Source organism: Penicillium canescens, assembly GCF_028828765.1.
Source record: "Penicillium canescens strain IBT 15451 chromosome Unknown utg000009l_segment0_segment0, whole genome shotgun sequence".
Lineage (NCBI taxonomy): Eukaryota > Fungi > Ascomycota > Eurotiomycetes > Eurotiales > Aspergillaceae > Penicillium > Penicillium canescens.
Window position 1 is genome coordinate 2,341,899 of NW_026703971.1, and position 71,916 is coordinate 2,413,814.

General features: G+C 48.6%; 6 protein-coding genes across 6 annotated transcripts; 4 read left to right on the forward strand and 2 right to left on the reverse strand.

The window, feature by feature from the left end:
- Positions 1 to 5,775: 5,775 nt before the first annotated feature.
- N7446_012065 (uncharacterized protein) lies at positions 5,776 to 6,114 on the reverse strand (the record flags this gene model as incomplete). Its single annotated transcript, XM_058520807.1, has 1 exon — positions 5,776 to 6,114. The coding sequence occupies one exon, from the start codon at positions 6,112 to 6,114 to the stop codon at positions 5,776 to 5,778; it is 339 nt and encodes a 112-aa protein (XP_058367093.1).
- A 1,047-nt stretch (positions 6,115 to 7,161) lies between these two features.
- Positions 7,162 to 8,959, forward strand: N7446_012066 (aminoglycoside phosphotransferase family protein; the record flags this gene model as incomplete). Its single annotated transcript, XM_058520808.1, has 5 exons — positions 7,162 to 7,467; positions 7,523 to 7,734; positions 7,788 to 7,966; positions 8,035 to 8,629; positions 8,686 to 8,959. The coding sequence occupies 5 exons, from the start codon at positions 7,162 to 7,164 to the stop codon at positions 8,957 to 8,959; spliced, it is 1,566 nt and encodes a 521-aa protein (XP_058367094.1).
- Positions 8,960 to 15,392: 6,433 nt separating this feature from the next.
- N7446_012067 (uncharacterized protein) lies at positions 15,393 to 17,704 on the forward strand (the record flags this gene model as incomplete). The annotated part of the gene is made up of 8 exons (XM_058520809.1): positions 15,393 to 15,582; positions 15,639 to 15,879; positions 15,941 to 16,214; positions 16,274 to 16,724; positions 16,772 to 16,851; positions 16,915 to 17,068; positions 17,121 to 17,398; positions 17,462 to 17,704. The coding sequence occupies 8 exons, from the start codon at positions 15,393 to 15,395 to the stop codon at positions 17,702 to 17,704; spliced, it is 1,911 nt and encodes a 636-aa protein (XP_058367095.1).
- Positions 17,705 to 19,733: 2,029 nt separating this feature from the next.
- On the forward strand, positions 19,734 to 20,756 carry N7446_012068 (uncharacterized protein; the record flags this gene model as incomplete). The annotated part of the gene is made up of 2 exons (XM_058520810.1): positions 19,734 to 20,202; positions 20,269 to 20,756. The coding sequence occupies 2 exons, from the start codon at positions 19,734 to 19,736 to the stop codon at positions 20,754 to 20,756; spliced, it is 957 nt and encodes a 318-aa protein (XP_058367096.1).
- A 9,517-nt stretch (positions 20,757 to 30,273) lies between these two features.
- N7446_012069 (uncharacterized protein) lies at positions 30,274 to 31,635 on the reverse strand (the record flags this gene model as incomplete). Its single annotated transcript, XM_058520811.1, has 4 exons — positions 30,274 to 30,858; positions 30,912 to 31,132; positions 31,179 to 31,461; positions 31,534 to 31,635. The coding sequence occupies 4 exons, from the start codon at positions 31,633 to 31,635 to the stop codon at positions 30,274 to 30,276; spliced, it is 1,191 nt and encodes a 396-aa protein (XP_058367097.1).
- Positions 31,636 to 33,687: 2,052 nt separating this feature from the next.
- Positions 33,688 to 34,665, forward strand: N7446_012070 (glycoside hydrolase family 16 protein; the record flags this gene model as incomplete). Its single annotated transcript, XM_058520812.1, has 1 exon — positions 33,688 to 34,665. The coding sequence occupies one exon, from the start codon at positions 33,688 to 33,690 to the stop codon at positions 34,663 to 34,665; it is 978 nt and encodes a 325-aa protein (XP_058367098.1).
- Positions 34,666 to 71,916: the final 37,251 nt, after the last annotated feature.

A 71,916-nucleotide genomic window follows, 5' to 3' on the forward strand; every position in this document is an offset into this window, starting at 1 on the left:
ATGGTTGAAAGCCTCTTGTCCGACCATTTGGTTGCTTTTGGATGCACTTCGAGATCTGATAAGCTAGATGACGAACATCCTGGCTAGCATCCTTATTTTGGTGTCGCCCATTGCTATATTCTCCAAAGGTAGCCTCCAGAAGCTCCTTTAGATCAGTACAGTAGCTGGCTGTGAGAGCAGTTCGACGGAACATGGTAGTGATGTCCAGATTTGAGGTCCGTCGAGTCGACATGAGTGTCTTCATATGAAGATTGAAGAACTCATTCAGTCGATCAATTTCGAACCAACCGTCCTCCGCACCCCGTAGATTCACAAGTCCGTTGGCAAGAATGGCAGTCTGCAGCTCGGGATCAGCTGCTTTGGTTTGAGTGAGCCATGTCATATACAAGGAGAGGAAAGAATATCGGGTTTTCTTTGTGCCAGGGAAGAGGAGACAACATTGTGCAAAGATCCGCTGGATAATTCCAATGTCACCAAGTTTGATGGCAAGCTTCAAGGACTTGTAAGTCTCCATCTGCTGAAGGAATTTCGCATGTGCTGAGAACTCATAGTCGACTGGTTCTCCTTCTCGTTCACGAACCTTAGACTGCTGCTCTTTAAAATGGAACAGAGACTGGCGTATCTGATCCACAACGTCCAGGAATTGACCCCTTCCGAGGCTTTGAATCCAATCATCCACATCTTTAGCATCCGCGAAATTGACTGTTAATGGGACAAACTGATAGAACATGGCCGTGACGCGAGCGTCAAATGAGCGAGTAGCCACCTCTTCTTTATGGTGGAATGGACTTTTGTGTCCCTGTACGCAACCGAGACAGACCTTATTATGATGGATCGTCGATTCAACGGTAGGGTGGTCTGTCCCAGCATAGAGCTCAAAGATCATATCCAAGTAGTTCATACGCCAGTGGAACAGTCCGGGGATTGGCAATATCCAGCTGAAACGATCGAAAAGACGAGAAGCCTCCGCACGTTCTTTTTTGACGGCACGAAGGAGTGACACTGTTTTCTGATCTCCATAAACCAGTTGTAAAAGCCCATCAAGGTCTGTATCATCATCATCCCCCAGTTGCTCCAGAAAGACATTCTGAATGACCTTGTATGTCCCCTCTGTCGTGCCTTCGTTGTATAACATTGGCCCAAGGCTGTAGTGAATTGTCTTCTGCGCTTGCAGTCGTTTAACTGCTGGGAATTCAGGCCAGTCAATAAGATGGGCTCGCGGTTTCATCTGGCCTGGTTTGACGCACGCTTCCGCAGTAAATAGTTTCTCTACTGCCTCCCGATGAGTATAGCGAATGGCCTCTGCAATCCAATGGCGCTGACATTGATGGAAGATCTCATCATCCTGATTGCCTGGTGCCATGTAGATATCATGAGGACTCAGTGCAACCTCTGGATGGAACATAGATCGGAGAAGCCCTCCTGCAGGGATGGACTGACCGATACAAAGCTTGCCAGTGGTGGCGGAGATATGCTCTGATGGATCACGAATAGTTTGATGTCGAACAGTCTGGCTGTAGTCAAAGTTATCCCATGCCACAACGAGATTCCTGCGAGAAGCCTGGGCATTCTGTTTCAATTGTTTCTGTACACATCTTGGGGTAAGAAGTCAGCCAGAACATGTTATTCTCCGGTAAATGCGGTTATAGTACCTGTCCTAGTTCTGCAAGTTCCTTCCGTCTGTCCATGATAGTCTGGTATGCTGAGTTTATCCCCAGGCCAGCCAGAAAGCTAATCACACGTCGCTTGACACCCATTGCATGTAAATACAAGCCGATCAACATCGGGAAGTTGTTGCTTTTCCGTGGTGCAAAAGCGCAAGCCAGAATTGAACAGACCATCACAATGCTGCCCTGGTGGATCTTGGGTGTATCGCGATGGTTTCCTGGAGGTGTCATGATGCTAACGAGCAGTCCACAGAGCTCTGGAGCTTTCCTCTGCATCTGCGTAGCCAAGCTAGAGATGTCCATATCTTTAGGGTCCACATTGGACTGGAACTCGCCGAGTATATCTCCGTTAATCAGCCCTCGAATCTCGGTCTGTATCCGAGACACGAGATCGGATGCACCAGTGGCATATATGTCTTTTGAGACACTACCTAGCCGCTCAATAATTTCAGGTTGCCCATATATAGCGTCAGACAATTTCTGTGCTCGATACGATGTCGAATATCCATTTTTTTTGACTGGTTGTGCATGCACCATGTGGTAAAGAAGATCCTTGATTGTCCACCGGTGCTTATCATTAAGCTCAGCCAGTACCATATCGACACGTTCGCGTGGCTGCAATCCTGAGATATAACGAGATCGCTGAGTAGACGCAGGTGGTTCTTGTAATGGTGAACTGGAAGAAGGCCACTCGAGGGAGGATTGTCGAGCACGCTTTCGCGATCTAGAGATCATATTGGGCAAATCCGGTGATGCCATTCTTTCTAACAATGTCAGAAATACTCTCAGAGAGCTTGAGAAAACACACCTTGACCAAATGGTGGGGTTGCTGGCGAGAACCGGAAACTTGTATGTACGGAAGGGGTTCCCGGCTCAGACCACGGGCTGATGAAGCAACCCAATCGGGTTAGCGTGGCAGAATCGGCAGAATTCTGTCTCATCATTGGCTGTGGTCTGAGGGAACTGAGGTAAGTCCCCTCCTGTCAGTGAGCCAATGCCTAAACACAAACCAATGCCTAAACACAAAAAATTCAACTATTCAATTTCAAACCCAATTCTCTCCACCAAAACAATGCCGTTTTCTACCGAAAAAGAAGAGATCTTGCTCTCAAATGCCCTTGAAGCCTATAATTCTGGTCAATTTAAGAGTATCAAGTCTGCAGCCTCCCATTTTAACGTGTCAAAGTGGAAGCTGCGAAACCGAAATGAGGGCCGACCGAGTAAAAAAGGGCGTGCAGCTACCAATAAAGCATTAAATGAGTCGCAAGAGAAGTCTTTGATTCATTGGATCGAGCTCCTTAATTCGGTCTATACACCACCTAATGCTTTTGATATTGAGGATGCTGCAAATCGCATTTTACAATACTGCGGTTCCGACCGACGGGTTAGTAAAATGTACGGATATCAATTTATCCAACGTTTACCACCCCATATTACCCTCCGAACCCAAAAACCTATAGAAAAAGCGAGAATCGAGGCTGAATCTCACGGTGAATTAATTCATTGGTATGAGGTTTTTGGTGATTTTCTCAAAAAGAATAAGATCCAAGCCAATGAATTATATAATTGGGATGAAACTGGCTTTCAACTAGGCATTGGAACAAAGGAAAATGTCGTGTCTACCCGCCAAAATGAGACTATTGGAACCGGTGGAATTGGTCAGAATATTACTGGCATTGAATGTATTTCAGCTGATGGCTGGGTTATGCATCCTTGGTTCTTGATTCGCGGTTCTGAGCATATGGAAGACTGGTTCGAAGACGACGATAATATAGCCAATTACCGGGTTATTAAACCAACTTCTAAAGGCTGGACAGACGATACAACTGCAATTCAATGGCTATTGGACTTCCATTTCGTCACGAAAAAGCGAGTTACCAAAGGTAGACCTAGAGTTCTACTTATGGACAATCATGGTTCTCATGGAACCCCGGAATTCGAGCATATCTGTCAAAGTTTTAACATCATTCCTTATTGGTTTATTCCAAAAATGACACATCGATGTCAACCTCTTGACGGTAAACCATTCTCAGTTCTTAAACAGCGTTTTCGGCGGAAGAACAATGAGATTGAACGCTGGGGTGGCGATGTCAATGATAAACGGCATTTTTTTCGAATGATCAAAACAGTCCGCAAAGACACATTCAAATCGCAAACTATCAAATCAGCATTTGCGGATACTGGCATTTGGCCTTGGGATCCAAAACTTGTTCCTGATCAAATTGATCCTGGGTGGGAAGATGAACCAGTGATTGAAATTTATGGTCATACGCCCTCCCCCGAAGCCGAAATCCCAAGTTCACAGACGAATTCACCACCAAATACACCTCACAGATGGTCAAAAATTGAGGATAAACTCGAAACAATCCTCGAAAATGATGAACCAGACGTTTCAAAACTCCAAAAGCATGTAAAACGTGCTATTCGTGGAGGTAAACAGGCGCTTCAAGATCTGAACCTTGCAAAACAAACGATCAAAAGGATGCAAAAACACAGAATTCCGATTAAAAAATCACGACGTATTATAAAAGGAGCTTCAAAATCCCCATTATCATCAATTGCGGGCAATATCAGAGTTCATCGACGTGCTGCGAACGAAAACAGAGTTGAGATCTGTCGTGAGATCGGAAATGCAAGAATTCGAGACTATTGGTATCGCGCCCAACAAGCTCTCAAAGAAAAAGAAGAGGCATCAGGAGAGAGAGATTATATTGATGAAAATAGTGAGCTATTTAAATGGGTAGATCCAGATGATATGTTGGGAGGAAATTAGGTTTGAAATTGAATAGTTGAATTTTTTGTGTTTAGGCATTGGTTTGTGTTTAGGCATTGGCTCACTGACAGGAGGGGACCGACTGTCGGTGAGTGCTTAGTCACAATTATTTGACCTCTCCTTTAGTTTGTCACAAACCTCCATGCCCCTCATCCATCCTGCGCAGCGCACTTTCTTTAAACTGCGAGCACTGCGAAAACACCTAGCGACATGGCACCGAGGCTTTCCCCGTCAAAGCTGCAATTCATTGGTGATATGATACAAAGCCAATCACTTACGCGTCATCAAATGGCAGAGGCGGCGGAATGTAGTGAACAGACAATCAAAAATATACGCAGAAACTTACGCCTGTTTGACAACGTCCATGGCCCCCCAAATCGTATCGGACGGAGACGAAGCGTAACGCCCCCAATGCTGGAAGCGCTTTTTGATCATCTGCTGGAAAAACCGGGTCTGTACCTCGACGAGATGGCTATCTTTTTATGGGATGAGTTCCAGATGCTAGCAACAACTTCTAGCATTAGACGGGCCCTCGTATCCAATGGTTGGTCGAGAAAGACTGCCCGTCAGAAAGCGAAAGAGCAGAACGCCGAATTACGAGAAATATATCTTCACAACCTCTCCGAGTTTGAGTCATACCACCTTGTTTATGTTGATGAATCTGGATGTGATAAACGAGTTGGTTTCCGACGCACAGGCTGGTCACCACTCGGTGTAGCACCTCGACAAGTGTCACAGTTTCACCGTGACGAACGTTATCAAATTCTGCCTGCATATGCCCAAGATGGTATTTTGCTTAGCCGCGTCTTTCGTGGGTCAACAGATGCCGCCGCCTTCGAGGACTTTATTGATGAACTCCTACGACATTGTGGAAGATGGCCAGAGCCGAAGTCTGTTCTAGTCATGGATAATGCGTCCTTTCATTACTCCGAACGGATCTCACAGATGTGTGCTGACGCCGGCGTGAAAGTCGTCTATCTGCCTCCATACTCGCCGGATCTCAATCCAATTGAAGAATTTTTCTCTGAACTTAAAAGCTGCATAAAACGTAATTGGAGCTACTTTGCAGATGATCCTGGCCGGGATTTCGGCACCTTCCTTGAACGGTGTATTAATCAGGTTGGGGCAAAGAAAGACAGTGCTAGGGGTCATTTTCGGCACGCAGGCCTCAGTGTTGAGGATTTAGATGATTAAAATTCTCCTTCACACCATCAGTAACATGAAGCGATCGATCCTACATTCAAACACACCCAGAATCATCCAATCCATCTCATTGTCGTCATCTACCTTTGATTCACTTGTGCAGCCAACAGTCTTCCCGAACAGGGTAGCTTCTTAGTTGTTGGCCTTGAAAGAAGCTTCCAAGTCCGCCTTCGCCTTTTCTGCGTCCACATCATTCGGATCAATGACGCATTTTGCCAGAATCCTGTGACTGTCTTTTTGAGCTTCTTTCTTCACCTCTGCGTTTTCGGCCCCTTTGTTCGCTTGAAGAATAATTTCCTGTTGATTTTCGCTGAGGGTTGCACCTTTGTCTAATCTGAAGTTCTTCTTCTGATCATGACTCTGGGACGGGTAGAGACGCTGCCCTTTGGTCGTATTCTCGGCTTTCTTGAATATTTTCGCCCACGGAATCCCATCGGTGAATGCACGAACTGTTTTAATGGAAATAGGCATCTAGCAACGTTAGATTTTTCTTGTCACCCGAAGTCTTTGTTGTACCTTACATTGTGATGAATTTTTGCTAGAATACACAGACTGAATGTTCAAAAATATTTCGTTTATCTGGATCTCAATCTTTTTCATGAGAGCATATAGTATCTTATATTCCTAAAAAAATGGCCAAAGAATGTCTAGGCGCTTAAAGTGGGATAAAAAAAAGACGGAGTGTTATCTTCCAGTTGGTGCTGATTACAGCCCAAGCGCTTTCAAGATATTCCATCACATTCAAGGCCAATAAAAACAGTTCCCTTACCGCTTATGGTTCAGGTGCAAAACAGACCAAGTCGGAGGGGAGGGTTAGATGCACGGTGGGTGGTTATTCTGATCGAGGTATTCGGCCTTTGACATCGGCCGTCGATGATAGGAAACAATCTCATTAATGAGCCCGTACAGCATAAACGACCCGAGATTGTTATATCCAATCACTGAACCGGAAACAAATATTGCTGATGAATTCCTACAGTGATGCATCCACAATACTCCTACGCGGTTTTCGATTGAAATCAAATAATCTTTTTGACTAATATTTCCCCCCGCAATTTATTGCTGACCGTTGAAAGCGTCACCATAACGACCAACATCATCAAATAAGTGATGTGCTAAGGCGATTCCATCATCGCAAGCCCTTTCACGGCCGTCATATGCAGCTACCCCTGTATAGTTGCATTCGTTATCCTATTTTGAGATTGGAAATTAATTCACCCAAATTTACAGAATATTGCTGTCGGCTTAGGTGACTTAATAAGCGCCAAGACGTTCGGGCAGCTTACACCCAGCTCCCGCGCAAATGACTTTTGAACTGTTCTCAACCGGACACAAGCAATGAACATTGGCATAGGACGTCGTGCACTTTCAGCTTTTCCAAATTTGAGAAACTGCTCAGCTTATTGTTTTCAACCACGAACGTCTGCCCTCGTTTCAGCACCACCGCGGTTACAATCAACGACAACTACCCTTCCTTCGTTTCGCGTCGTTTGCACGATCACGAGTCTCCCCGAGCAAATGACAACACCAAATCCTGATCACGAGCACTTCTTCCGTTATACGAGTGGACGATGGCTCTGGGATGAAGAACAGCAGCTCAGGGACAGGTATCAGACCTTTAACGTTGCTGAGCTCCAAAGCCTCGCGGCCAAAGCTGTTAGATCAGACAGCTGCATCTCCATAACGAAGCTGGCCGAGGGAGGATATAACAAGGTCTTCCGCTTGATCACTAATGATGGAAAAAGAGTGCTTGCTCGTATACCAAACCCAAATGCTGGCCCAGCGTTCTATTCGACCGCTTCCGAAGTCGCTACCATGGAGCTTGTAAGTTTACCTTAAACCAGGTAATCGCAAGGGCGGCTAGTTCATGCTCAAACAGGCTCGAGATTTCCTTCAAATCCCCGTGCCCCGAATCTTTGACTGGAGTGCCACATCAAATAACGCCGTTGGCTCGGAATACATCATCATGGAAGAAGCATCTGGCACACAGCTTGGAGTCGTCTGGGATCAGCTGAGTCCGGACAAAAAACTTTCCATTATGAGGGAGATAGTGACTATCGAGTCAAAGATGCTTGCGGTGTCGTTTTCGCAGTATGTTCATTTGCTCATTCACAAATGCGTGCGAAATCTGATCATCTCGTCAGCTTTGGCAGCATATATTTCGCGAAAGATGCAGTGGAAGGCGCAGTTCCAGCCCTGCTCACCAACGGAGCTCCCTCCGAACTCAAAGAGCGAGTATACCGGAAATTCAGTATTGGGCCTACCGTCGACCGAAACTTTTGGAAGAAGGAACGCTCGTCGATGCAGATCTCGAGGGGTCCTTGTAAGCATTTTTCTTATTGCTATTTAAGCTGTTCCTTTTTTTTTTTTTTTTTTGCTAATTTTCATAAGGGCGAACGGCCCAAGAATATGCGCTAAGTGTTGGCTTGCGTGAATTAGAGTGGATCAAAAATTTTGCCGTATCGAAACCACCAAGCGAAGCTACCCTAATTTCTTCAGCCCAGAACAATCCACAAGCACATCTTCAGCTGTTGGAGAAGTATCTTAAAGTGGCTCCTGCTATGATGGACGTTGACCCTGTTCTCACTCGGCCGACATTGTGGCACGGAGACCTTCATTCATCTAATCTCTTTGTGGATGATGGCCATATAACGGCTACCATTGATTGGCAAGGCTCGTGGGCAGGTCCACTCTTTCTCCAATCCCAACCCTCTCCGATCGTGGACTACCAAGGCAGCATTCTACTTCAACGCCCAGACAATTTTGACGACCTGGGCCCTGAGCAGCAAGCTGAAATCAAACAGCAAATATTCAAATCGACGCTATATCAGCTATATCTGCTGGAGACCAAAGAGTGCAACCCCCTTCTTGCCAAAGCGTTCCATCTAGACCATGGGAAGACAAGGCGTCTTCCGGTCGAATTTGCCGGAAACACATGGGATGATGACATAGTCTCTTTCCGTGAGGCACTTATTAACGTTGAAAGGTAGCTATCTCAGTATCTTCTCCCTTTTCCCGACGGTATCTGATTGCTTATTTCAGACATTGGCAAGAGCTTGGCATGCAAGGCGAGTGTCCTTATCACTTCACGCAGGATGAACTACATAGCCACTCCGTTGATGCCGAGGGCTGGAATGAGGTCCAGGATTTCTTTAACAGTATAGAAGGTCTTGTGAAACGAGATGGCTGGACAAGTCATGACACGTTCGACGCTGCCTTTAACTTCTTTTCAGAGCTTCGAGAACGGGGCCTGAGGCATATGAAAGGAGACGAAAAGAAAGCCTTTGACCAACAGACTCGTTGGGCCAGAAAATAGGCTGATTCCGGGTCCACGGCACGTCATAATACTAGCATGCGATAGGAGCCTTACTACGCTTTACGTTATCCGACCGCTAATGAATCCGGAACTGATTCACACTAAATCATCTTAAAAATATGTACTTGTTGTGCTTCATATTTCAAAGTTGCATACACGACGAGCGGGAAGAGAAAATCGCCAGATAACCGGACCCAACGCCAACACGCTCGTCTACACCATGTCGAGAACAGGCAATGCCTTTTTCACATTCTCAACCCAATCTTGAATATTTTCTACGAAACTCCGAGCAACCCCGGGTTTGATCCCTTTGCTGACGAAAAATTCCGGGTTCTGATCCTTGTAGATGTGCTCAAGCTCAAAGCCATCTGACAGGGTTATATCGCACGCTTGTCGGAATGCAGCTTTGAGAGTATCATCAGATACATTCGATGCAAGCCACTCACCATATTCTTTGACGGCCACGTCCTTGAGACCAGGAATCTTCAGCGGACTCGCAAATTTTGGCCCAGCTGCCTCAACAGCTGAAGCCGTTGTTGTAGCCACTCCAGGGGGATGAACATTGATGTTGATCGGCGAATGCGACGTTTGACTGCCAAGAATATTACCGCCTTTGCGCTTATCTTTTTCCTCCCTCTGCTGATCTTCCATGTAGAGCTCATCTCGAATTTCATCTGGAACGTCTCTGTGCGTCTCTAGGACACCACCTTTTTCGGCGTAGGTTACCAGGCGCCTGAGTGACTGCGTGCGGAGTCGGTAATGCTTCTTTCCGATTGGATCTAGCCAGCAATAAGGGCCCAAGTGGCATGCGGCAGAATCACATTTCATCAAATCATAAACGCGCCGCCAAATCGATTGCTGTCCGCATGCATTTTCCTCAGCATCCAGCTGGGCATCTCGGTCGTCAAGCATCCTTCTTGTGACAGAGAATTTCCCCCTTTTTTCGCCCTTTCGCCCGGCGGGTTGGGAACTGCAGTCCTCGACATAATTGAAACAGACTCTCAGCGTGAGCCTTTTTCCACGGCAGAAATGGCTCGACCACATCCTTAATTGTTTCTCAATAGGGGCCCAAACTATTTCCGTTTTGTTGAAACGCTTGTTCAGATCACGCTGGGTACGGTCGCTGTTGGACACGACGATTGCAGTGTCATCGATCCTGACCCTTCTGTTGCGAGACACTTTCTCTTGGATGACGGTGTGTAGCTTCTCCTCCAAGAACAACTTCCAGTAGGCGCCCGGCGCCAATACAATATCTTCTTCCGTGTCTTTCACGACGGTCTTGGTGTTGAGGGTGACTCGCCATTCTATGAAATAGTGGATGCAGTTTGGTGATTCTTCGTCGTAGGCTTTGTCTGACTCCCATTCGGATTCTTGTAGCAGAGGTAAAGTACTAGGTCGAAGTTGGCTTGTAGGGCTGGGGTCATTGTCGAATGGGGCGGACGGTGAAGGACTGCAGTTGGGAGATGTAGCATATGGGCTTCGGAAGTATCCCGGGGTAGGGGGAGAATATTGTGAATCCTGTTCCCATGATTCGGATTCTTGGGGCTGTGAGATATAATTATCGTGGTAGGGACTGCCGTTCATATCTACACCCGATCAAAGCTCTGGAGGTCTGTCAGCATGAGTGGACGGGCGGTGCCGGCTATCGCGAGAAGCCCAATGACGACTGAAAGTTGCGATAGGGGACGAGGGCCATAGAGAGCATAAACGAGAACCAAGTTAGCCTACCAACGTTAGTGCTCTACGGAGTATTCGTCGTGTATCACGATAATACAGTAGCTATGGAGGAGAAGGAAGAAAGAGAGTGGACATGATCTGGCCAGATCGCCTGGTGGCCGTTGTCCTAGCAACGGCCTTCCTTCCTAGAACATTCCATGGACGTATACGGTAATTAACAACGTGTAATTCGACGCAGAATCTCAATGCCCTGAAACGAACGTAGTGAGAGAAAGGGGTTATAGTAAACACGGCCGCGGGTGCGTCCGCAAAGAAAGGTTGTTTTTCTATATACGAAGCTTTTTGCCACGTCCCTTCCTCATTCGTTGTGTACTAACTGCTTCTGCTATAGCGCGTTTGAAATATTGTCTCGGTAGCTTCTTCTGCATCGTATTTTTGGATATGTCTGTTTTTATTGGGCTCTTCCCGGCCCTACATCCTCTCTTATTCCTACGTCCTGCTCTAATTTGCCTTTTACTTGCCTATTCCTCCTGTTCTGTTCGCACTAGGATGCTGTCTTTATAAACGTCCCATGATTGGCCTGGATATGTTTTGCTTCTATACAACCTGTAATTGTCCTTCAACATCGTTGCGCTCTACACTACCTTTCTTGGCTTATGTCTTCAAAGCTGTTTCTTTGCATTTTCTTGCGTCTATGGCTTCGCCCGCCCTTGATATCACAATATATCACAATATGCTGCGATCTAGGACTTGTCGAGATTGCAACTGTCCGATAGGTATGTCAACAAACTTTCGACCCGCCCGCTGCTCTGCCTGTCGCTTGGCGCGCTCCTCTGCGACTGTCGAGATTCGCGTGTGTACAGAATGTCGAGCTCCTATTCGGTCTAACACAACTGTTGCTCGTTGCGATGTGTGCCGTCAAACTTCGCGCTATGGACCTAGTCGTACTCAACCACCGCCTGAGATGCGTTGCTGTTGGCAATGCGGCAACACATTCCCTGCTATTAGCAGCGTGCGGCGTTGCTTTACCTGCAGATCTACGACGGGCAACGTTGTGCAACCGGCTATAGACTTTTCCCAGGTCACGGCCGCGTCTTTCAACCCGCTCGCTAACTCATTTCAACCCCTAAGTCCTCGCAAACGAAAGATTACGCATCGAGCAGAACAATACCCAAGAAGACCACCTTCTAATCGTACACTATCGGCGACCCTTACGCTACGTACTTCGCAGCGTAGCCCCGACGATGGCCAAGTCCAGTCCATTCTCCACTCCTCCATGGACTTTCTGCAGCGGGAATATGAAATCCGCGTACAGTCCTCAAATCAATTTCCACCGGTCATTTCTCCAGCCGACATAAGAGCTTCCGTTGCCCGTTACGAAAGTCACATGTCGGCATCGAGTCACGAAGGAATTTGTTCTTCTTGTGGCAGGCTTATGCCATCTGAAGATATGTATCAGCTTCTTCCTACAGATCCGTTCCTACAGCCTATGTCAGGCCATCTCGACAACTGTGGATGGGTCAATGGTAGCTGGGCATTTTGCTGCCAATGCCACAGTGCTCTTATTCGCCAGTCTATACCTAAATTTGCCGCTACAAACCATATGAACGTTTCACTTTGTCAGCACTATCCTGTTGCCCTTGATGGCCTTACCTTGACGGAAGAATGTTTGATTGCCAAATCTCATCCCATTGGAGTCGTTTTAAAGCTTCGTCCGGGCCATCGGTCTACCCCGACCAGCTACCATGCGTTACGTGGCCATTTCATCATCATACCCCAGAACCCAGGTCCGCTCCTTCAGATACTACCAAGCCCCGGGCTACAGTTCACCGAGCTGATCAAGGTTCTTTGGCTGGGAAGCCGACCTCCAATAGATACGGACTTAAAGCCATTTTTAGTTGTACGCAAGCACAAAGTGCTCGCTGCTCTACAATACCTCGTGCAACACAACGTTTTATACCAAGATGTGACGATTGATCATTCGTGTCGAAAATAGTGATAGATACGAGCCGAAAGAAATGAAGTTTACCCTGAATGTGTTTGCTTGTGCTATAAATTTATACCTTGGCACTACTATGATTCGTTTTTGTAATATTCTGAACATAAAGTCACAATACCATCATAGCATCGCCTTCTTCTATCTTTTGATTGGCTTTGACTTTGGACGACGTCATGTACTGCTGTTTCGGGATTCCACTCGGGGTTCTTACCGGGGATCGGGGACCTAGTCTCGTATAAGGAGGCACATCTATAATATCTCGCACGAGAGATACGAGGGACTCTCGGCGTTTTATAAAATGACTGAGCATATATTCTGGAGCCGAACAAATAACTACATAGAGAGTGATATTTTATAATTTAGACGGAAATAAATGGATCAGTCAAATGGAATTTATCTATAGATTGTTTTAGCAATGGATTTCACTGTGGCAATGCTTCCATAATAACAGTAAATTGTGGGGGATCAAGTTGGCGCGGCGCGAGAGTGACGTCAGTTCCAACATGCGTATGTGATAGCGCTGACCCCGTGGTAATCTTTAAAAATTCCGTCGGCGTGTTCTTCATGCCTGCAACGGATCTCCTGCAATCGGTGACGCCGACAGACCCCCTGTTAACTCATTTCGTTCTGTCAAGTCTACTCCACCCTTACGATCTATATACTCGTGACCTTCTCAATGGAGTAGAAGCTACTATCAATACTTGACAACCATTGAGACTTTGGTCGTTGCTCGAATGGATCTCCTCGAGCTGGCCCCGATCTGGATCATGCTCTATATATGTCTTCGCCCATTCTTTATGGACTACTTACCCCTTGCCAAAGGAAACTCGTCTTTGGTTAACAGGGCAACGATTTCTATTCTCCCTAGAGCTTTGTGTTATTCAGGACATAATTATGATTGCCATATCCGGTAAACGATATCATTGTTTCTGGGACCGCCAAGCAGTCGACGGCTTCCTCTTTATCAGATACTCTTACAAATGTACTCGCCACTATGCGACCTCCATTTGCCTTTTAAGCATGTTTCGTGATGATCCTTCCGTAAAATTCACTAGGCGATCCTTGTCGTGCCACAACCTCTTTTTTAAGGGCTTTCGTGGGCGCAGGTGTTGATCTGGCTGGACTTTTGCGAAGCGGTAAGATGGATTATTGTAGCAGATCAAGGTGCTATCATCCTTATACCCCTATAGTGATCAAATCCTATATATTCTGTTTCCGTACGGTGAAATCATTTAACTAACATACTGGAGGCTTACGAGATAGATTGCATTGTAGAAGCTAAAGTTGAACGCCGACTGGTCATTTGCGAAGGAGGTTTTTACAACACGTATGATTCGGTGGATAACCACCTCATACCAGTTTGCAGACCGGCATTGATAGTCAATCCGGTTCCTCAGCTTTCGGTGGATATTTCTTACCATCCATCACTACCTGAGGAGAGCAAGAGCACCTCTCACTTCCCGGAACTTCATCCAAAACTGATGGGATATGGTTACCACAACCCCACCAGGTTATCTTCCCTGGTCAACCGGTACGTGAGAATTTGTACAGCAAACATTTCGTTGCATATTGGGATGGCACTTACCGCATGTTTTGCAATGGGCCTTTTTACACATCACAAATGGGATTTCTCGTCGTATGTTAGAAATGTGATCTTAAAAGAGATATCTTTATATGGCAGTAACTTGGTTTTTGCCAACTTCTTGCGTCTTTTTGTAAACGGAGATTTTAAGCACTGGCTACACACTGCTTCTTTATGTGCTAAGCGAACAGTAAATATCTTACGTTGATTATACGTCATAATACATAATACATACGTCGGCGATGAGAGGTGCCCCGAGCAAATTCCCCTGTTGAATCCCGAGTGAAGCACGGGGTACGGTGAAGTGACGCAATAGACAATGAGGCTCCATCGCTGGAATGTGAAGATAATGACACGACTCATACAGATATTCAATATATGCAACCAAGCTTGTCGCTTACATTCGCAGGACTTTCCCCCTTTGTGTTCCTTTATCATCTCGCAAAGCTTTCTAGACGTATCGCGTTTTATCAGCGTTGCAACGGCTACATAGATGGGACAGTTGTCGACCTCCATTTGTATTTCCACCCCCATTAGATTGGACCGACAGTACGTTGGGCTTAGGTTGTATCGTTCGCAAGCCCTTGTTCGCCTTTGTTTTAAGATGATAGGAGAAAGTCATAATCCTCACAACACAGGGATAAACTGTGCACGTAAACATGGCAACATGCTAGATAACGCCATTCTTGGTAAGACTAGCTAGAAAAAATTAAATATGAAATAAAAGTGCAATTTTCTTAAGTGATTGACTCGGGCTCCAGTACGAACCAGTTGCACCACCCGACGGACACAGATAGAATGTATCGATTAGTATTCAGGAAATCTAGGGATAACACTATTTCTCGTGCGAGGGTGTCAGGTTTGATTCTAGGCCTATGAACCCAGTAAGCAGGCAATTCACGACCAACCTATGGGACGACACCGGAATGTGAGCGTGGTGGACGGACGGATGGACGGCGTTCATATCGGGGACCATCTTCGGCTTACCTCATCCGAGCCCTAGGCGTCAGGGAACTCGGCCATCCAAAGGAACCCGAGTGACATAAAGCAGTGATCACCGAAGGGCTGATCTACAATTCTTCTGAGATGGCCGGGATATATATATATATTGATTAGGATCCGGGTACCTGGGCCTGGATTGAGGGCAATGTCCAACTATTGTAAGCACGCTTAACATGAACGACGAAATCCCTTTGGGAGAGGCCGGAACTCCGGACCTGGAACAGAACGACGACGGTGGCCGGTTCTTAATGAACCACACCGTCCAGCATTACAGCTGGAAAGGGTTGACGGTCACGGTGAAGGATCACGAGACCGGGAAAGCGCGCGACCTGATCAACGACATCAGCGGCGATGTGCAGCAAGGTTTGGATGCTGTTGGGTTAGGCTTCAGAATTAAAACGATGCTGACTCTGCACAAGGCGAGCTTGTGGCGCTGATGGGCCCTTCGGGCTGCGGAAAGACCACGCTGCTCAACGTTCTGGCTCGCCGGACCGCGGCCTCGCGAGCGAAAGTTCTTGGCGACACCTACGTGAACGGCAGCAAGATTGACTCAAGTACTTTTGGGCGAATTACCTCCTATGTCGAGCAGGAAGACGCGCTGATTGGGTCCCTCACGGTGCAGGAGACGTTGAAGTTTGCGGCTGATCTGTCGTTGCCTAGGTGAGCATATTTCGAGTTCCTAGAAGGCTGTTGTGAGGCCCGTTGTTATCAATACTGACAGCGACGTTGGACGTAGTACCATATCTAAGGGTAAACGCATGGACCGTATCCGAGCACTTCTGGAAGCCTTCGGTATCCAGAACCAAGCGAAGACCCTGGTCGGAACTCCTATTCGCAAGGGCATTAGTGGTGGTCAGAAACGCCGGGTCAGCGTAGCCAGCCAGCTCATTACCTGTCCGAAGATTTTGTTCCTGGATGAGCCGACCAGCGGCTTGGACTCGACGGCTAGTTATGAGGTGATGTCGTATGCGAAGGAAGTGGCTCGGTCCAACAATGTGGGTGTCCCTATTTCCAGACACGGTAGCAGCTGCTAAGAAAGGCCATGCAATAACAGCTCCTCATCATTTCGAGTATCCATCAACCCTCGACAACGACCTTCGAACTGTTCGACAAGCTATTTTTGCTCTCGGCAGGCAAGACATGCTACTGCGGTCCTGTCGCGAATATTGGGAACCACTTCAATAGCATCGGGTTCCCAATTCCCATGAACACCAATCCAGCGGAATTCCTTCTCGATATTGTTAGCGCGGATTTTGGAAATTCTGGGGGAAGAGCAGCGGAACGGGTTGCGAAGATTCAGTCTGCCTGGGCGAAGTCAGACGAGGCGAACATGGTAACGAGGCAGGTGGAGGAACAAGCACGATTGACCCGAAAAGCGCATTTGTCCTCAGAAGACTTGTCTCGACCAGGGTCACTACGAATCACCAGAGCCCTTCTCCATCGCTCCTTCATCAAAAGTTATCGTGATGTTGTCGCCTATGGAATCCGCATTATTATGTATCTTGGTATGTATTCCAGTACTGACACGACTGATCGAGACTAACCGGCACAGGCTTGGCTATCATGATGGGCACGGTGTGGCTGCGCCTTCACACGACCCAAGATTATATCCAACCCTTTATCAACGCTATCGTGAGTAAAATAACTTGGATCTTCAATATCTGAGTTTGTGTGGACCACTAACGACTTTTACAGTTCTTTGGTTCCGCCTTTATGTCCTTCATGGCCGTGGCATATGTGCCAGCATTCCTCGAGGATCGAGCAAATTTTGTCAAAGAGCGAGCTAATGGCCTCTATGGAGCGACTCCATTCGTGGTCTCAAACTTCATCATCGGCCTGCCTTTTCTATGTACGTTGCCGTTGCCCTTAATGTCTCGGAGAGTCACTAAATAGTGCCACAGTTCTGATCTCGCTACTATTCTCTATCATCTCATACTGGCTGTCCAATTTCACACCCACTGCTGATGCCTTCTTCACTTGGGTTATGTGGATCTTTCTGGATCTCGTCGCTGCCGAATCGCTTGTCGTCTTTGTCACAGCCATTTTTCCCAACTTCGTGATATCTCTCGCTCTCGTTGCCTTCGCAAACGGACTGTGGATGAGCGTGGGCGGATTCCTAGTATCTTCGACGATTCTGAATGTATTCTGGAAATACGTGTTTCACTATATCGACTATCAGGTATGTTCCCCTATTCTGCAATTTGCTTTACTGGTCTGTCCATCTCGCTAACACTGTGAATAGGCCTATGTGTTTCAGGGAATGATGGTCAATGAGTTTTCCCGACGGACCTACTCGTGTGGCGCTGGGTGTCATTGTATGTACCAAACCGATTTGGCCTCACAGTGCCAGATTCGCGGAACTGGCGTTCTAAAGGAGTATGGGTATGCCACGGGGCGGACAGGCAAATGTGCTGGCATTCTGGTGGGTATCATCGCGGTGTATCGGCTACTGGGTTGGATTGCTCTCGTCTTGCGCAAGACTTGATACGGGTAAGGTAATCATTGTGTTGGCCCTGGCTTTCTGCCTTTCCGAGAGCCCTTGCAATGAGATTGAAGCTGTGATGGAAGTTGGCCATGGGAGTGGTTGGTGTAAGATGTCTAGCCGGGGGTTTTTTTCTTTTTATTTATTTATTTACTTATTTATTTATTTATAGTCCTGCCACCCTCTTCTTTTCATCGTTTCAGGGCCGATGCGCGCGCCGCGCGCGTCTTCCAGTACGGTATATACTCCAATACAACTAAGCAGGGGTTGGTTTTGAAGTAGCCTATATGGGGTTAGCGTGGTATCGGGCACGAGCCGAGAAACGAAGCGGGAGTGTCATAAGGGGTAAACTGTTCTCGAAAATCGCTGTAGCTGCTTGCCAAATGGCATGGACGATCTGTTGTCCCGACTTGTTCCCGAGATTGTTTGTCAAACCGTATCATACAAGCCGTAATCTATATTTGGCAAAGTCGTCGGTCACATGTTTCTAAGAATAGCTCCATTCTTTAGCTAGAACGATTATGTGACGTATAATATTGTATCTTACGTGAAACTCCTATACAACTTCGACCTCAGTTGCTCCTCCACACCAGCCGACATGCCCGTCGACTTGTCAGGCCGAGGCGTCCTCTTTTTAGTAGCACCACCGCCTCGAGAATTGCCAAAGAGTGCCTGCAAAATATGGCACCGAGACTACCCCTGCAAAGCTGCGGTTCATTCATGATAAAGATACTGAGCCGGTCACTAACCACATCTCAAATGGCTGACGTAGGTGAATGTAGCGAACAGACGGTCGGAAATATTCGCAGGAACTTGCGACAGTTCGGAAGCGGTCATCCCCCCAATCGTATTGGTCGGAGACAAGTATAACGCCATTAATGCTAGATGCACTCTGCGATCACCTGCTCGAAAAACCTGGTCTGTATGTACATAGACGAGATGGCTATGTCTCTATGCATAAATACCAGATGCTAGCAACAACCTCCAGCATTAGGAGGGTCCTTCCCCCTTGAACTTCGTAACAAAAGCGGCGGGTAGGGTCCCATGTCCATGAATTTGCCCGAGCTGATATCCATAATTGGTGCCGGCACAACAAACGCGGGAAAACTCCAATGAGTGTCCTGGCAAGCCCAGCTTTTCATTGAGGCTTTCAACTGTCAACGACGGTGAAATGCTTCGCTTTGTCCCCTCCTGGTTCGTACTCTTTTCCCACAATATCATCTTTTCTTCCCATATTGTCGCTTTCGCCTCGTCTGCAAAGGCAAGAACGACATCCTTAGATGCGCTGGGAAACTCAAAGGTTATGCCTGCGGGCAGGTCCATGGAAACCTGCCCCCCAGATATAGTGGCTCTCCATTTATGGTTGTCATTGTAGGAGCTCTCGGATTTCTCCAGATATTCTCTATAGCGTTGAGCCGATGGCGGGTATGAGAAAGAAACAATAATGCGGCCATCAGAGACGGTGGCATTCAACCTGAGTATTTTGGACCCCATTGACTCGGTCGTTAGAGAGATCGACTTGACCGAAAAGTCTGACGGCTCGACGGCAGTGGAGTCAAAATTGAGAAAAGCCTGCAACCTTGCAACTGGGACTGAGGGGCTTAATGTATTCGGCGAAGCTGCAAGCTGCGGTCACGAGGTCAAGTCAGTCAGTCATCCAATAGGCTCACCCTTTGGCTTATCCGAATGTGATTACTGGGTAGTTTACATATATATTGCTTTTGTTATTGCTCTATCTATTGCTTGGCCCCAGAGTAAGTGACATTGCCTGCACTCGTTGGTGTCACTTACGAACTTCTGACGTGGCGCACTCGTACCCATTCGGGACCCTTCTTGAGCAGAGACTGCTGCATAGTGACGTGGCTTATGCCATCTGCATGGTGTGAGGCTTACCCGCGCAGAAAGGAAATGCTACCCAAAATTTCAGCTCCCTCTTCCAAAAGCACGTACTTGCTTTCTACGTGATCGCTCTGGAGTGTTGTAGCTACTTTCGGTAGGCTATCATATTCAACGCTAGAAAAGACCGTGCATTATGTTCTATCGGGCTCAGCGGGAGTCTGATCTCGAAGGCAATCACGGAGGACATGCTACGCACGACTTTCTGGACTTCCATGACCCTTCTTGGATTATCGACCATCATCGTCCCAATCTCATCACAAAGATCTCCAAACCTGCCGACTCTTGGTTTAACGTACTATTTGGACAAAAGCATGGGACCAATGATGACTCAGACAATAGTCAGGAAAGGCCTGGAAAAGGTCATAATGGCAAAGCTGTCGCAGAAAAGTCACAACTGAGACTCAGCAGCCAACCGCCTCGAGGAGTGACCGGTACAATTCAAAAACAACTGGAAGAAAGAGAGAAGAGTTACAGGATCAACTTCGCTGAGCTACAGCGCTTGCGCTTACGACAACTTCAACACAGGTTAATGCAGCATGCAATCGACCTTAGATATGATGCTATGGAGCCTTCAGAGTGGGCTGAAGACCTGAGACAGTATGGTAAGTCAATATTAGCCTGAAGCAACTATATGCTCCTTGCCATCTACTGATGCGATTCCATAATAGTTCAAGCTCTGCAAGATTATGACTACATGGGGAAACACACCTTGCAGACCCAAGACCCGTTCATCGTAACTGGTGAGCGATATGTAGATCGCCTCATGCTCCATGTTGCTATGAGAGACAAGGAGGATGAAGCAGACCCGCTGCACTGGGCAAAGCCCATCATCAAATGGGAGTCGTCCGTCAGACACCCGAGGCCTATTGGTGGTACAAGAGACGGAAACCTTCGGCAGGACTGGATCAGGGGCTTTCGACAACGGCTAGCCGTAGCCGCCGTAGGCGGCATCTTCCTCATAGCGCCGATGTGGCTGGTAGTCCTCCACAGAACGCTCTACACGGCCCTGGTTTCAACAACAGTCTTCGTGACCATATTTGGCCTGCTGATGGCCTTGTTTCTTGATGGATTAAAGGAGGTGCTGTCGAGCACGGCTGCATACTCGGCTGTGCTGGTTGTTTTTGTCGGCCTGACAGTTCCCAATAACACTCCTTAGGCAGAAATGTTGTATCCTCAAACTTGTCCCTACGTAAGACTAGATAGGCGCGTGAATTTTCATCCTGCAAAACATTCTGGAATGGTTCGAATTCTTGATGCTGAGAGATATAGTTGATATTATACAGGCTGTTGCTCACATCGACACACGATCGAAGCACTGGAGATCTGCGTTAGCTTACATGTGCGGAACCAGCAGACGCCAAGAACTAACAGGAGAGAGCAAGAGCCACGAAAAAGCCACTAACAATATCAATATTGGCCTACCGGGCTTAGTCCTCTACAGCCTTTGTCATGTAAGAGGTAGATGACAAAGGTAGCGGAGGAAATGAAAGAAAGGGTAAATGGTGAGCAGGATAAAGGTCAGCTCGCCAGATCTCTTCTCACGCCCTCAAGTACCCGCCTTGAACTTCTGAGATTTCCGGTATTTTACCATGACTCATTGCACGCTGAAATCAAATACGTTCTGTGACGCGATACGGTTAATCTGGGTTTCTTTACAGAGTAACCAAATACGGATTAGCGTAGTTTCGGGTACGGGCCGAGAAACAAAGCGTGTGTCTCCAAGGGGTAAACTGTTTTCGAAAATCGCTGTATGACGGAGAGTCCCTCGTGGAAAGTCACCTTCTCGTGGTGAGGGACGTCAGTAAGTTAGACTGCAAGGTCTGACCGAAGCTGAGAACTTTCCAAATCGAAACTCCGGCGCAAACTCCTTTATTGGTTGAGACGACGCGGCGGGAAGCTTTCAAAAGAACACGTCGACAACTTCGCAACGTCGACGAGCCTTCGAACAACCGACCTGCCTACATATTTTCAACCTATACTTACCGGATTTGTTCACAATAACTCACCTGCCCTACCGGTTCGATCGCATGTCGATTCGTCAGTCCTTCGTCTGCTATCTGGTGTTGCCGCCAGCGAGGCAGTCAGCTACTTCGGGCGTTAATATGAGAAGTACTCTCGGTAAATCGCTACTCAGGGAAGAGGTTCACGAAACTACATCGAGAATGGACACGTGGAGGGGTCCGGTGTCACAGAGGGATGGGTTATTGCTTTTGGGGGAGATGAGATGATGACAACAACAACAAGAAGAAATCGTTAAGGACATACCGTATGGGCTAGAGGGGTTTTTTGCAGCTGGTTCAGCTTTTCCTCTCGAAAATGAGACTATGACAAAATGTATGCAATGGAAAGATCAAATAGCGTATAGGTGCCCTCTAGGCTTGATACCTCCGGGCGTAATGAATTGTGTGTGTGTGTGTATGACGGAGAGCGGGTATTACGAGCTAGCCGACCCCTTGTTGAGTGTGCTCACCGCCACGGAAATCTCTTTGATAGCGCACCTGCTCGGAGTCACAGAAAAATTCCTCTACGCTAGCAGATATCTGAATCCTTTGAGGGAGCAGGACCCTTTCATGATGTACTTTGAGCCACTGATCAAGAAGGGACTGCAAGTCTTAATTCTTGGTAACGATATTCTGGATTTAATGGAGAGAATCCAGCGTCCGGCAACGTACTAGGGCAGTCGAATTGCGGAGGTGGAGACCAATGGCGGACTCATACATACGCCTGAAATCTGGATCGTGGCAATAACCCCCAATCAGCCCACGCACGAAGCGCCAACAGAGCTCGCGACATCTGAAGAGCCATTTGACGCCTTAGTCCAGCCTGTGGAGAGCAAATACATGTACAGAGACCCCGATACGAGCATGCCGGTGATGTGGTTAAAGGGTACGGGCGTATACTTGAGATATCGAGATCCTCAAATGGAGACTCAACGGTCGAAATACATGTGTACCGTGAAATCTTCCTCTTTTGCGATCGATTGGGATGATCTTTACCAAGACATACGGCCCGGCTCTACCCTACCCTACATCGACGCTTCAGGAGAACCCCACACGATCAAATTTTCAGAGCATGATACGGCGATGGAATTCAAGTCGGATACCCATAATGAAGATCGCTCGGTTGTTTTGTGGAAGAGAATGTACGGTCCGGAGGCGAACGCGGTATTCAATGGCAGGGTGCTAGACAGAAATGGGAGGAATATTTTGGGAGAGGTTGAGTTTGCTTTCAAGTTCCCTTTTCAGAGTAACATATAACTGGGGATGACATTGTAAGTTACAATCGAAAGTCAGGCATCGAATCCACTAAAGCCGAACTGCTTAAGTCAGTTCCTATGAATATGGTATTCAAGGTTGGAGGGTATCGTCATCATCAAAAAAGAGTGGTTATCATCCTCTCAAGGCAGAAGGTGGCACTGAGGAGCCTAATTGTGGAAAGAGTAGGATGGGAAGCATGTATTTATGAATTTCTTCACCCACGACGTCACGTCCGGGTCAAATGTTCTTCCACGAGGTGCACTAATATGGTATATGCAGCGACCAATCCAACCCCAGAATACCTGATGCAAGTTTTCAAAAAGGCAGCAGACCCTGGGAGCTCAGGGTGATTCCAGGAGCTGGGTTACTCCCAAGACATCGGACACATTTTCCGGGGCTGTCGAACAACGACTTGCTCTGTGTAAACATCGATCAAACTTGGTGTTCGTAAAGACTTCAAAACGGTGACTATGGAAATACCATAGCCCCAGCAAATCGTACGTAGCTTGTAAGACTATCCACCATCACTATCACGAAACCGGTCACGCTCCTATTGACGATTCGATCAGTGCTAGGAGCTCATCTCTTGACCCTGGGAGTTATCTTACTCCCAGGGGCTCCTGAAACATATCTGGGAGCAAAGAAGCAGCTTCTAGGAGCCACATATCCCCCAGGAAACCCGACATAGCTTCTGGGGTCTAGTACCGTCACTTCGAGGAATCAAAGCCACGTTCCTGTTGACAACTTGTTGATTCCTGGAGGCGTAGGTGTGCCTTCTGGGAGTGGTCCAATGGCGCAAATTTGTGAGCAGGGTTGGTGAAGGTGTTTTGTGAGGGCTGTCGGCGATCTCGGAAGGCAAGATAGTGACTCTAGGACCCTAAAGTAAGCTCCCAGGGGCTCCACAGCTCCCAGATCTGGTCAATGTATTCCCAGAGCCAGTTCCGTATTCAGTCAGGAACGTAAGGCGAAGATCCCAGGGGTAGATCTCGTTTTCCTAGAATTAGAAACAGCCCCAGGATCTCAAGAGTATTTCCTAGGGGATAGACAGCTCCTAGAAATGCTTTTGAGGTTCCCAGGGCCAACATATTGGTGCCCAGAGTAAGTTAACAAGCACGAGAGTTTGTCAGTCTTTTGCCTGTGGCTTTTCTGCCAACAATCCCCGCCTTCACGCGACACGGCTCCACTGAGATGAATCCTTCTCTGTTTCTTTGGTCACCGCCGTTAGGTATCATGAAAACAGAACTTTTATCTACCACTACAGTCTCGAGCTCAGACATTTTCGGAATCAGCGAAGCAGTCAATAGCTACTGGCTATGGTGTATTGGTGTCCAGCACTTACGAGATGAAACGGTCGCGTTGTACTTCGGAGTTTAACCATCGGTATTTCATTTCTTGCTAATTTGCTTCAAAATTGTATATCACGGCTATAACGGCTATAACCTCTGTTGCTGATCACGATGCCGAATGTCTGGTCACGTGTACTCGCGTGTGATTCACTCGCTTTTCGCATTTTCCGTCAAACTCGGCTGTAACCTGTGATCAGCTACGCTGAGTGGAATTGAGTCGTGCCGATCGGCGAAGCGGTGCAGCGGTGGAAGGTTGTCGCGGTAGATGAGTTCCTGCTAGTCTGGCTGAGCGACGGGGCCCACCAGAGGGAGATGGATCGCTTGCCGTGTGGACGGAATATGTCTCGGCATCCGACGAGGGGATTCGTAAGGGGCGAATGATGGCATCTAGGGCCCCTTCGTTTCGGCTGCGGTCATCAGTGTCTTGGTCGTCTCAGAAATAAGGTCGTTCACACTTACCACACACAGCATGACGTGCCAAACCCTGTATCTCGCTTTTCCAGCCATTCTTCGGCGCACGACAGATGACAGAGCGATGTGCACTGACCGCAGTGCAAGATCACGCTCTCGTCCGCATGGTCTTCATCCTCGGTCTGGCAGAACACACAGTAGATGCTGTCGACGTGGACGCTGTCGACCTCTTCACTCGAGGTGAGACTCTGGAGCGTCAATTCTTGGAAACCAGCCCGGATATTATTTGCCGATGAGAGGATGGCTGGTCGGGTCGGCGAAACGCGCCATGGAACACTGTTCGTCCGCAGCATTGCAGAAGTCACAAATGGATTGAATGGCTGCACTGGCTCGGGGTTGGTTGAAAGCCGCACCGGCGGGTTTTGTCTGAGCCTGTGAGGAGGTGACGGGCCAGTGTTGTCTGATGCAGGGCGTCGCCTGGAGGCTGACGATGTCTGACGCTGGCCTGGATGTACAACAACTGATGGAGAAGCCATTCTGGAGCCGTGTGGTACTCGCGCCTGGTTGCGGACGGCGGCTTCATACCACTGCTGGCCCACTTGGTCGGCCTGCCGTTGTCGGTGCCATCTCGCGCAGAGGAAGTCTCTGGCGACATCACAGAGCTTCGACTGCAACGATGACAGGTCAAATGGCTCTCTGGCGAGAGAGGTCAACTTTTGATGGCCGATCTTGGTGTCTTCAACTTTGATCGAGTTTTTGCACGGCTCGCCTTTTTTCGTCGTCCCGCAACAAGAGCCAGGACCGCCATTGGGGCTGACCTCTATCTCACAAACAAGAAACGGATTCCAAGGCAGCATGGTAGTTATTGAGGTGGTCGTCAAAGGCAGAAAATGCTTCGGATTGTGGTGGTGTTGGGCAATCCACTGCGGCGTTCCCTCGCCAGCTTTATATGCCATCGCCGTGGGCTCCTTACCTACATGGCTGCGTGGCTGGCATGGAACACTTCCTTGAAACAGTCGGTACGTCGAAGAATGCATTCACACGCAGTATGCGCCGTATACAGCCGATCAGTGGCCTGCATGAAGGGATATCATTCCAGACCACTGCTGCAATCAGCTGCACATTTGACTATCCATCGCGGGGACCATACATTGGCGAACAGATTGGCTACTGCGGTAGGCAGCGAAGTCGACAAATGCTGCGTTAGATTCTGGGTTGCCTATGAATTTCGAAGTGCGTGATAGGTTGTGATTTGTTCTTATGGCGCTAGGTGCAAGATGTGGATACGTAGAGATAGATTCAGTTCTCATGCCATCGACACACTACCAGGAATAGTTTTGGCGTTCCCAGGAGCTAGACCCCACAGATTCTCCAACTCCGCGCCTGAACATTGTTGTCAAGGCTTTGATGCTGCCGTGTGATTGCTACGCACCTCTCAGCGGAGTGACAGACTACACTCCTAGCTGACCACGGAATTTAGCTGAGGTGAGTATATAAAGGCCTCCCATATCCTACTTTCACATCTCTCACCTCACCCCTATCTACATTTCGTTTGCTCCATCCGCTGTCCAATCATGGTCCGTTCAATTCGTTCTTACGGGGTTTACCGATGAGCTAATACGTTACAGCCAAATATCAGAGACCTGCCCAACGAGCTTTTGCTGTGGATTGTGTCGTATTTGGACGGTAGTGCATTATTTGCCCTCGCAAAATCATGCAAAGACCTCGATTTTAGACTGCAGCCCAGCATCTGGAAATACAATATCAAATTTCAGAACAGCAATCTGTTGCACCTGGCCGTCAATTACGACAACGTTGGTCTTGTGGAGGCTTTGCTCCAGCACAACGCCAACATCAATGCATTTTACCGAGGCAAAACTCCTTTAATGCGGGCGTTGAAATACTCTTCCCCTGCTGTGCGGGACCTCTTGCTCAATCGTCGAGATCTAGACATCAACATTCAAAATCAAGCGCGGGAGAGCGCCCTGTGGTATGCCATCCACTACGGAACTTTTTCCACCGTCAAGCGCGTTCTAGAACAACCCAAGGTCCAGGTGGACATCAAGCACAAACACGGCCGAACGGCGCTCCACCTAGCAGTCTTCGCAGGCCGAATAGGGCTCGTGCATCTGCTACTTTCTAGAGGCAGCGACCCTGATCTACAGGATGATTCGGGCCACTCGCCATGGGACCGGGCACGTCGCTTCAATAGGCCCGTGATGGAAATGATTTTTCAAACGATCCGATGGCCGAGGTGTTTCTTGGTACCCGATCATCACAGGAGGCTGAGCTACCTCTTCACCAAGCAGTGGCCTATGGGTCGGTAGATGTTGTCAAACGGCTTCTCGGACAAAAGGGCCTGAATTTGGACATCCAGAACCGGAATGGCTATACGCCGCTCCATCTCGCCATTCAAAGTGATCGCCTAGAAATGGTCAATTTGCTCCTAAGTCACCCCCGTGCCAACGTGGACTGCAAAGACAAAGAAGGCAATACGCCTCTTTGGCTGTCAACGTACTTGTCACACGACGAGATAACCGAGAGGCTACTGGCCGAGAACGGCATCGATGTCAACTTCGTCGGAGGCTACGGGAGGCGCGAGGGGCCTTCTACATCGCTTCATCACGCGGCAGCCAGATTGGACACTGCAGTTTTACGGCAGCTGCTTGCGGTGCCAGGAATAGATCTCAATCACTGTGTTACAGGCCACTCTCCAATGTCTGCTGCCGCATCGCACGGAAGTGTGGACACGGTTGCTTGTCTACTGAGTATGGCGGGCGTAGAGATTAATGGAATGAATTTAATAGATCCGCCTATTTGTCGAGCGGTTGCACATGGCCATCTCGATGTGGTACGACTTTTAGTGCAACAAGACGCACGTCTGAACATCAACGAAAGCACGATCGCAACTCACGACACTGCTCTCTGCATGGCTGCCCGTGGCGGTGACTTGGAGATGGTCCAGGCGCTGCTACGCCATGATCGAATTGATGTAAGCGTCAGAAATCGATATTCTGAGGATCCATTGATGTTGGCCGTCAAGGGTGGACATTTCCCGATTGTTGACGCACTTGTGGTCAATCCCGGACTTAATTACTTCAGCCTGAAGAGATCGCTGGATCTAGCAAGGAACGATTGCATCCTGAGGGCCATTCGAAGCAGAATGGAAGACGTCAATACTCCACAAAGATTGTTGAAGCGGTCCCCAAGGGGAAGGTTGGGTGGTCTGTTAGGGCTGGCGACGTCTAACCCAAGTAGCTCTTCCGATGCAATGCGAGACGGCCGATTCATTCGACCCTTCCTCCGCTAGCTATACTGCCCACATTGTCACTGGATCCGTATTTTTGTCAATAATATATTGAATTAATAGAAGTGACCTAGAACAAGCCGGACTATCCGCTGACACACTCCGCAAAGGCTATCATATGCCTTCTTAATGTGAACAACTAAAAAGACATAACCTGGCATGCGCTAATCCTCTTCATTGTGAAATTGTTGGTTATTTTCCACGTTGTAAAAGACATAAGACAAATATGAACATGCAATGCTTCACTCTTCTCTTGCGTTGTCCAAGAACCCTGGTAGATTGAGTCTGGAAGGGTGATCCCAGTCATCGAGTACGCGAGTCAGTCGAACCCGAGATGATTCCAGTGCCTGCTCGAAAAAGCGCAGCCGAGACAGCTGCTTGTCGTGGCGCAGCTGAAGTCCGTCCCTCTCTTTAGTCAGGTGTCTGCTAGCCTCCTTCAAGATCTGATTGCTCTGCTCTAAGTTCTGATCATCGATGTGTTTGGATAGGCGTCGATAGAGTCCGACAATTCGACCTGCTGGAAAGGCGAACTTGGGATCGTCGCGTTCGAGGTCTGTTAGCACCTTCAAAATAGGTTGAAAGGGCTCTGTCGCCAAGGTATGTCTTGTTTCTGCTTCCTGTTGCGAGGGAGAGAGCTGCGATGGTTAGCAAGAGCATTAGAAGCTGAGCCGCTTTACTTACCAGTGGAGGGACTTGATTAGAAGTCTTCCTCGAATTGCCCTTTTCACAAATGGTTGGCAACGCACTGGGCTGTTGTTCTCCTTCCTTTTCCTGGTCTGGCGTGCTGTTAGGGGCATCCATCTCAACCATGATCACGAGTTCAAAAGTTGACTCCCGTCAACAAGGACGGCCAAGCTTCAACGGGTTGACGGGTTGAGTACTGACGCTTTCCGCAGCCTAGAGGGACAGAACCACACACAGCGCAGACAATCAACACTCGAGCGAGGCCAGATAATTTCCATGTTTTTTAGATGAAAATTGTGAGCGCTCTTGGTAAGTTCAAAGAATGAACAGCTTCGGTTGCCTCAGTATTATGACCGTAGATTCAACAGTGACCCAACGTTTCTTAACCGACTCACTTTGACTCACTCTCTACTTGACTCTAGCATGTTTTCTCGGTGAGCATCTAAAGCCAAACCAAGAAATTTGCTGCAAATAGTTGCGGTATATGTTACAACACGCCTCACCTAGGATAGGCATTGTGTCTTTCAACGTTTGCCACCTAGCAGAGCACGTACGCGACAGGAGCTGAGAAGCCTATAAATACGTCCTCTCCCCACGAGGTTTGTTTTACAATTCCATCACTTGGCCACGCAAAGTCGAGCAGGCCTTGCGTGTGAGGAAACTGATAAGTTCTTCCCTTCAACCCTACTGAAATTTCCACTGTACTGACATCTATGGATACATCGTGGGCCGACAAGCTAGAAAGTGCTTGTGAGAATGAGATTCCCACCAGGTCCACTATGCCACCCATGCCAGCCGATCAAGAAGCAGATTGGGGTTAGCTGGTCAAAGCAGCTATGCGAACATCTGTCCACCATAGCAGCCGACCACTGTCCCGCCCCTGAATATATCGATGCAAAAGAGGTTTTCGCACAGGTATGTAGATTTCAACGCAACCCTTCCGAAACTGGACTGACTTCAAAGACGATGCGAAAGAACTATCCATGCGTTCCGTCCATTGCGCGCAAAGCCACGAACCCTTTCCGGTGTCTTCTTTCAGAACAGGTAAGTCACTCATTGTCTCGCCGACAAAAAGCTAATGATGGACAGGAAACCGTTGACAGCGCACCAAAGTGAGCCCGAACCAGCACTCCGTCAGTGCTCCACGCAGAGTCATGGCTTACACACCATTTCTGGCCCTGTCGCTTCAAACCATGCAACATGTCCTATGTAAAATACTGCAGACAAGGCTGCGGGCCAACAGCAGGATGCATAAGCCCCAGACGTTCGTTGTACACGATGAGGTGAGTGCAATGTCACGCCTCCTGCTGCGCCGGGTCCGATAATCTGTGCCAAGTCTGGTATCCCAAACACAAAAACCACTGACATCTTCATGCCGTTGTAGGAGCAGCCCATCACCAATCTCGAAAACTGTTGTGGCGAGTAACCTATGCCCGCCGAGTCAGATAAGACCAAGGGGCCGACGCGCTCCATCGCGTCTTACGCCCTCCACCTCAGCGCCTTCATGCACCCAGGCCTCAAATTGGCGGAACTTCTGGAGCGCTTCATGCTTCCATCTCATGGCATATATATGCCCACGAGCCACGAGAATAATCGTCAGTAAAAGTGATCACGTACCTGGAGCCATCTTTGGCAATCGGTATTTCCATAATGTCCGAATGGATCGTTTCAAACATTCTCGATGAGTGCAGACGTGGCCGCCTTGCAGGGAGTTCCTCTTCTGATGCTGCTTACCCGACATGCACGCCGGGCACTGCGGTGTTCCAGCAGCTGCGCCTGGGTCAGCGGGCGGTACGGGGTGCCGGTCTGCCGGAGGACCACCCTCAAGTCTCCCCGGTTCAGATGTCCCATCCGAGCGTGCCACAACGCTTCGGAGGCCTGGTCCACTCCTTTGCACGCATCGTCTTCGAGTATCACAGCTTCACTACCGAGTTCAGAGGTTGACGTTGCGCATTCTGCGTCACTTGACTCCCGAGGCTCGTCGACGTCCATGGCCACCGCCTGCGGTTCCAGGGAATCTGCATGGTCATGGGTCGTCGGCGCCCTCGCCAGTTGGACTCGCTCTCGAGATCTCTTGCTCACATGGCACCGCAGGATCAACAGATCCTCCTCCGCATGGTAGGCGGTCCCCACGGTTCGTCCTCGGCGTTGCACAAAGACGTTCTGCGGGTGCGCCACCACCGAGTAGCGGCCTCGCAACAGCTTCGGCACGCTGATCAGGTTCATCCCGACGCGTGGCGCGAAGTACGCATTCTTTAACACCAGGGGTTGGTTGCACTTCCCCCGCGGCGTGAGCTTCACCGTACCAATCCCTTCGGCTCCACTGGATCGCCCGCCATGTCCAGCATCTCGCGGTAGGGCCGCAGACTACTGAAGAAGCCCCGGTCCCAGCAGATGTGGCTGGTGGCGGCCGAGTCCAGGATCCACCAGGGTTGCGGTGCGTGGGTAAAAGGGTCGTCACCCTCGCCCTCACGATATTGATCCTCGGTCTCTTGAAGTCGGCGGGCCCTGCCGATCTCCCATCTGGCTTGATGGTATATTTTGTAAATTATTTCTTGGCGAGCCGGAAATACTCCGTTCAGCCTTCAGGGCATGGTCCCTGGACGGCTGTACTTCTCGCTGTTTCTTCCAGCACTGCGCAGCCACATGGCGGCGCTTCTTGTAATAGTTGTATTTCTTGGCAGTCTGCTGCACCGTATGGACGGACGGGCCAGACGCTGCCTGCAAGGGTGTTAGAGACTCTTTCCTCCGAACCGTCTGTTCGGCATTAGACAGACGGTTTCCGATCGCGGTCGGACTCACCGGATCCTTGTCATTCTGAATGGCATCCACAATCAGGACATATTCCGGTCCGATCTGTGTCAGCAAGATCGCGATGTGTGCTCGATCGCCAATCGATCCGGGCGCGATGGCATTCTATCGATGTACCAGCAACCGTACATGATCAACGAATTCGCGCGCACTGCCGCAGCGCTCGCCAGTGGTTTCGCGAAGCTGGGCGAACAGCTCGCAGAACGTGGCGAGTTCCATCCGTCGGTAACGTTCTTCAAGTTCATTCAAGAGAAAAGGGCATTGAAAATTGGAGATATTTTGATGGGGCCGGGGTGTTGTTAGAACTTACGAGGTGTCACTGTACACTTCCAACCTTTGGTACCCTTTTGTTTTTCCCACGCAGTCTCCGGGTATCCTCGAATGGCAATTGCATCAGGCTGAGCCGCTTTCGGAATAAAATTGATGGTGCCAAGCTTTGGCAAGCCTTTCCACGCGGTGAGAAAGAGGGGTTGTGGATCGGTGCGCGGCGAACGCTGGCTTGGCGGTCGCATACTAGACGTACTCGCTGACAACTTGTAGATAGAAGCACGCAGCTATTCGTTGAATATGCCGAGCTTAGCTCTAAGTGGCGGCCTGACCTGATGCATAGATGAGAGCTAGATGGTGGTCTTAGGAGTATCTGTCCAAATTACTTAAGTTTCATTACCAGATTAAGAGGAACATTATCTGTCATTTTGTCATTGTCCCGGCCTATTCCGAAACGCAGCGGTAGTATAAGCCTGAATATTGTCCACAGTTGTCAAAGAACGGCCAAAGTGGAACGAAAAATTTAAAGGCACCAGCAGAAATGCTTCGAGTGTAGCGAGCGACCTGTGGGAAGGAAAAGGCAAAGGAGAAAAAAGAGACGGAACGAAAACGACGCCGAGAAACTCCATTTATCTCTGAAGGAGTAGCGGCCAATAGCACGGAGGGCAGTGCGGGTTTACTTGGGCGGCAGACAGAGTTGAGAGTGCTGAGAGTTTACAGTGTAGAAAGGACGCGACAGGCCAAGGATGCGCCGGCCGTTCGGGCCGCAGCGCTGCCATTCATCAAAAGCTTAATTTTCCAAACGAGCTGTTTCCCTCTTTCTACCGTGTGTACTGGTTCCCCCTAGTACCAAGTACTCGGGCCAGGGGCCGGATTGGCATCTAGGAATTGCGGTCCGGAATCCGTCGTATCACACAAGGAACAGGACAATTTCTATGAATCTGGCTTCCAAACTGCAGAGGTACTCCTCAAGTCACCAATGAGAATAGTTAGAGTTCCAGCTCAACGGTACAGTATAAGAATTACAAATACAGCTACAATGGTAATAATTCTATCGGATGCCATATTCCCTGTCGTGCGGCGGTCTTAGGTATGTAAAGTTTGACAGCGCCACTTAGCAATTTTCGACCCCGCCAAGCATACCATTATCCAATTCGAGTCAGCCACCGCTCCCAAAATCGTCCGATCTGGCCGCAATTAAATTATAAAATCGTAGGGAGAGGAAAGTATTTTTTTACCATTAACGCGCGGGTTCCTCCATCGGATCGCCTTTACGACCGGAAATGGTTTAACTCAGTCTTAAAGTTTGAAATTTCCAATTGACTTCCGTCACATGCCGGGAGAGAACGTGCCTGAACAACTGCTCTCAGTTATCATTCCCTTTCGATTGGAGTGTAAATTGGGACCTGGATACTCCGTGCATCAGTCCAATAAAGAGCCCCAGCTTTCTTAGTGGGGTTGCAAGAATATTTCCCCTTTATCATACTGACCACTCCCAGTTTCTGAACAGTCAAAGAGCGGAAATTCAGGGGAGAAACTAAATTCCTTTCTCCCCCCACCCAAAACTTTCGTATTCCGAGATAGTTGTTCTTTTTGGAGCTGGGTACTGATACGCACTGCACTGTATTGGTTTGACTATGTTCTATATATAGGCTTACATTGTGTCACTTGATCAAAACCAACACCTGACAGTGTCAACAAAAATTTACCTCCCAGACATGCACCTAAATGATAGAGAAAGTTTAAATCACGCTAATTAGACCAACATGTGGTGCCAGCAAAATTGTAAGGATTCCGGAGTTTCAATATGAAGATCAGCTCTTCTTTCGAAATGCTATTTATTCAATGAGCACGATGGAATTTTTTTTAACTACCTCAGATAAATATTAGAGCGTGACCCAGCCGCCTTCTAGACTGCTCCATCGCCTCTTCGGCCTGCCTTACAGTTGTCTTTTCTTTTATCAAAACCATTCGTCACTCCTTATCTTGTCACTCTTTTGAAACATGTTGCCGTTCATTAGTGTCTTCTATTTATTTCTCGGTGCCACAGCAGCCCGAAAAGGGTTCTCTCATCGCCATCACCATGCAGTTGAGGGACGCAGCCCTCTGTTCCCTAGCCTTGCAATATCACTTGAACTTGTCGATTATCAGTTGACCTGGCACGATGAATTCGAATATCATCCATACAGCTTGCCCTCGTCTGAGAAGTGGGTCTTTGACCTAGGAACCAGGTACCCAACTGTTGACGCTCCCCAAAATTGGGGAAATAATGAGGCTGAGATATACACAAACTCCCCTGCAAATATACATGTCACTCCTTTCGGTACTCTTGCAATCACACCACGTTTGTCATCCAACGGTACATGGACGTCTGCGCGAATTGAAACTCGACGCTCAGATTTTGCAGCTCCAGCAGGTGGTAAACTCTATATTGAGAGCAGGCTGAGAACGGGCTGTGCTCCCAGTGATAGACAACAAGGGATCTGGCCTGCATTCTGGGCTCTAGGAACTGACTTTAGGCCAAGCTACTCTGGTTGGCCTAATGTGTCGGAGTGGGATATCTTGGAAGTTGTGAACGGCTTGCCAACGGTGTATAGTACACTTCATTGTGGGTATGCACCAGGAGGGCCCTGCAACGAATATAATGGGATTGGAAATGGTGGTGTGGCATGGACGGGCTGTGACTGGCATACTGTTGGCTTTCAGGTTGACCGACGTACGGCTGCTGGAAAACATATGGGGAAAAACACGTGGAAAAAGGAAACATTGTCATGGTATCTTGATGGAAAGAAAACCTTTGAGATATCAGGGTCCAGATTCAATGATTCGGCTACGTGGGAGGCAATTGCACACAAGGGCCACTTCTTGCTGCTTAACGTTGCCGTGGGTGGGAATTGGCCTGGTCAACCCAATGCCACTACCCTGGATGGCGAGGCTGTTCAGATGGAGGTTGATTATATTAGGGTGTGGAATTCGTACTGAGGGGCGGGCAGAGGTTGACCCAACTGTCTGTTTCGCCCACTCCCCCAGAGCATGTTAAGAGGTGAACTGGCGCTTCCTTGGCCATACACTGCTTAATAGAGTTTTTTGCGTGGCTGTACATATTCTTTCTGTTTCTCTCTTCTCTTGTACCCGTTATTAATAATTCTTCTTCTATTCTGAAGAGCATCTTTCTATCGAAGACAATGCATTCTCTGCCTACCACTAGTGATAGGACTATTATCTGTTAACCTCACCCTAAATTGACTTGCAAATCGCAATACCCTGAAATCGTAAACCATGACCTAATCAGGAGATGGACGAATGCCGAACAGAGACCCGTTCGCGGGTTCCGGCTCAACGGGACCCAAGAATTTTCTGACTAAATCTTGGGTCCCACACGCGCAGGGAGATCATGATCAGTTTAGTCTCCAAGATCGACAATCATTCCTCGCACTTGGACTCAGTCTATATGAGCACAAAAGATCATCATGCCGTCTCTTGAACCCAAGAATCATCAGAGTAATTTACCTTTCTCAAATAAAGGGGGTGCTGAGGAAGAACGGCGAGGTAGGTATACTTACACTTCCGGCAAGCACCACCACGTTATCAATCTGCACCGGTCCACCGATCGTGAGGCGCATATGTAGTCGAATCAAGCCCACTAGGATTATCCAAGACATAAAATGAGTCTCGACTATATCGATCAGGCTGGTTCGATCCGTCGCAGAGATCGCATACGGGGCGGTGGAGTTCATGATGTGGGCGGATCGAATGGCACGGCTACTAATGCAGCACTAATGTATACTACTCTGCCCCGGCTAACCGCAGTACATTAGAGTAGGCTCGTTCTTGTGTCTACACTGGAAATCTGCAGCTCACTCTAGAAGAGTATCACTTTAGAGAAAGCGAAACACCCGTCGCTGGGCCATGGGTAATAATTGTCTTTGGCCATAGGCGGTGTGGAACCCTAATGTACTGTTGAAGTTGGAAGCCATAATTCTTCGTTATACCCTGGATCTACTTAGCCTATTGGATTGTGCTTCTCGATAGGCAATATCGCTACTAAGCAAGCGGGAGCTTCGAAAAATTGAAGTCGCTTGTTCAGGCATCCAGAGCAACTCTGCCTGGTTAGACGCCGGTTGGAAAGATTGAACAGAATCTGCCATTGCGCCGAGGGTTCTGAGCCATTCCATTGACAGATACTGACTCGGTAGTAACGGCGGTGCGCAGTAGCCGGAAGTCTCGGCTGCGTTTCACTTCCGAATCCCGAATAATTTCCTCAGCCTCCTTAACGGGGCCTTACGAACCAAAGTTTATATTTCACCGAAGGAACGCAGTTAGCGTAGCATTTGTGGAACAATAACTTATTTTACTATTGTCTTTATACGCACGTTAGCTTGACCGGCTGGTCAGTTCCACTCATAAATTCCGCGTTTTCTGCAAACAGCAGGGCGCAATTCTAGAAACTCTATGTTAGAGCTCCACATGGCTTGATCCCACCGAATGTGGCGGGAAGGTTTGAATACCAGCATTTTAATTTAACTTAAGCAACCTGTCAGCTCCAATCAAAGCTGCAACTCCACAAGTGCATTTATATAGGTTTCACATTGATCTGGGATAAGGGGGTAAATAAGGGGGTAAATAAATACAGAGCAACGCGGTTAACTTGGTCAGGAATTATACCTCCCTCACTCAATGTCATTGTCTCTCAAACTTGGACGAATAATTCAGTTCAAAAAAATTATAAAAACGGACATTGCGGCTCTGGTTATCTCTCCGGCTTTTTTTCCACCCCGCTGAATTTGTTTTGTACGGCCTAGCAGGTACCCAATTCTGATGGATTATGAAAACAACGGGCAACTTATAGCCCGGATACTCGGGACGCTTTCTCCGACTCTTATTGTCGACTCACCGGTGAGTATGGCACCCTCACTTTTTATTTCCTAAATCTGAACGGCGTTATAAGGGTCTACTTGGGTGCTTTCGCGACTTTGTGTTCCGATGCACAGAAATCGAACGACGGATCCTCTTCAGCTCGCCATCATATCAGGAAGGGGAAGCTACCATGGCCTTGGAAATAGAGAGGTCTATGGAATCTTGTCAACAGAGTCTTTCGCTTGATATCACCCCCCTCATAGCTGAAGCTGCATCAAGCCCTGTTGTAGCTGGTCTGGAAGAAAGGAGTTGCTTCCCGTTCACTCCGGAGGAATTAGGGACAACGAGCTTGTCGATGGTTGCTTCTGAATTGCCTTCATCCGTTTCCTCCCGGCCAGACGGGGTGATTGAGACTAGCTCTACTGATGCGGCCTATGCTCCTCTGGAGAAACATACGAATGCGGCGGCTTTCTTCAGGGCAAGATTGCGGTCTCGAAGCTCCAGGGCAAGCTATCTAGCCAGAGCGCTCCAGGGTCTAATCAATGTCATGGAACCCGACGGAACAAGGTACGCGAACCTTTGGTCCACTCGGGAAAGAATTTTCTCTGGCGTTGGTACAGGTCCAGTCGCTCGCTTTCAGCGACTGTTCCATGGTTTTCTTCGGGTAAAGCGTGGCCGCGAAGATTATGACTGTGCCAGTCGCCTCTGTCACATATTCTTGGAACATGATCTTGAACAGTTGGCGACCTCTGACCTCCTCCACTTATCCCGTGGCCGTGGCAGAAAGTCTGCAGCTCTGTCTTTGCAGGCAGCGAGCATATCAGCCTCCATAGACGCTGTGAAAGCCGATCGTAAGGCTGGCCAACGATACATGCAAATTCTGATGGATGCTGGACCTGGGCTATTGCTCATGCTTGGTAGCCAGGTAAACACAGTGTAAGTGTGTTACTATGCCTTCCATACGTTGCAACTGACTAGATGGAAACAGGTGGGAAAGGAAACTAAGTAAGGGAGATGTCTCTCTTCTACTGGAGTACCTCAGGTTGCACCAGCCTGAAATTCTGGAGAAAGCTTGCTCACTAGACAAGGTGGCTACAGCATTGATTCTTCAAGGTTTCATAGCATATGGCTGGACATATAAGGAACTTTCGGAGCGCCCGTCCAGAGTAATAAACCGACTGCGCTCGTACATCGATGTTACAGAACTAGCATTACGGCATGATATAGATGCAATCACTCCTCATTACCCCTCGGTTGCACATCACTCACGCCGACCAGTTGTGATGGGGATGAGCTGACTCCGGATAACGCGCGGCTAAATTGCTTCGACCCTTCATCCTGTGAGACTCACGAAACACACCTGTGCCTGTTTTAATTAAACGTAACTGACGCTCCATTGCAGATAGACACAATGATATCACGAAGATGATGGCTAATAATTCACGAGAGGTGATGTCTCACTGGTGCGACGCTACTTAGGAGACCATACCTTCCCCTGCTACTGACGAAACGAACGATCGGAGTTTACGCGCATAGATGCATAACCTGCCATGGTATGCTGCTCTGCGTGATGTTGAGAAGTTCGAAAAAGTACTACAATACCTCACATGACGCCCAAACAGCTGGTACACACCACGTGATCGTGACTCTGGATCTACTCCACGGGAGTATATCTGGGAGTATACAGTGGCTCCAGTATCTGACCCTCAGTGATATACCAAGGAGAAGGAAGTGAAGGATATATAAGGACACCCATTCATGTACTTGGTTTATTTCTTCGTGTTCAAACATTGTTACTTGTGTTTACTTTTCGGACTGCTGTGACTCTATTCCACGGGGGTAGCTGCAGTCAGGCAGACTGCCGGCTAGGGCTTTTGCTTAACTATTGGACAAAAGCGAGTCGTATGCCAGACTGTAGGTGAACTTCATCGGCAGGCTACAAAGGTGTATGGTCGTCAGATAGGCCCCAAATTTTGGCAAGTTATATTGAAGAACCCCCATTTGCTTCGGAGTATGCCCAATGTCCTAGTTTTCCAGAAAATGGCGATTAGGAATTGGAGATATCTAGGACAGGGGGCGGGAAATGGGCCAGTTAGGGTTGCGACCAGGTATTAGCCGAACTTCAGGACATACCACGAGTCAAAACACTTTAGTTTTATCAGCCCATAATGAACAGGTGGGGTGGCAAGTAATTCATGGGTTTTGCACGATATCAGCTATTATGAATTGGGAAGCTGACAACGTGCCAAAATGCTGAAGCTATTCGGACCTGCCAAGAATCAGTAAACACTTAGAGTGGAAACGCATGTTGATCAATAAATTGATGCGTTTCAACATCACTGTCTCTTTCTAGAGATGCACTTTGAAGCGCAGAAGAATGTGCATCCCTTCCGCCGGTAGGTTTACAGAGAATTTCGAAAACAGTTTACCCCCCAGACACACACGCTTTCTTTCCCAGCGCCCCACTCAGAATGCGCGAATCTAAATTTGGCTAGCTAAGGTACCTTCCTTAAGGCGTAACACCGTATTATTGGCTGCGGGGAATCTGAAACCCAGCGATCCGGACTAGACGTCCTTGTGGGTCTCCGGGAAATGAAAACGGGTGTGTCTGGGGGTAAACTGTTTTCGAAATCCTCTGTAATGTACCGGCTCAGTAATTGCGTTAGGGACTCTAGAGAAGGGATCTGTCGAAGGTGGCTTTCGAGCTTCCCAGTCGCATTATAGAAATCCTCAGATCAAGACTATGGAGTATCACCATACGCATTCCTAGGCTTGTGACAAGACTGATTCTTGGAGTTCCTCTCTTGATCACCAAGCAGTATTTAATGAGTGAAATGGGACTGGACCGGGGCAGTTTTTCTTGGCCGCTCGACGCGACTGACCCCTCACGATCATCAGTCGATCACAATCTCGTTCCTTACTGTATCGCTTCGATCCTGCGATAGCCTTACTTCCGTCTCTTGCCGAAGATTCATGTTGCTCGTCCTCGAGCTTTTTCCCATGACCCGTTGTAAGAACCCCTAACAGAGAGCGAGATATCGATCGATGCAACGATGGCAGCGCGAGAAAGGGCGATTTCCTATTCATGGATAACCAGCCAATGCTCTGATTGTCTTTGTATTTAGCCAAGTTCATGGAACCGGCTGTGGGTACGGGAAAACGTGGCGCACCCACGAGGGTGCGCCAAATCGCACAGATATGTACATCCCTGGTGGATTGGAACGAAGGAGTAATCTCCTGGGTGAGCGGTACCTTGGTGACCTGACTAGTCCTTTTCTCGGAGTGAGAATGTTTTACTCCCCTTCCTACACTGAGTCTGATAACTTAGGGCCCTGGCCCCTATCTGGCTCGCTGCGTTTGATGAGGCGTTGCTTACTTTCAGGAGGAGGGGTAATCCTATGATAATTCACATAAAGCACTTCGGCACTAGGGTCTCTTGGCACATATCAAGCTTTACTAAAACCATTCAACCCCACTGTCTTACCGATTCAGGGAAAGAGGCTAACTAGCGTAGAACTAGTTTAGACACCCAGCTCAGCGGTTACCTCAGTTCCCTCAGACCACAGCCAATGATGAGACAGAATTCTGCCGATTCTGCCACGCTAACCCGATTGGGTTGCTTCATCAGCCCGTGGTCTGAGCCGGGAACCCCTTCCGTACATACAAGTTTCCGGTTCTCGCCAGCAACCCCACCATTTGGTCAAGGTGTGTTTTCTCAAGCTCTCTGAGAGTATTTCTGACATTGTTAGAAAGAATGGCATCACCGGATTTGCCCAATATGATCTCTAGATCGCGAAAGCGTGCTCGACAATCCTCCCTCGAGTGGCCTTCTTCCAGTTCACCATTACAAGAACCACCTGCGTCTACTCAGCGATCTCGTTATATCTCAGGATTGCAGCCACGCGAACGTGTCGATATGGTACTGGCTGAGCTTAATGATAAGCACCGGTGGACAATCAAGGATCTTCTTTACCACATGGTGCATGCACAACCAGTCAAAAAAAATGGATATTCGACATCGTATCGAGCACAGAAATTGTCTGACGCTATATATGGGCAACCTGAAATTATTGAGCGGCTAGGTAGTGTCTCAAAAGACATATATGCCACTGGTGCATCCGATCTCGTGTCTCGGATACAGACCGAGATTCGAGGGCTGATTAACGGAGATATACTCGGCGAGTTCCAGTCCAATGTGGACCCTAAAGATATGGACATCTCTAGCTTGGCTACGCAGATGCAGAGGAAAGCTCCAGAGCTCTGTGGACTGCTCGTTAGCATCATGACACCTCCAGGAAACCATCGCGATACACCCAAGATCCACCAGGGCAGCATTGTGATGGTCTGTTCAATTCTGGCTTGCGCTTTTGCACCACGGAAAAGCAACAACTTCCCGATGTTGATCGGCTTGTATTTACATGCAATGGGTGTCAAGCGACGTGTGATTAGCTTTCTGGCTGGCCTGGGGATAAACTCAGCATACCAGACTATCATGGACAGACGGAAGGAACTTGCAGAACTAGGACAGGTACTATAACCGCATTCACCGGAGAATAACATGTTCTGGCTGACTTCTTACCCCAAGATGTGTACAGAAACAATTGAAACAGAATGCCCAGGCTTCTCGCAGGAATCTCATTGTGGCATGGGATAACTTTGACTACAGCCAGACTGTTCGACATCAAACTATTCGTGATCCATCAGAGCATATCTCCGCCACCACTGGCAAGCTTTGTATCGGTCAGTCCATCCCTGCAGGAGGGCTTCTCCGATCTATGTTCCATCCAGAGGTTGCACTGAGTCCTCATGATATCTACATGGCACCAGGCAATCAGGATGATGAGATCTTCCATCAATGTCAGCGCCATTGGATTGCAGAGGCCATTCGCTATACTCATCGGGAGGCAGTAGAGAAACTATTTACTGCGGAAGCGTGCGTCAAACCAGGCCAGATGAAACCGCGAGCCCATCTTATTGACTGGCCTGAATTCCCAGCAGTTAAACGACTGCAAGCGCAGAAGACAATTCACTACAGCCTTGGGCCAATGTTATACAACGAAGGCACGACAGAGGGGACATACAAGGTCATTCAGAATGTCTTTCTGGAGCAACTGGGGGATGATGATGATACAGACCTTGATGGGCTTTTACAACTGGTTTATGGAGATCAGAAAACAGTGTCACTCCTTCGTGCCGTCAAAAAAGAACGTGCGGAGGCTTCTCGTCTTTTCGATCGTTTCAGCTGGATATTGCCAATCCCCGGACTGTTCCACTGGCGTATGAACTACTTGGATATGATCTTTGAGCTCTATGCTGGGACAGACCACCCTACCGTTGAATCGACGATCCATCATAATAAGGTCTGTCTCGGTTGCGTACAGGGACACAAAAGTCCATTCCACCATAAAGAAGAGGTGGCTACTCGCTCATTTGACGCTCGCGTCACGGCCATGTTCTATCAGTTTGTCCCATTAACAGTCAATTTCGCGGATGCTAAAGATGTGGATGATTGGATTCAAAGCCTCGGAAGGGGTCAATTCCTGGACGTTGTGGATCAGATACGCCAGTCTCTGTTCCATTTTAAAGAGCAGCAGTCTAAGGTTCGTGAACGAGAAGGAGAACCAGTCGACTATGAGTTCTCAGCACATGCGAAATTCCTTCAGCAGATGGAGACTTACAAGTCCTTGAAGCTTGCCATCAAACTTGGTGACATTGGAATTATCCAGCGGATCTTTGCACAATGTTGTCTCCTCTTCCCTGGCACAAAGAAAACCCGATATTCTTTCCTCTCCTTGTATATGACATGGCTCACTCAAACCAAAGCAGCTGATCCCGAGCTGCAGACTGCCATTCTTGCCAACGGACTTGTGAATCTACGGGGTGCGGAGGACGGTTGGTTCGAAATTGATCGACTGAATGAGTTCTTCAATCTTCATATGAAGACACTCATGTCGACTCGACGGACCTCAAATCTGGACATCACTACCATGTTCCGTCGAACTGCTCTCACAGCCAGCTACTGTACTGATCTAAAGGAGCTTCTGGAGGCTACCTTTGGAGAATATAGCAATGGGCGACACCAAAATAAGGATGCTAGCCAGGATGTTCGTCATCTAGCTTATCAGATCTCGAAGTGCATCCAAAAGCAACCAAATGGTCGGACAAGAGGCTTTCAACCATGTGATATACTCACAGAAACAATTGGCGAAAAGCTCTTCAAAGCCGTACAGAACTTCAATAGCCTCGTCGTCAACGGACAGTGGGCACAAGAAGTTGATTTTAGCAAGATGACATCGACTCCTATTGCTGTTCTAGATGAGATTGAAGAGAATGACACATGACACTGAATAGCAGGTTGCTGCCGGGACAGCTTTAGCTATACTTCTCTTCATTCCATTGATAATACTCCCACGCTATATTATAAGGTGACTGACACACATTGATGGAATGCATCAGATGGATTGTTCATCATTCTCTACCAGACCTTAGAACCTAGGTCTTCTCCACCCTTCATCACGCGACGCCCATTTCCTGATACCACACCGAGGGCCTTGCGTTTGGGAACTGGAGTTGCCGAAGGAGGAGGCATGTCCATAAAAGCTTGGGATGGCGTGTTAATATCAACCCACGGAGAGATATTCCGAGATGGAGTTGGTTGACTGGTGCTTTCTGGCGTGACTGCAGAAGACCATGTGAGGTTGCTGCATTCACTCATTTGACTAGAGTCATTCGACACACGCTTCCTCTTTGCAGGGGTTTGAATAGTGGCCATAAAGGCTGCTTGATATGCATTCTTCAAGACATCCACAAGACCCTCAGCAAGCTGATTCGACAAAGCCCATATTCCCAATATTGTCTGAAGATCCTTTGCCTGGAAATATTCCCGCTCCGAATAGGTGGCATTTTCAATATATATCGCAAGATGGACATATTGTTCTTCTGCCAGTATGCTTGAGCAATCAGGTATGAACTTCACTCCGTTCAAAGCGCTTGAAAGGACCTCCTTGGACCAATATTTTAACTGGTTGATGATTATCTCGTCCATCTGTCCTGACCTCGGACCGTGCTCAGTATACAGATAACGAGTTGGATCATTGAGCTGATACTCAGGATTGCAGTTGCTGCAGCACCGGTCACGCCGAGGATTACATCTGAACTCTTCAGGTTCATTGAAGTAGTCCAGGAACCGTTTCCGGAGGCATTCTGTAGGCTCATTGGCAAGGAGATACCAAAATTCAGGCAACACAGCACGTCGCTCTTCATGACTTAAGCGTCCACCTTTCTGTGGTCTCTCAGGGTTTGCTTCTTTGACTTCATCATCTGAATCGGCCAGTGGGTTGTCTTCCGCTAGATCATCATTTTCTGTATGAATCTTGCGTTTCACGGCACGTTTCTTGATACGCCCCTGTATCCACTGATCAACGAGAATAACGATCTTTCCATCCTGTCCAAGGCGAGATGCCCGACCACCGCGTTGCCAGAGCGTTGCTGGTTGTAGGTTTTTGGGGAACCGATACATGACAACTTGATCAATATCCTGGAGGTCCACTCCGAGCGCTAGTGCCTCGGTGGTCATGAGGACACGAAGCTTGGATTGCGGTCCGGGTTTCTGAAGCTCTTTGATCATTGCTTCCTTGTCTCCCTTTGCGGTGTCGCTATGGTAGACCTTCACCGTATCCATTGCCTCTTTGAGGGTATAGTTGCAATGTTGAACACTTGCCCCATCTGGTTGCTTGTTATGCTGCAGCCAATACCGACAATTTTCCATGGCAGTATATGCATCATTCTTCGAGTCAAAGAATACCAATGTCTTTGGGATTCGTGACGGTCGTAAAATGGGCTGACAAGGACCATTGTCAAACAGGAAACGCAAGGCCGTTGCCTTCTTATGCGCGCCTTGTGGGATCCAAGCTGTTTGAATGAGCAACTCTGGACGATTGACGGATGTCCGCAAGATTTCAACATCCTTTGGAAACCCAAGTCCCTCAATAACAACGCGCAATGTATTCATATCAAGCGTAGCAGAGCATGCAAACCAGGGGACGCCACTGCCGAATAGACTTCGCAATTGATGCAATCGCGCATAGTCCGTTCGAAAATCTTTGCCCCATTGAGCCACAAGATGAGCTTCGTCTACAACAACCAGAGCCAGCCGGTCTCGGAAACCTGGATGCATAGCAGTTGAACGGAACTTGTCACTGATTGCAAGCTCTGGACTCACGAGGACATGTGTGAACTTGCCCGCTTGTACCCTGTCAAGAAGTTCGGATGAGAATGTTTCCCTGTTTAGGAAACAAGGTCGCCCTCCAATGTTCTCGATGTAATTGGTCTGCTCAACGCCAATTTGATTCAATGGAAGCACAACAAGGGTGATAGACTTATCAAGCAAGAGTGACACTGCTTGCAATATCATACTCTTCCCAAATGACGTCTTCGCAATCAGGATAAGGTCCTTTCTCAGGTAGATCAATTGTCTCAATGCTTGCAACTGACCCGCACGTGGATAATAGGGATACAGCTCTCGAATTGCTTGTCTGATGGCTTGGTCCTGTTCATCCTTACGCTTCTCAGACGCATCGCGAATCAGTTTCTGCGCTTGAAGAACTGAATTCTTCTCAACTTGTTGTTTCTCCAGCAAGACAGTTGCGCCCTCATTCTCGTACTCCACTCCCAATTCAATAGGCTCTCCAGCCTTTGAAGAAGGTCGATTATTCTCAGAGGCCAACCAGTTATCCAACTGTGTCTGTCCATTTCCGGGGTCGTTCAGTTTCGCGTTATATTTCCGAGGAGGCTTCCGTCGTGATGGGCGTCGATCTGGCATCGTGAGGCGGGTTTGGAGTCAATTCTCACGCGATAGAGTTAATATTGTGGATCAGATGTAGCCACTATACATTAAAATATGTCAATATATGCTTCATGGAGGTTTTGGCGGAATACTTGGGGCATATAATGGCTTTGACAGCTTAAGAAAGGGTTCCTTCGGGTATTTTAAGGACATATTTCTCACCCACCTTTCCAGTTATACATACAATTTTGGTGTCAATGGGTTCAGCTCAGAAAGATGCAGAAGACATCGTCGCCCGATTCTTAATATTCGCGTGGGTGCGCGAGAAACTTGGAAATATTGAAAGACGCGCCTGGAAACTTCGCCATATAAACACGGGCAAAAACCCCGGAAACTTGTATGGTACCACCAAATTCCCAGCTCAGACGTTCCCCAAAAAAGGTGTGTCAGCATCGCTGGAAACAGCAGGCGGTGGATGGCCAAATTCACCGCCTTTTTGGGGGCGGCTGAGGTAACTGAGGTAACTCAGCGGGTGTCAAAGAGAATATGACTAAGCCTGATACCCGCTCTGGTGCCAGAGGTAACCGGGTGTCAAAATATTTTGGCACGCGCTGAGCTATTATGTTTACTTTAGGTATCTATATCTTAATTATGCAAGTTTCGACAAAGTTGAACCCCAGTTGAAACTCATTCCACTAAAAGTTACCTACTATAGAATTCTGGCACCCTGTAAGCTTCACTAGGTGCCAAGATGAGCCAGAAGTTTTTGGCACCTGCTGAACTTTTTTGACACCTACTGAGCGAGAACCCAACTAGTCTATAGATGGCAAATGGGTCCTAAACAGAGTTTTGCACTTGGATCCCCAAGGTACTCAAGTCCGCCCCTTTCTTGGCGGTATTCCGGTACAATCGTAAATAACAGCTTAAAATAGCTTCTGTATTTGACTCGTATGGTCCCCAGGGGTTCTAGAACGTTGATCTAGCAAACAAGCCAAACAAACGAATGCCTGCTGGCAAAGGTACAGAGGATTTCAAAAACAGTTGTACCTCCAGACACACCCGTTTTCTTTTCCCAGAGACCCACAAGGACGTCTAGTCCGGATCGCTGGGTTTCAGATTCCCCGCAGCCAATAATACGGTGTTACGCCTCAAGGAAGGTGCTTGAGCTAGCCAAATTTAGATTAGCGCATCGTGAGTGGGGCGCTGGAAAGAAAGCGAGTGTCTGGGGTAGCGCGGGCGCGGGTACTCAACCCGTCAACCCGTTGAACTTGGCTGTCCTTGTTGACGGAAGTCAACTTTTGAATTTGTGATCATGGTTGAGATAGATACCTTGTTTTTTCGATTTTCTTTTTCAGTCCTCTAGGTTTTACTCTATTTACCTTTGGGATTTCTGAGCTCTCAAACGAATGTTGAAAATGCGTTGTGATTGATGATAGGTTCTATTCGGGACTGTTGCGTGAGAGCCCCTTGCGTCGGGCCCACGATATCCCGTGCTGGACATCGCACACAGATATCGCCTGGCCTTCCCCCTCCCTCGAAATGAACATCGCCGTTTCGAGGGAGAGCCGGGCTCTCTCCGCGACGATTTCTTCAAGAGTTCCTTTTACAATGGTGCGTCATGTTTCGGCAGCCCCCAGTCTAACCCCTGGGGGACAGACCACCCTGAGCTCCTCGATCTAACCACCAGAGTACATATGGAATTCCCTCTCCGACTCCCAGCGGGACTCATTTATCTCTACTGTGTCCGCGTCCCTTGTTGCGGGCGACGGGCAGCGCAAGCGCCCACGTTTAGACCTCACTGCGGAAGAGTATGCTGACGACGGTAGGGTCCCGTCTCTTGTTTTGCCAGTCCTCCCCCGTTTCCCCGGCCTCGACCGTGCTGCTATTACAGCCGTTTTCGAGCACAGGTTCCGCCCAAAGAAGGACCTCATAAAACTCCGGAGCCCCGAGTTCAAAGCCTCGGCACCGGATAGCAAGACTTTCGACTTTAAATCCACATCATCTGGCCTGCAATTCCGCAGGGTAGTCTCAATCAAGGACCGAGGAAATGACGCATTCCTCTGGGCCCATTGCTTTAGCAATTACGTCGCTGTCTGGTGTGATTTCTTCGCAGCTAAGCACCCGTTATGCATCAGTGGAATGCTTCTCTCCACCGCCGCATGTGTGACGTTGCTAGGGCATATAAATGGCAGGACTGTATCCTGCAAATGGCCCTGGACCGCCACCAAATTGTCGTCGATAAAGGCGACCTCACCGTTTCTCTTAGTCATTGGGAAATTGGGAAAGCCCTCGAAAGCTCTTACCTTCGCCCAGACAACGTGCTCTCAGCAAAGACAGCGCCGGCTACCCCAACCACACGGTAAACGCGCTCTACCGCTGCCCTAAATAACAATACTGTCATTTGTGAAAAATTCAACTCTTCTGCTGGCTGCCACTGGCCAACATGTCACCGAAGACACGTCTGCTCTAAGTGTGGCAACGACCATTCCGTGATAAGCTCCAAAGTGAAACCAGTGAGTTAGGAGCACGCCGGGGTCGGCGCCCTGGTATACGTTAAACCCTGTCGCCATCAACAAGCTGGCCAGCCCTGCGTCCCAACACTTCTATTCAGTTTGAGATCTTCGACCCTTCCCTCCCGCATCTGCGTGATTCCCCTTCTCCCTTTATTGCTTCAGTGTGGAAAACCCTCCTCGAATGTAAAGGAAACGCATTTCTAATGGTCCGATCCGTATATTACTAATACCTGTGCCATGGTTTTCCTGGAGAAACCCGCGCTTCTCTTGAGCATTATAGTTATTATTTCTTCTCAGCGTTCAGCCAAAGCTTGCCGTAGTATTCTGATTCAATGCAACATAAATAGCAGTTCCTCGTTGAGTGAGATATCGCAAGTCGATAGACGCGGCACTGCTGTGCGAGTATCAACCGCTAAGGATCGTACTTCAATAGCCGCAACCAATCTTTGATCATTTGTTACATGTGTGCGATTCTTGAGCACTACTGTAATTTAGCTTTCTTGAAAATTTCGTCACTTATACAGACCGAGTACAAGCATAGTGGGCCAGGCAATACAAATCAGCTGCGATGATGGAACTAACCGAATATTTAATCTACTCGGCAACATATAGTGGCTCGCGACTATAGCCGGTCCGTCAGGAGAGCCATCTCGGCACAGTTCATATACCAGTCATAGTTTTCTGTCTGCACAGCTAAGGGAAGCATAGGTACAGATACGGGTCATATGTTCTTACCCACTGCCCCACTACAATTTGACCCGGCAACCAACCCACCATTTTATTTTTCTTCGTACACCTCCCCTATTGCTCCAATTGCAATGAAGATAGGCGCAAAAAACAGCAAAACGGCGCAGCTTACTGCTATACAAAGGTCAGCTATTGTGTCTGCTCATAAGTGTGGTGTCCCGCAGGTGAAATTAGCTAATGATTTCGGCTGTTCTCGCAAGACAATCTACAATACGCTTAAGCGCTATCACGAAGACAGCACCCTTGAGAATCGTGAAAAAACCGGCCGTCCTTCGAAGCTAGACTCTCGAGCTATCACTTCCCTCTATTTACAAGCGCGCCGGCACCCTTTTTGGACCTATAAACAGCTTAGTGCTGTGACACCTAGTCATCCGGCTCGGTCTACTATACAGCGAGTTTTAAGACAATTCGGACTCGGAAAACGGCGTTCGAAAAGGAAGATACCAATTAAGCCCTCTCTTGCAAGGAAACGGCTAAGATTTGCGCGAAAATGGCGGCGCGAAAGCTTTCAATCGTGGATCTTCTCGGACGAGTGTTCGGTGCAGCGAACCTCGAACTTTGGACCACAATGGTGCTTCCGTACGGACTCTGAGGGTCTTCGCCGCGATCTTGTGAATGCGAAAGTACACGTTAAAGATATTTCACAAATGGTTTGGGCCGGAATCTGGATAGGAGGTCGAACAGATTTAATAATCATGGAACGGGACGAAGAATCGCGGTCGGGAAGAGGTTATACCGCAAAGCCGTATATTTCGACGCTCGAAAAAGGTCTGATGCCAATCTACACCCCTAATTTAGTATTTCAGCAAGATAACGCGACGATTCATCTAGCACAGGACACGAAAGAGTGGTTTGAAACTCACGGAGTATACGTCGAAGACTGGCCCGCGCACTCACCCGATTTGAACCCAATTGAACCGGTATGGCGCTGGTTAAAAGTGAAACTTTTTGCAATGTTTCCAGAGCTTATTGGCCAAGGAAGGTCGGAGGCAGACTGGAAATATTTTAAAAAATGCCTGGTGGAAGCTTGGAAGGCATTAGATCAGTCGAAGATAGATTCGCTAATATTAAGCATGGGAAGACGTTTGAAGGCAGTGAGGAAGGCTAAGGGGTATTACACCAAATATTAAGCGAAATTTTTATTGTGCTATTATTAAGCAACCCTGAAATTTTAATTATAATATTATAGACCATAAAATGGTGGTGCTATATACTGTGTAAGTGATATATATATTTTGAGAGGGGACCCGAAAAAGTGGAGTGGGTAAGAACATTTGAACCCCCATGTAAAATACGAAGACCCCATTGCAACAACAAACGATACATCGCTCACCATGGCATCAGCTTGGCATTGAGTCAATCAAGCCTTACTTAGTGACGTCCAATCCAGCCTCGATAATGAGGATGTTCATATTTCGTCGGTTGAGCTGTTGGTCATACTTCAAGACATGATATGATACCCAAGTAAATCAAGCTTGAATCATATCACTGCTGCCGACGTATGGATCGCCTGATCTTCTGGCCCTCTGTAGCTTGATTTGAACCCTGCCTGGTCCCCTTCTGGATCTCACTTTCGACGATTGCCAATCGACCAAAAATGTCCGCCAGATCGTTGCGAATGGTTTCATTCCAGGTGGCCTGGTCATGCGACGAGCCCTCAATAGACCTGCTGAGACAGTTAACGCTTTACATTGTCACTCAAGACGGACCACAACTGACCGCATCCGGTTATCTAGTCTAGATGTTGTTAGCAGGCCAATCATGATTATGTGCTTGATAGGATTGTACTTACTCCGTCAGGCATTCCAGAGCAACCGAATTGCCATCTCCGGAAAGCTGAGTCTGCCCACGTGGTTCCAAGTCCCTTTGGTGTCCAAACACAGTCTTCCGCTGTCGTACAGCTTTTTGCTTACTCTCCTCGGCCGAGGTGCTATTGTCCTGGTCGACAGAGTCGTGTTCCTCCTGAGGGGATGAATCGTCCTCTGTGGTATCGCCTGTAGCGGATCTGGATGGACTACCAGTATCCTCAGACTCAGAAGACGACAAGGACAATGCACGTTGCAATCGGCTTCGAAAGTTCTGTCGTCTAGGAGCGTGCGAGACTTTTCGAATTCCGCCCATACTTGGGTCTGAGTTACGCTGGGGTAAGAAGTGGTCCTAGTTCTGGTTTTCTGTGATAGGAGGCGCTCGGGTTTTATAGCATGTTGTATCGCGGGATCAGGATTGACTGTTTGCTTGCTCGCAATTGAGGAGAGGACCGCAAGTGCACGCATTTTTCATTCCTACTTTCTACCCGTAGATATCTATTGCTGAATCTGCACATTTTTTAACAATGACTCACTAAAAGGCGGATCAGACAATAGAATTCAACAATGGGTGAAACAACGGGAAATTGTCAACAAGAACGGACTGTTGTGGCCTCGTTCAACGTTGTTGATTCTCAACGATGTACGTTGCGTCAAAAATGAGGGCTCATTTGGGTCTCATAAACACATAGAAGTCGGTTCTATCTGCCACACTTCAATCATTTAAACTCAACAATCTACATCTTCAAGTTCACTTTCTGCAGTTTTCTTCACCTGTTCTGACCACTTCTGCCAACTACCCAAGCATAACCATGTCCCCACGTAACGCATGCGGCTGGCCAGAATGGGAGGAGAAAAACCTTCTTCCATGGTTGGATGCCCATCCGGAGCTGTCGTGGAAAGCTCTCTCCGACGCATATTATGAAGAATACCAGGTGCATCGAAGCGTTGAGTCTTTACGAGGGAAAAAGTACCATATTCTGCGGAAGCAGAGTCGCACTGGCGCCAAAGCTTCCCACAAGCCAGGCAAACCAAAGCGAGCCGTTCCCGTACGACGCTCGGTGGTCGATAGCGCTTCACAGTCGAGTCTTTCAGCCAAGACCCCGGCCCAAGGAACATCGACAAATGGTTCCAAACGATTCTAGCGGTCGACCCTAACCAGCCTGATGACAGCAAAAGGCCAACTCAAACGAACTTAATTTCAGGTATGAAACCCTTAGTCGTCTCATACTACATGCTGATCCTTTGCCACAGACCGCTTGACGCCAGCACCGCTTCCGTGCCGGCCTAAAAGAACACGGTCGTCATCCTGGAGGTGGGACTATGTGCATCGTGTCTGTGCTGCTAGGAAGCTGAGATACCGGCGAACAGAGCGTGCACTTTAGCAGCATTCATCGGCTGGATCGCTACATAGCGATGTCCAAGGAACAGTGGCCAACTACCCCTATACACTTGTCCAAGTAAATGTTACTACATCAAAGGCTGTGATCAGCAATGAAGCCTCAGCATGAGGAATATAAGCGTAGTTGTATATCGTTCCATGTATTCCGTAGAGGAAGTAGCAATCGCCCTTCTTAGGAATGACAACAATATAGAGGATGTCCCAAAGTCAAAGTTAAGGAATCGAGCACGACGGTGGTGCCCTTGGAACAGACCTGCCTACACATTTTCATTCTTGCCATGCAAACCAGGAGGATTTCATCGGAGTGTTATATGGCCCAGTAAGTACTGCGGACAGCGTATATGGATTCACAATACTATGAGTGGTCCCGTAGGGGGGTACGATATGGTAGCAAGGGGGCTCTAGGAAAATGGAAATACGGCATTCTTGTCGGCTCAAGGTAATACGTCTGCTTGGACTTGATTGGATTGATGGTCGAAAGCAGGGTAATCTTGGGGTGAAGTGTACGATTTGTTTTGACCTACACCCAAGTCAGGAGGAAATTAGTTAGACAGAGACCGTGGAATCACGAGCGCAGCTGACGATCATCAGCGGAACCGCAAATCATTTCCACCGCTTAGTCTGGACGACCCATGGAATCACCTGCTCGGTGAGAGAATGCGGTCGTCATGAAAGATTCAAGCCCGAGCTTCTGCCCCGCTTGCTTTCTAGTTTGCTCATGATTAATTCCTACAGCCCAAAAGAGAAGTCCAGAGAATTGGGGCAGAACCACCCCAGTCTCGACCTGCTCATGTACGGGGAATTGGAACAGACCAGCAGTGTACTAGAAAGATTCTCTCTCGCTACAGTCGTAATCAAGATGTGGAGGGTAATTGAGATAAAGTTTAGGGGCCGCCGGCCCACAACCTCAACCCATTTCCGGCAGCCAATCGGTTCCTCGGTTTTAGTGCAAAAACCGGAGATATTTTTACGTTAGCTCATTCTGTCCATGATTGGCATAGTTTCTACAAGCTCTCTGCTAGACATATCGGACTGGTTATTGAATGGGGTTGATGATGGGGTTGTGTCGGATTCAGAGAGTACAATCTCTACGGGAAAGCTTTATGCAGGACAGAAGACAGAGCTTCTAGAACATTCGACAGACCTGATAGACAAGGAGCAACTTGCCACTTGACAGGAGAATTATTCTCCTGTGACAGGAACCAGGAAAGCATAACCACGGATCGGGATTTAGGCTACCATTCTGTTGCCAAAATTCCGCCGATATTCCAAATACCTCACCTGCCTGGACCGTACCTCGGCCGTACCCTCTACGCAACAAAGTCCTTTTCCATCGGACACTGACGGCCGTCAAGTTTGGGCTTGTGGATCGGTCTGGACCTTTGCAAATCCTTCACTTCTTCTCCGGGCCATAAATAGAACCTCCTTGATCTAGTGTCCCGTGGGTCGTCGCTGGGATCTGCATCGCAGAACCGTACCTGCGTCTGTCTAAATTCGCGCATTGTGTTTGATTGGTCCGTCGGGTGCTGTTTGTATCCAGTCTCATCAATGTGATAGTAGCGTTGCAATCTTGCGAGGGGGTGGCGATCACGCGAACCTAGCTCGTGGGCCTGGTTGCACATTTCACATGGTTGTCCTAGGCTCGGTTTCCTATGGAAACTTTCCAATAAGCTCTGGGCTTTGTTTATGCCCTCCAAAGAAGGACAATCCTCATCCTGAGCTTGAGAGTATGTCAATATCTGTGCGTAAGGGAGTAGAGATTCTGGTAAAAGCAACATTAGCTGGCTGCGATAGACAGAGAAGAAACAACATTCAGCGGCGCGGGGCCAAGGATGAACAGGATTGATTCGAGCGAGACCAAAGGATCCTCCAGCCAACCGCAGGCACAGTCCAGCGTTTCTGTCAGCCAGAAAAGTTCCAACCTATTATTTTGGCATCTGTTGTAGCACTTCAACCCTCATAAAAGAGACGGTGACCGTGGCTAAAACAGGCAGATGTAGAGTGCCACCACGTTGAGCGATTTAATTGCAAACTCAGCAATATGTAGGAATCACATTTTTGCGGCGTTGCTTTCTTTCAACAGTTGATGAAAGTGGTTCACCATACTCAACGCAAGATTTGAGAGAAATGATCCCAGGTCGAAATTTGAGTCTATAGGCCACAAATCCTCCAAACACCATTTCAACGTCGTTCGACTTGCTTCAACACCAACCAAAGGACAGTGATCTCTCTACCCTCGGCGCAATGGTTCCATGGTAGAGACTTGACCGAAAAATTATAAAAGGGGCCGGATTCCCAGCCCAAAAAACTCAGGACTTCGGTCCTCACACTTTGGTCCTCACACCTTGATGCATCGTAGTGTCCCTATCTTGCCTGCGGGCTCGAGAGTTTCCGTGACCACGGCTGTCGCTGCCACGAGCCCAGCGATGTAAGACTGTGCTCCCTCGCTGCCATGAGCCCCGCGAGCGTAAAAAGGTGCTTCGCAGGATAGGTCTGCGTCAACAACAATCCTCGCAGGGGGGTGCTGCGAAAACAAGACTACCTCGCAGGGGGGCGCTGTGATGACAAGTGAGACCCGCAGGAGACCGCTGCGTTAACAAGTTATCTGCAGGAGACCGCTGCATTACCAAGTTCTCTGCAGGAGACCGCTGCATTACCAAGTTCTCTGCAGGAGACCGCTGCATTACCAAGTTCTCCGCAGCCTAGGTCCTGCGTCAACAAAGCGCCTCGCAGGGACATCTGCGACACCAAGAGTCTCCGCAGGATGGGCTCTGCGTGACCAAGTGTGCTTCGCAGGATGGGCTCTGCGTCAACAAGTGTGCCTCGCAGGATGGGCTCTGCGTGATCAAGTGTGCCTCGCAGGATGGGCTCTGCGTCAACAAGTGTGCTTCGCAGGATGGGCTCTGCGTCAACAAGTGTGCCTCGCAGGATGGGCTCTGCGTGATCAAGTGTGCTTCGCAGGATGGGCTCTGCGTCAACAAGTGTGCCTCGCAGGATGGGCTCTGCGTCATCAAGTGTGCCTCGCAGGATGGGCTCTGCGTCAACAAGTGTGCCTCGCAGGATGGGCTCTGCGAAACCAAGTACTCCAGACCATCCGTGACCACGGCTGTCGCTGCCACGAGCCCAGCGATGTAAGATTTGCGCTCCCTCACAGCCAATGAGCCCTGTGTATGTAAAAATGTGCTCCCTCACAGCCAATGAGCCCTGTGTATGTAAAAATGTGCTCCCTCGCTGCCCTGAGCCCCGCGAGTGTAAGAGTGTGCTCCCTCGCTGCCCTGAGCCCCGCGAGTGTAAGAGTGTGCTCCCTCGCTGCCCTGAGCCCCGCGAGTGTAAAAATGTGCTCCCTCACAGCCAATGAGCCCTGTGTATGTAAAAATGTGCTCCCTCGCTGCCCTGAGCCCCGCGAGTGTAAGAGTGTGCTCCCTCGTTGCCCTGAGCCCCGCGAGTGTAAAAATGTGCTCCCTCGTTGCCCTGAGCCCCGCGAGTGTAAGAGTGTGCTCCCTCGTTGCCCTGAGCCCCGCGAGTGTAAGAGTGTGCTCCCTCGTTGCCCTGAGCCCCGCGAGTGTCAAAATGTGCTCCCTCGCTGCCCTGAGCCCCGCGAGTGTAAAAATGTGCTTCGCAGGACGAGCTCTGCGTCAACAAACGTGCTTTGCAGGGGATTGCTGCGTTAACAAGCCCTCTAGCAATGTGCAGGCACCTCTTCGTGGTGTTAGAGACCAGTATTCGATATTCAACAGTATTCGAAGAAGCAAAGACCTGCCCAACCTCCTCATAGTCTGTTTCTTTTTCCGAAGGATCATCATTGGATAGATAGAATGAGCCCTAGATAGATCGTCCCAAATTCAATGGCCAAAATTATACGATAACAACAAAAGTGTCATTTTTATCAAAGGGGAGATTCCCAAATGTTCTGCACTGATGGTTTGCGGTCCGATAGTCCTTTCGCGTAGTGAAATTGACACCCTTCATTCAGGCGTAGGGCAAACATGCTGGTGAGAATTGGTGAGAGTGTTGATGTGTTGTGTTTTGATGTGGTGATGCGCGTTGATGTATTGATGTATTGATGTGTTGATGTGTTGATGTGTTGATATGTTGATGCGTTGTTGTGTTGATGCGTTGATGCGTTGATGCGTTGATGTGTTGATGTTGTTGATGTTGATGTTGATGTTTGATGTTGATGTTTGATGTTGATGTTTGATGTTGATGTTGATGTTGATGTTGATGTTGATGTTGATGTTGATGTTGATGTTGATGTTGATGTTGATGTTTGATGTTGATGTTTGATGTTGATGTTTGATGTTGGTGTTGGTGTTGGTGTGTTGTTGCTCAGTGTTGATGTCGATGTGGTGAAATGTGTGTACCGAAACATCACTGTTGTGAACGGTCGGGCGGTGAAGGGAGGGGTGGTCAACGTCTCATGGAGGCAGCGCGGTTTCTTGCCATGTCACCCACATCATAGAAATTTCAATTCCTTTTTTTTTTTGATTCTGCAAAGCAATTTTGATCCCTGTTGGTCACGTCTTGACTACGGCCTCCAACTCAATTGAGATGATCCAATTCAAGAATTGTGCAACTCTGATCACGCAATATACTGTACACTCAAGATCAGAAATACGAAGTGTAGACCCATGCGATGTGTCTAGAAAATCTGATCATGGGTTCAATTCAAGATGCTTATGTGATAGGCTCAGTTTCTTGCGTCGCCAAAGAAATTGCTTGAGATGACTATTGCTAGTCACTCGAACCTATTCTACACTAGAATGCCTACATCATAGAGCGACTACGAGAGTGAGAGTTTCGTTCTCTCGAGGTTAACATGTCATTGGTAGCTTTGGCTCGGGAATATCTGACCCGCTCCTTCTACATGTAGGAGCCGTCACAACTTTGTGAATAATATCCCGCCAGTAAATCCAACCAATCTCTCGTAGAAGTCCACTACAGCGACGAAGAAACGGTCGTTACCTTCTGTGAGGCTTATTCCTCACTGCATGCGATAAATCATGCTCCGCTGCTGATGTAGCATGATTGATTTCTGATCGGGGCCCAACGAGCCATCTGAAATCAGAACTGGTAAAGACACTCTCCACGATCACTGCTCGGGACCTGGTGATTTGTACAGGGGTGTTCTCACCCACGTGTGACCCTAGCAGGCATCCGCTCAAATCCTCCCCAAGCAAATATAACATGAGCGCTTATTGGGGTAGATAATTCGTACAGGCTGTACGGGACATTCAGAGGTCCTACAACCCGAGGGCTCTCGTGGTGCTGTTACAGACATCAAACCCACCTTCACGGTGAATTGCTCAACAGTGATATGCCAGATATCGTCTTGGGCGCGGAGAAATACATCATAGATGGTCAAAGAACAGTGAGCTCAGAGACGTAGAGGAATCGGTGATTTGCTGGCAAGACGTGCTTGCGCCTCCAATTGCGATATGTTAGACGACGGTCTCAATGGACGAAGGATACTGGATAACTTGACTGACCTCCAGCTGCTCTGACATTCAAGGTGTATGGGTTTTGCACGTAGTGCTCGGGCTTGGATAGAAAAACACAGGCTTAGGAATGAAATCGCCAAGCTTCTGTCTAACAGGGAAAAGCAAACAATCCTGATAGCATGCAGCTCCGTGTATGTCCGAGTGGTTCCCGCTCGCCCGTACATGTCCAAAAGCTCAGCAACCCGGAGAGGAAGAGGAACCAAGATGACTCTATCAGACGTAGTTCTTGGGTCATGGGTCCTCTCAATCGTTTGGCCATCCGCGGTCTTGTCCATCGATTCGAAGCTGACATGGCTATTGCTAGTTGATTTGGCTAGAAATGACGGGATTTTTGCCTCACCTTCTCCATGCAAGCAGTCTCGACTAACAACCTCGCCAGTACGAAAATATGGCTCTAGCTAGACAAAGCATTGGCTGCGTTGGCTTCTCCCGGTTTTTTAGGGGTTTCAGGCTCGAAAGACGCTAGATGCCATCTGAGGACAACGATGGTCACCCACAGGACGCCAGGGATCCAAGCCGCAAGTAGGCCATTCTATGAGAGGGTTTAAATGCCGGGAGACAGACGACACTGCTATGCGCTCCATTGGGTCTGCATCAGGTAGGCATACCAACGCATGATCTGATGAACCAAATCGACTGGGAGAAGGTCGAGGTAGCGACTCGTCGATGCCACCAGTAGTCATGTGGAAGAAACAAAGCATAGATGGAATTGGTGTAGGGGAGGTCGAGCAGATAAGAGATTTGCTCGCTTTGCATTCGGGTGATGGAATCTGACGGCGTCTTCCTGTGGTGAGACCCGAGTCAGCAAGTGTTGATTCAGTTGGACAAGGTGCTGTACTTTACGCCGTTCATGAAAAATCCGAGTGTATGCTTGAGACAGATAATCAACAAGATTCGTGATCATACCTGCTTACCAACAAGATCACTGCCAAATCAGTTCTGCGATACAGTCACCAATATGCCATGTTGTATCCAGGTTCGTCACACTCTCCGGCTGTCGCTTCGAGAAGTCGCGCTGGATGAACCGACAAGTTCACAACACGGCAAAGGCGCACGACGAACCCGCCCATGACAAGAAATTGTACAGTCGTAAAGGGAGACCGCTTCCCATAGGCGGCGAGAGGCTGAGGCACTCAAGTCGTGTGAAAAGGCGGTGAGAAGGGGGAGACGCGATGGCGCGTCGGCTCCTTGGTCTTATCTGAGTCGGCGGGAATAGGTAACTCGCCACAAGAATTGTCGCGGTTGGCGATGGGCTGGCTGCTCCTGCAATGGCATAGAGTAGGGGTCGGCACGAATACATATTCGTAACATTTTGAGATATTCGCATTCGCATTCGTAGATCACAGACCTCTACGAATATTCGTATTCGCAAGGCCAATATTCGTACGAATATTCGTACAAATATTGCCCCGTCACCAAAACCAACTCCCACCCAATAGGAAAAAGTATATCACGTGCAGTTTGTTTATCCAAGTGACAAGTCGCGTCCGAATCTGACAAGTTTATTTCAAGGACGTGTTTCGATGACGGTAATAGAGCTCAGAATGTCTGGTGCTGAATTGCCAGCTTCAAACAATGATGGCTCCGGCAGCTCATCTGCTGAATTGCCACCACGCCCCCAACGGTCTCAGAGAATAGACTACCACTTCTTAAATGGTGGAAGTGACGAAGACGATATTGAAGATCATATCAGAAAGAAACCCCGACTGGATTCGCCACCTGGTCGCTTAGAATCGATTGGTCCTGAAGACTCCGCCAGCCAGCTGCATCTCAATCTACCTACTCCGTCGGAATCTGTTCCACCAGGGAGCTCTAGATGCTTTACAGAGGCCATACGGCCATACAAATCGCACAGAAAAGCGCGCATTAAGCCACTGAATCAATGGCTTTGGAATCAATTTCGAGTTAGTCCTCTTCCGGGCAAGCAATGGCGGCCCAGGCGAAGCCGACAGCTGCTTGAGGATCGAGAGATTCAATGCATTCATTGTGGCTGGAAAACCACAGATTCAGCAAGGGCAACATCTACGACCAACATGAAGACGCACCTAGCCAAACACAACATTTTCGAAAAGTCCGGTCCACAGGACCTGGGCGAGGGTTCCAGCGAGACGAAACAGCACTCAATTGCTTCAATATTCCAGTCCCGAGCCCAGCATGATACTAGAGCTCTGTTGGAACAGAACATACTTCGATGGGTTGTGACAGATGATGTGGCATTTACGGCAATTGAGTCCCCTGCGTTCCAACAGATATTCAAGGACTTGCCGGACGCTCCTCTTCCTTTCTCTTCTCGAACAGTTGCCCGCCGCATTGACGCAGATTTTGATCGCTGTCGGATCCAGTTGATCGATGAACTAGCACGGACATGCTCCACAATTGCGCTTTCCTTGGATGTCTGGACAAGCAAGAACCATAAAGCCATTCTGGGAGTTATCGGTCACTGGGTGTCCACCGACTTCAAATATCAAGAACGAGTCCTGGAGTTCAGCGAACTTGCTGGATCCCACAGTGGAGAAAATATGGCGGAGACTCTGCAGAAGATGCTTGTCGAGCTTCGGATTGAGGAGAAGCTGCTCACAATCACAGCTGATAATGCGTCGAATAATGAAACGCTGGTGTCTGAGCTGTATTTTCACCTGTTGGAAAAGTACAACTCGGAGGATTCCAAATTGCCCGATAAAGGACGTCTCCGATTTCAAGGTATTGACAGCTACATCCGGTGTCTTGCACATGTCCTCAATCTCATTGTCCGCGACATCCTCTCGAGGATGAAATCTGGAGATCACAAGTCTGCCATTGAAGCCTGTGATCTCTTACAGGGAAATAAGAAAATCGGACGGCAGTCTGCCTTGGCCCGGATTCGGATCATGACTCTCTGGATATTGAGGACACCTCAACGACGACAGCAGTGGAAAGTGACTTGCCAAGCAAATGGCTTGAACGACAAGTTCATCGAGTATGACGTGGAAACCCGCTGGAACTCCACATACCGTATGGTCCAGGGAGCCTTGCAAGCCAAAGCACAGATCCGGATGTGGATAGAGCATCAGAACCAGTTTCCGCCATTTTCAGCTGACGACTGGTTGCAGCTGCAACAGCTCGAAATGATCCTCTCCAAGTTCGATGAGTTCACTCAACTGGTTTCCCGGCGGAAATCCCAGATCAGCCTAGCCATTCCCATCTATTACGAACTGAATGACATGCTCGAAGATGCAGCTTCTGCACAAGGCGACTTTTCGGGGCTTAGCTCTGACATTACCTCCGCCATCTCCGCGGGGATGAAGAAATACAAGAAATATTATGAACTGATGGACGCCCAAGATGCTTATTATATAGCTCTTGTCCTTGACCCACGCTTCAAAACCCTCTTGTTGGATAAGGAGCTCGGGCAGGTGACGGCGCCAAAGGTTATTCGATCCATCAAGGATACCTTGCATGAGCAATACCCATCGAAATCATCACTGGAGCAATCAACGTCAAAGATTAAGCAGGACAACAAGCGGCAAAGTCTGGAGGCTCGTGTTCTGCAGAAGCTGCAACCACAAGTGATCCAGCGTTCAGATATTGACCGCTACTTTGAGGAAGGTGTGGTGACTGTTGATGAATCTGTAACAAAGGATGAAGATTGGTTATTTGGCTGGTGGAGGACGCACAACGATGAGTATCCGCGGATGGCAGCTGCAGCCAGGGATTACCTTGCCATTCCGGCGGCTGAAGTCGCAGTAGAGAGGTTGTTTAGCCGTGGTAGGGATCTGTTAGGAGTACGTCGACATTCTCTAAAAGGTGAGACAATGCGGAAAGTGATGCTGTTGAGAGATATATATAGTTCAGAGAACACCCAGTGAAAAATCCTAGAGCGTCTTGCTGGTATTCCCAACCAGCCGCTGCTTTGCTTCGAAGGACATAGTAGTATAAAGCCTCTGTGGATCATTGTTCGCAAGGCACGGAACATCAAGTGAAGTCTTGTCACTTGGGCTGTGACTGCTCACTAGTTATTCTTTTGCCACGTGACCGAACTTGCGAATATTCGCGGCGAATAGAAAATTTATTCGCATTCGCATTCGTCGTGCAAAATGTCTGCGAATACGAATGCGAATTGCGAATATTCGTAACGAATACGAATATATTCGTTATTCGTGCCGACCCCTAGCATAGAGATGTCAGTGGTGTTTGTGTTTCCGGCACAGAGTTGGCACAAATCATCGGACCCGGCGCAGCAGGAGGCGTGATATTGCACTCACCTCGTCGTGCACAACGAACGTCTGGGGCTTATGCATCCTGCTGTTTGCCCGCGGCCTTAGTTTGCAGTATTTCACATAGGACATGTTGCATGGTTTGAAGTGATAGGGCCAGAAATGGCGTGTAAGCCATGACCCTGCGCGGAGCACTGACGGAGAGCTGGTTCGGACTCAGTCTGGTGCGCTGTCAACGGTTTCCTGTCCATCGTTAGCTTGTCGATCGGCGAAGCAATGCTTGACTCACATGTTCTGAAAGACGACACGGGAAAGGGCACCGTGGCTGGTATATATTGGATGGAATGCATGGATCTTTCTTTCGCATCGTCTTTGAAGTCAGTCCAGTTTCGGATAGGGTCGCGCTGAAATCTACTTACCTGTATGGAAATCGCTCTTTTGCATCGATATTCAGGGACCGGACAGTGGTCGGTTGCTATGGTGGACAGATGTTCGCATAGATACATCGACCATCTAACATAAATCTGCTACTTTGATCGGCTGCCATGGGTGGCATAGTGGACCTGGTGGGAATCTCGTTCTCACAAGTACTTTCTAGATTGTCGGCCCACGATGTATCCATAGATGTCAGTACAGTAGAAATTCCAGTAGGTTGAGGGAAGAACTCATCAGGTGCCTCAAACCGAGGGCCTGCTCGACTTTGCACGGCAAGTGACAGTATTGTGGAACGAATCGCTGAGGGGATAGGACGTATTTATACGCTTCTCGGCTCCTGTCGCGTACGTGCTCTATTTAGGGAGCAAACGTCGAAGGACACAGTGCCTATCTTAAGTGAGGAATGATATAAATGATATAACATATACCGCAAGTATATGCAGCGAATTTCTTGGTGTGGTTTTAGATGGTCACCGAGAAAACATGCTAAAGTCAAGTAGAGAATGAGTCAAAGTGAGTCGGTTAAGAAACGTTGGCTCACCGTTGAATCTACGGTCCTAATATTGAGGCAATGGAAGCTGTTCTTTCTTTGATTTTACCAACGGTACTCACATTTTCATCCAAGGAACATGGAAATTTTCTGGCCTCGCTCGAGTGTTGATTGTCTGAGCTGTGTGTGGTTCTGTCCGTCTAGGCTGCGGAAAGCGTCAGGCCGCGGTCGCACCGGCACGGGTACTCCACCCATCACCCGTTGAAGCTTGGCCGTCCTGGTTGACGGACGGGAAAAAGTCAACTTTTGAACTTGTGATCATGGTTGAGATAGATACCTTTTCTTTTCGATTTTCTTTTTCAATCCTCTAGGTTTTATTCTATTTACTTTTTGGAATTTCTGAGCTCTCAAACGAATGTGGAAAATGCGTTGAAAATGCGTTGTGATTGAATATATATCTCCTGGACCGTTCATCACCAGAAGCCACTAATATGAAGCATATTCACCAACCATCAACACCGCGAGATTGATCATCAACGCCACCATTGAATGGGCTGCTAACAGAGCACTGAAATTCAAAAGCCGACTGTGTGATTGATTTTCACTATGACAGTGAGACTGAGCAGACTGTAATGGAATGAAGATGTGTCTCCCATGGAAAGGCCTTCTTTATTCGGGCCCTGCCACCGGTTTGAAGGCTTTCTATCCCGTCTACTTCGAAAAGCCTTCGCATTGTTGTACCTATATGTTGCCATAAATTACTCATTCCATAAATTTCTGTGACAACTTATTTTGTCGACATGGAAACCAGCTGTCGCTTTTCGAAACCCCGAAGCACACTCGTGCACACCAACGGCTCTGTCAACCCGAGATTCCATTTATGTGGCAGTATCATCCTACTCTGCTTTATCTACCGTGTGTCTCAGTGCCCTTCATCCATAAGCAATACGGCCACAGCTTTGGTTTCTCTCTTAGTCAATCTCATTTGTTTTGGGACTTCTACCTTTTGTCACTACGTGCTGTATTCGAGAAAGCAGCTCCCTTCTTCCTACTTCCTGCTGGACCACCTTGGAATTATTCTTCACATATGGGGGACATCTGTATCAGTGTTGCTTTTAGAGGCTACTGATAGCGGGAACAACAATTCCATTTTCCTGGGAGTCACACTGGGCGGGGTGGTCTGTGCCACATATTTGATAACCTGGCCAAGAGAGAAGAGAGAACGAGTGCTGGTGATTGGAGGGTTCGGAGCATTGGTTTTATGCAGCGTCTCGATCTACAACGCTGTCTTTTCTGATATATCTCGACTGACAGCCTCTTATATCTTTATGGCTTTGGTTAACGGCATCGGAGGGTGGTTCTACTCTCATGGGTCTATTCAAGTCCTGAGTCAACGTTCACCCAAGCCCTATACTGTGTCGGGGCATACGTTGATGCACCTATGCTCCCTGATTGCATCCATATTTCACGCCTCAATCTTGGTTTCTTCTGTTTGTTCTGACACACTTGAGCCCTTGATCACATGAGGCTTCGGATTCGGCTCTTTCTCTGAGAATTCGGCATGTTTGTTGATAATGACGATGGCACATAAGATCTCAATCAGCTCGGCTGCGTATACCGACCATTGGCATATCGGCTCGACCTGAACCTGTGATGATTCTGTAATCTCTAGGCTGTCGTCCAGCGCTATTTCAGTGTGTGTTGGCACAAACGGAAGGATAATTTGTGATTAAGTGGTCTGGGTAGTACTCAGAGTGGACACCACGAACCTGTGGCTTATTACGCGGCTATGCCCCCGTTGAATGCTCAAGCGAACAGATCTTGCCATATCACCTATTCTCATGGTACTAAATCCAGTAAATGTCAGACTTCGAAAGGTTGAAGCCATCTCGCGGGTTGTCTGCGGACTAGTTCCCACTGGCAAGCTCTGAAGGAGAGGGCCAGTCTCGTATCAGGATTCGACTTAAGAGGTAGAGAACACTTGACGGATATTATCATATAAGCAAGGTATTAGTGGGTTATTACCGACAAAAGCGCAAAGCTCCTGGAACCGCATAGCAGACTCTCGATTGGTCATACCTTCAATTGTGGCTTTCGGCGCTAAATAATGACACAATCTGATCTGGCAGCCATGTTGCTCCTGGAAATACACTTCAAATAAATTAGTGGATCGGGCTCCATGTGGATACGGATATCCTTGATACGATCGTCGCGTTGTTGTTCGATACAAAATATTACGAACGTTCAAAGGAGCAGAATGGGTCGGATTGACATGTCAGCGCACGGTTCACGTGGGGCAACGGATTAGGTCGCAGTTGAGACGGTCAGTCGCGGTCGAACCGGTTATCATTGCGGTTCAACTGTAAAAGCAACCGATTGCACTAGTTTACCCAAGAGCCATTTCCTACAAAATAGGTGACAGTAGTAGGTCAAGCGAGATTTGCGCTGACCTGGTCTAGACGTCCAACCACCAAACATCAATGGGCATTCGGCCGTTTGCTTGGACAGGAATTATAAGTGAAATTGATCTCTTGCGTTTACAGTACAATCTCCGTGTCGAGCTTTCACTGCGTTTGCACAAGTTTGCCAGCAGGAGTACAACCAAGTTCGAAATCAGATTCGCCATTTTACCAAATTTTTTTCTGTAGGCAACCGAAATCATAAAGCCCGGCCCGATGAAGGAGCCAAAGTTAGCGAGCATCTTCCTGACGCGCTGGGGCAGCGCGACGCGGGCGGCGTCAGCACTAGCCGAAGCTGGAGGACAAATCCGGGGGGTTGGGCGGTTGCAGATATTTGCAGACCGCCCTTAGGGTCTGGCCACGACCAATTGACCGCTGAGCCAGCGGTAAGTGGCCTCGCCGTGACCGTCGTTTTCGGTAGGAGCATCGCTGGCTATTTGCCCCAGGACGTTCGAGGCTGCGTTTGGCAGTGTCTGCGAGTTGCTTTCTCGCACGGTCCGACTGTTGACGAGGCCGTTGAAGTCCTCGTTGGTGGTCAGGTCGTTGGAGTTTGGATTGGGGCTCTGGTTGTAACCGTCACCCTCGGGGGGCTCGTCGGTGTGAGATGTCTTGTTCATTCCGTTGGCAACTCCTGAGGACGATGACTTGTTGGTCTATGATTCAAGATACTTGAGACAGAAACCGGTGTCTTGCACGATTGTTGTTGGGAACACGCAGATAAGATTTGTGGCTACAGCCGTACAGACCACAGGAATACAGGCAGCCGAATGGAGAGGCACCCGGGGTGGGTGCGTCCTCACACAGCGGCTGAAGCAAATTGACTTTTTGTCCTCGGCCGTTCCGTCCAATGCCTGCTGACCCACCAGGCACGCGGCGTAACTCGGGCAGCGAGATTGTTCGATTCATTGAGCCACGGCTGATCTTTCCACGAGGTTCCAGCCCTAGAAAGGCTTAGAGAAAGCTTGTCAACTTTGCACCGGGAAAAGGCAAGGTCCGCTGCTGCATTTCACATCCACTCTCGCTTTGCTTTGGAGGACTCTGACAAGGCTGACAAGTTCAAGCACAGCCCGCCCCTAAGTACGTTATCACCTCCAAGTTTCTCCGTATTTATCATCCCGAGAAAGTGGAATGGAGCAGATATCTGGAATGAGCATGAATACAACCATATAACAAAACGGGATGCCCCGAACCTCTGCTAACAAACACATTATTCCCAAACAGCGCTCAAGGTTAACGACGTCTCAAAGCGTGGCAAGAAGAAGACCAGACTGCTGTGGGTTTTTATTATCTTTCCGTACCTCTCATGCGCTAGACGATGAGAACGCCAAAAGATCGTGCTTATCTCCCGAGAGAGATCATTCTCCTCACGGCGGAGAATCTCAACCCTCGTGACCAATTATCACTCTTACGCGCCGTTCCTGACCTCGCCCGAGTCTTGACGTTCCGACACATTTCTGTTCAGGATGAAGAAGGAAATACAATCTTGCACCTTCTCGCAGAAGAAGCCGAGGGCAGACTGAAAGAGCTGCTATTAGCGAAAAGTAGTACTCAAGTGGACCTGAAGAACAGGAACGGTCAAACGCCACTGTCTCTCGCAGCTCTGTATGGACGTGAAGCGGTGGTAAAGCTGCTTCTGGAGCGAGACGATGTGGAGGCGGACTCGAAGAACAAGAATGGTCAGACGCCACTGTCTCTCGCAGCTCTGTATGGACGTGCAGCGGTGGTGAAGCTGCTTCTGGAGCGAGACGGTGTGGAGGCGGACTCGAAGAACAAGAATGGTCAAACGCCACTTTTTCACGCAGCTGAGTGTGGACATAAGGAAGTGGTGAAGCTGCTACTGGAGCGAGAAGATGTGGAGGCGGACTCAAAGGATAAGTACGGTCGGACACCACTATCGTGTGCTGCTTTGAATGGACGTGAAGCGGTGGTGAAGCTGCTTCTCGAGCGAGACGATGTGGAGACGGACTCGAAGGATAATGGTGGTTTGACACCGCTGTGGTACGCAGCTCTGTTTGGACATGAAGAATTGGTGAAGCTACTGGTTGAACGAGATGATGTGGAGGCGGACTCGAAGGATAATAATGGCCGGACACTACTATTACGGGCAGCTGAGTGCGGACGTGAAGCAGTGGTGAAGCTGCTTCTGGAGCGAGATGATATTGACGCGGACTCGAAGGACAATGAGGGTCGAACACCGCTATCGTACGCAGCTTGGGATGGACGTGAAGCGGTGGTGAAGCTGCTTTTGGAGCGAGACGATGTGGAGGCGGACTCGAAGGATAATGATGGCAGGACACCACTATCATTTGCAGCTGGAGGTGGACATGAAGCGGTGGTAAAGCTACTGGTTGAGCGAGATGATGTGGAGGCAGACTTGAAGAATAAGTACGGTCGGACACCACTGTCTTATGCGGCTGGGTCAATGTCTTTTGCAAATGAGTATGAACGTGAAGCGGTGGTGAAGCTACTGGTTGAGCGAGATGATGTGGAAGTGGACTCGATGGACAATAATCATCGGACACCACTATTATGGGCAGCTCGGTATGGAAATGATGCGATGGTGGAGCTTCTCAACTCCCTGTCATAAATACCTAGCAGATTTCCAAGCAAATATTTGAGAGGATGATCAGGCTCCAGAATAGCAGGAGATGATACCTGGCGTAACGTTCCAAGTGAGAAGCGATGTAGGCTCATGGCTTAGTGGAGAGACACAACCACTCTGAGGATATTGCTAATCTGCTGAGGCGATATTGACATCCACAGTGCTCCTAGGAGCCGGTGCCGATAAGGCTGACTCGCGAAAAGATAATTGTGAATATGCATTCAAAGGCTGACATGACCGCTTCAGCTCACAGCATTTAAAGGTCGTAACTGTCCTGGTGGTCAATTCTCTCAAGTTTTCTTTCCCCTACAAGATCTTGTCATTACAATATCCATTGGGGAAACCTAGCAATCATGGATTACAAGCTGCCACGGATATCAGACAGGCCCCTTACCCCAGACACAGAAGCTCAAAACCGACATATATGGCAAGCTGGTATCATCCTGCTAGATCCCCTTTTTCGAGGAATCCATTGGCTAACAAACCTGTTTCATGGAGGCAAAGAATCAGGTGAAAACTTCCGTCAGGTCCTCGGCCAATTCATCCACGGAGATCGCGGCAACGCAAACCAGGTTTCGCAACCGTCCGTTGACTAGTCCCTGTCTTTGTAGCTATGACTGTAGCTACCTCTGTTGCTACCTTTCTTGCTAGCTCAAGAGACTCTAAATCGCCTGAAAGCTGCATGAAGGCAGGAAACCAAGACCTACCCCCACTGGAAGGGAACAAGAGAGCAGCCGAATCCTCAACCCTCTCACGAAAACTGGCGACGCAAGAGATGCAGCAGAAGAGACTTCCAAGAGTTACGGCAATTAGTACGACCATGATAAACGATACGATTCAATACCTACAAGCGGTATCTGACCATATCTCAGCTTCAGACACCATTTTCTCCAGGGAATGGGCCAAGATGCACCTCGCCGCGCAATTGCTACTGAGCAGGTACGAAGATATCATCGCGAGGGAAAGAATACAGACACACTGTGTGTTGGATTGTTTTTCTTCACGGACTGAACCAGAAGAAAAGGACCCGAGGTGTGTTGCTGCGGATGAGGAGCGGTTATATGATTGAGAAGCTCCTCGTTCTTCTTAGCTACTGTAAGAACAAACGGTTAAGGACAAACGGTTAGGAACTGAGTACGGAGCGATAAGCGGCAAATTGCCCAACAACACTGAAAATTCTCGAACATACTGCTTCGGCCTTGAGTGGCACTCCGCCTCATCCTCAGCTTATTATTCATTTATCTGGATATATTAAACAAGAGTACGAAAAAATACCTCCATTACAAAGACAACCAACCTCCAGACGCTCCTTTAGCTTCATGGCCTTTCCGAAGATGTGTTCACTAACACTGAATACACTGGGTGAGGATGATATGTTAGACAGATGAGCTGTGGGCAAAATGCCGTTCGCTGGTTTGCGGCAGGGCTGTGAGGGAGCAATTACTTACCGTACTCACCTGTAAGCCAAGCCAGCTGCACCGCAATATCCAAGTTTATCTCCGAAATCAACAATGAGTGGGCTCGATCCACGACCACGCATTATATGACATTGGCGTATTACCCTGGCATGCTTCTCGACACCAGCTTCAAGGTGCTTTCTGTTTCTGACTCAACATGATCCATTCCCGGCCACGGACGCCCGCTTAGAAACACCATCTACTAGAAACTTCGCCGTTTCCAAATGCGGCGGGAAACTTCCTCAGTTTCTTGGTTGGTCTCTCCCTAGTATTACACCCTATTGAAGCGGCGTGCACAATCACAGGCCAAGTGGGCTTGTGGCCCGAATCATCCTGTAGATCAAGGTCGCTGCCACTAGAAAGTAGCAGATGCACGAATCCTATTCTACCCGCGAAGACTGCTGGGTTGAGCGCCGTTCTGCCGTGTTTGTGCTTGATGTCCACTGGACGTTGGGTTGATTTAAGGCGCTCTTGACGGCGGAAAGGTTTCCGTAGCGGACGGCATACCACAGTGCGCTCTCCCGCGCTTGATTTTGAATGTTGACGTCTAGGTCTCCACGACTGAGCAAGAGGTCCCGCACAGCAGCGGAAGAGTATTTGAGCGCCCCCATTAAAGGAGTTTTGCCTCGGTAAAATGCATTGATGTTGGCGTTGTACTGGAGCAAAGCCTCCGCAAGACCAACGTTGTCGTATTTGACTGCCAAGTGCAACAGATTGCTGCTCTGAAATTTGACGTTGTATTTCCAGATGCTGGGCTGCAGTTTAAAATCAAAGTCTTTGCATGATTTTGCCAGGGCAAACAATGCACTACCGTCCAAATACGACGCAATCCACAGCAAAAGCTCGTTGGGCAGGTCTCTGCTGTTTGGCTGTAATGTATTAGCTCATCGGTAAACTCCGTAATAACGAATTGAACAGACCATGATGGGACAGCGGATTGAGCTAACGAAATGTAGATGGGGGTGAGGTGAGAGTTGTGAAAGTAGGATATGGGAGGCCTTTATATACTCACCTCAGCCAAATTCCATGGTCAGCTATGAGTGAAGTCTGTCAGTCCGCTGAGAGGTGCGTAGCAATCACAGAGGGTTGACAACAATTCTCAGGCGGAGTTGGAGGACATCTGGAGCCTAGCTCCTGGGAACGCCAAGACTGTTCCTGGTAGTGTGTCGATGGCATGGGAACTGAATCTATCTCTACGTACCCGCATCTTGCATCTAGCGCCATAAGAACAAATCACAACCTATCACTCACTTCGAAATTCATAAGCAACCCAGAACCTAACTTAGCATTTGTCGACTATGCTGCCTACCGCAGTAGATAGTCTGTTCGCCAATGCATGGTCAGGGCGGTCTACAACCACAAATGCAGCTGATTGCAGCAGTGGTCTGGAATGATATCCCTTCATGCAGGCCACTGATCGGCTGTATACGGCGCATACTGCGTGTGAATGCATTCTTCCACGTACCGACTGTTTCAAGGAAGTGTTCCATGCCAGCCACGCAGCCATGTAGGTAAGGAGCCACGCGATGGCATATAAAGCTGGCGAGGGAACGCCGCAGTGATGGCCCTACACCACCACAATCCGAAGCATTTTCTGCCTTTGACGACCACCTCAATAACTACCATGCTGCCTTGGAATCCGTTTCTTGTTTGTGAGATAGAGGTCAGCCCCAATGGCGGTCCTGGCTCTTGTTGCGGGACGACGAAAAAGGCGAGCCGTGCAAAAACTCGATCAAAGTTGAAGACACCAAGATCGGCCATCAAAAGTTGACCACTCTCGCCAGAGAGCCATTTGACTTGTCATCGTTGCAGTCCAAGCTCTGTGATGTCGCCAGAGACTTCCTCTGCGCGAGATAGCACCGGCAACGGCAGGCCGACCAAGTTGGCCAGCAGTGGTATGAAGCCGCCGTCTGCAACCAGGCGCGAGTACCACATGGCTCCAGAATGGCTTCTCCGTCAGTCATTGTACATCGGGGCCAGCGTCAGACATCGTCAGCCTCCAGGCGACGCCCTGCATCAGACAACACCCGGTCATCACCACCACCGGTGCCCCTGTCAACCAACCCCGAGCCAGTGCAGCCATTCAATCCATTTGTGACTGCTGCAGCGCTGCGGACGAACAGTGTTCCATGGCGCGTTTCGCCGGCTCAACCGGCTATTCTGGCATCGGTCGCTAATATCTGGGCGGGTTTCCACTTACCTTGGGTGATCACAGGTTACAGGCGAGGTAAGATGGAAAAGAGGAAAGCGACTTCCAATCATACGGGAACGTAACTGCCAATCTTGCTGGAGACTTGTGCAAAGGATGCCATGACTGGTCATAGCTTTATTGTGTCTTGCAGAGATTCAGGGTCTAACAAATGTCTCGTGGTCGATGAGGGTCTCGGACTTTATACGATCACTATCGTTAGTATCAGGTCGACAATAATTGTCTACGTTTGGTCCTGACTGCTCCGTTTGTTGTGCTGCTCTTCTGCGAGAGAGGCGACGGTCTCTTCGGAAGCGGAATTATGCGTTGTTCGTTAATATAGATAGGGGTTATGGCCTCTTGTTCCGATACAAAAGTGGCCAGTCCTAACCAAGCTCGTCACTCCGTTGCTTGATGCACTCCTTATCTGACTTTACATGAAATTAGGGTATCTGAGATGCGGTGGATACTTGTCATCTTGTAAATTAAGGTTTTCGGGGTAACCCCAACTCCCAGTCTGCCACGTGGTAGGTAATAAATATACTTTGAGAGGGACCCAAAAAATGGAGTGGGAAGAGACTTTCGAACGTGTCTGGTATTTTTCATTATTTTACTTCAACCGATTAATTCACATCTTGGTGCGAAAGGGAGTCTCTGGTGATGGTGAGGTTATGGAAGGCAGATCCACTAAAAATGTATGGATTGCACCTGCTGTTTTTGGGAAAACCAAGGATTTTTGAGATGACTCAGTAGAGATATCGACGGCATGGAGCCCGGATCTATTTACGGTTAAAATTTAACC